At 44.4% G+C, this 72,089-nt stretch overlaps 5 protein-coding genes across 5 annotated transcripts; 3 read left to right on the top strand and 2 right to left on the bottom strand.

Moving 5' to 3' along the window:
- Nucleotides 1–13,513: 13,513 nt before the first annotated feature.
- Nucleotides 13,514–14,539, top strand: LOC127325900 (protein ALP1-like). Its single transcript, XM_051352728.1, has one exon. It carries the CDS (start codon nucleotides 13,514–13,516, stop codon nucleotides 14,537–14,539), a length of 1,026 nt encoding a protein of 341 aa, XP_051208688.1.
- A 9,900-nt stretch (nucleotides 14,540–24,439) lies between these two features.
- LOC127325918 (mitochondrial phosphate carrier protein 1, mitochondrial) lies at nucleotides 24,440–27,363 on the top strand. The gene is made up of 6 exons (XM_051352749.2): nucleotides 24,440–24,698; nucleotides 25,411–25,760; nucleotides 25,875–25,918; nucleotides 26,372–26,586; nucleotides 26,677–26,801; nucleotides 26,943–27,363. The coding sequence occupies exons 1-6, from the start codon at nucleotides 24,507–24,509 to the stop codon at nucleotides 26,989–26,991; spliced, it is 975 nt and encodes a 324-aa protein (XP_051208709.1). The 5' UTR covers nucleotides 24,440–24,506; the 3' UTR covers nucleotides 26,992–27,363.
- Nucleotides 27,357–30,467, bottom strand: LOC127325917 (protein PLASTID MOVEMENT IMPAIRED 1). The gene is made up of 2 exons (XM_051352747.2): nucleotides 27,688–30,467; nucleotides 27,357–27,491 (listed from the first exon to the last, which is right to left on the bottom strand). Exon 1 carries the CDS (start codon nucleotides 30,368–30,370, stop codon nucleotides 27,698–27,700), a length of 2,673 nt encoding a protein of 890 aa, XP_051208707.1. The 5' UTR covers nucleotides 30,371–30,467; the 3' UTR covers nucleotides 27,357–27,491; nucleotides 27,688–27,697.
- A 532-nt stretch (nucleotides 30,468–30,999) lies between these two features.
- On the bottom strand, nucleotides 31,000–33,074 carry LOC127325919 (uncharacterized). The gene is made up of 3 exons (XM_051352750.2): nucleotides 32,881–33,074; nucleotides 31,545–31,652; nucleotides 31,000–31,448 (listed from the first exon to the last, which is right to left on the bottom strand). Exons 1-3 carry the CDS (start codon nucleotides 32,941–32,943, stop codon nucleotides 31,236–31,238), a joined length of 384 nt encoding a protein of 127 aa, XP_051208710.1. The 5' UTR covers nucleotides 32,944–33,074; the 3' UTR covers nucleotides 31,000–31,235.
- Nucleotides 33,075–66,400: 33,326 nt separating this feature from the next.
- Nucleotides 66,401–67,629, top strand: LOC127325895 (uncharacterized). Its single transcript, XM_051352723.2, has one exon. The coding sequence runs from the start codon at nucleotides 66,626–66,628 to the stop codon at nucleotides 67,421–67,423; it is 798 nt and encodes a 265-aa protein (XP_051208683.1). The 5' UTR covers nucleotides 66,401–66,625; the 3' UTR covers nucleotides 67,424–67,629.
- The last annotated feature ends 4,460 nt before the right edge of the window (nucleotides 67,630–72,089 follow it).

Below are 72,089 nucleotides of genomic sequence, written 5' to 3'. Positions count from 1 at the left end.
AGAGACGGAATATGGCACCGTCATCATGTTGCTCGGTGTGCGGCCATGAAGATTCCTGGCGCCATTCCCTGATTGAATGCAATATGTCGCGCTGCGTGTGGGCGTTGGCAGACCCGGTCATTGTGGAGCACATGTGCCTCGCGACGGAACCCTCGGCGAGACAATGGCTATTCCTGATGCTCAAGACAATGGATCATGCAGGATTCATTAGGATGACGATCACTATGTGGGCAATCTGGCATGCCAGGCGCAAGGTGATCCATGAAGAAATCTACCAGAGTCCGTTGGCAACTCACCTATTTGTCGAGGCCTTTATCAGGGATCTGGGCGACAGCAAACAATCGATGGTGAAGCCGCGAGGAGGAGTGGCAGCAGCGACACCTCGCTGGATACCTCCACCGTTAGGCTGTTGCAAAATCAACGTTGATGGTGCAGTGGCAAAAACAAGACGGCGAGGTTCTGTCGGAGCAGTTTGCCGTTCGCAAACAGGGGAGTACCTGGGAGCGTCGGCAGTGGTCTTTGATGGCATTACGGACCCTGGCTGCCTGGAGGCGATGGCCTGTCGGGAGAGCCTGGCGCTAGCGGCGGATCTACACATTGGAGAGGTCATGGTGGCTTCGGACTGCGCAGAGGTGGTGCAGAGCCTCAAGGGGTCATCCATGGGACGCTTCAGCCACATTACTCGGGAGATCAGAGAAACAGTGCAACACCGAGGAGGTTTCTCCTTTCGCCATGAGGGTCGGCGATCGAATGGAGAAGCACACAATTTGGCTAGGATGGCGACTACGCTTCCTGTAGGGCGCCATGTTTGGCTAGCTACCCTCCCTGAGGGCTTATCATTTTCTGTAAACTCTATGATTCATGATGAATAAAGAGTGACAGACCGCTCAAAAAAAAAACTTACTGGAGACGACTCTCCTGCCATGTAGTGATGAAAGATTTGTCAAGGCCGGGCACCAACTAAGAACATGAGTTATGTAGTAGGGCCGATGATCTAGAGTACCTAGCCATGGGATGTGATCGACGACATGACAATCCTAGGGGCATGACAAGATTGGGCTCTTGTAGAGTAGATGGGTAATTTTTAGCCAACACATTTTTTGTGGGTGGGTCCAACTATACATATTCCACGTTTGTAGTCGATGAATATACATGTGGTTCAACAAATGGAGGCTCTGGTGGGGTGTGAAGTTTCTTAAACTACAATCTTACTTACATTGAGGTGTCTGAGTATAACACATGTTTCTAAAATAGTGGACAATATCATCACAAGTACGCAAAATTAGGTCCCATGTGCGGCTAACCTTTCGAGTCTTGACGCCCGAGAGGTTGCCCATGGTTAGGTGAGTGTGAACACCCCGGCAACTAGAGAGTGTGATTAAGGACGTGTAAAATGATTATATCTTTTTTATGCCACGTACGATAATCGCTGACGTGAAAAAGAGAGAAACATAGAAACGATTAGTTTGGTGCTTAGAATTGAAACTATAATTTTCCCCGTAAGATTTAGCACCTTAAACTTTACACGTTAGCACCCATATTCCATCCCAAAAGTCCACTCCTATATAAAATAATAATCTCTTAAGAAAAATATAACATATCAAACTTCACATTCTTAAGTGGTAAGACCATAAACCTTGTTGGCTCCTAACTTCCTCATTCTTAAGTTCCACCTTTCAGTATGGAGATTCATGTGCTCGCACAACTTTTCGTCTCGGCCATTAATATGCATTTCCTCAAGAAACATTGCGTTTTCACCGAAGTATTCAGTTAGCTTGACACCAAGACAGTTGGACTCGTCTAGCCAGAATTGCAAGCCCACTATCTTCAGTGATCTCCGCAAGCACTGCAACGAGTGGTGCGGACCCAAGGCAGGGATCTGCATTATGTTTTGTGGAATCTGAAAGTTCAATGTCGGTAACCTAGAGGGGGAGGTGAATAGGTTCTACAAAAAAAATTCTTTAACTTGTTCGCAATTTTAGGCTATGTGAATACATAAAGTGGCTTAATGCAAACTAAATGGAGCACCCTATATGGAAAAATACATATATCGAGAACCTCAAACTCGATGACTATCACAAAATAAATAAGTGAAAAGAAATGACAGAAGCATGCGGAGACGATGATGTATCCCGATGTTCACTTCCTTGAGGGGAAGCTAGTCACCGCTGGAGAGGTGCGGTTACCACGAAGGACATCGAACGCCACAAAGACTCACCTTTTTTCTCCGTGAGCTCCTTCCACGAAGTAGGAGCCCTTTCCACTATGTGAAGATCTTAGGGAGGCCTTCGATCCCGTGCAAAGTTTCCGGCTCGATCACAAGTTGATCGCTCCCGGCGACCGCTACCGCCTAGGAGTCCTCAACCTCCAAGAGTAACAAGATCGGAGAGGGAAACTGGGTATGATGACTCAAATCGAAATACGTGTGATAGAACGAGAGAGGATGAAAAGATCTTCAAGATGCACGGGTCAAATCTTAAAATCGTCGAAGGAATCACAAGGTCTCAAGGATTTTAGTTGGGGAATAGAGATGAAGTTCTTGAGACCTTCATAAATTGAATCTAGATCAAATAAAATGGCAAAGGTGAAGATCCACATAACTGAAATTGCCTTATATGGGCAAATATATCTGTCGGGGGGCAAAAACGCGCAGGGAAAAAGTCTGGGCGATATAACCGGCTCTAGGCCCGGTCATACCGGCTAAACTTACTGGAAACTGAGCAAAAAAGAAACAGAGAATACTTCAAAAAAAACAAAGAATACATCCGGTATCACCGGTAGTGACCCCGGTCATACTGGCCGAACTTCCCGGAACCAGCGTGGATGGCCTCTACTGCTTGGGACAGGGGCGGAGCGAGCGCAACAGCCGCGCTTACTTGACCAGCGCGGGGGAGATCGAGGCGAGCTGGCTCACGCGCGGCGATGTGGTGCAGAGAAAAAGCGTCGGCTGATCTGGCGAGGACCTTGGGTGCCAATGCACTCTTGCTGGTGGGTGATGGCGAAGGGTTCAGGGTCCTGGAGAGGCCTTAGCTTCCCTTCTTTGTACTTCCGCTGGCTGATCAGTGGCGGGGGACGTTCTAAAAGTTTGGTAGGGTAAAATCATAGGCATACATTATTATTTAACTTGAACCATGGGTAGTTTGGGGGAGAGGGGGGGGGGGGGGGGCAGATGCCCCCTCCCCTATATTTGTATTGTGCAAGTCAGTTTTTTCAATTTTTAAAGGATTCCAATCAAGATTTGATCGCATCACTCAACGTAAAAGTTGTTTATTTGAATTTGTATACTATTTATAAACGCAAGATAATAGCAACATCTTTAAATAGAAGTAGAACCAATAAACATACCAAAAGTGAAATTTTATTTCCAACCAAAAGTCGTAGACAGTCGAAAAGCTATAGCTTCCTTTTTAAAATCTTTCTTAGTTTCAGCACGATAAGAATGCTACACTTACGGGAGATTCGTACGGGATTTTTTATGGGATGAGTTGACAACCAGCGAGCGACCGCATGAGATCTTGCAAGAACTGGTGCAGAACTCTCTTCCAATCACTCAAATCCACGTCGTGTTCATAAACAAATCCCGTATAGATCTGCCTGTGAGTATAGCATTTTTTGCTTTTGAATATATCTCGCTCTATGTAGCACGCTCATACGAAACATATCTACTATTTTGATGTTTCTAATGTTATTATTCATGATACTTGATAAGTTTTATTATATTTATTGGAACTAACATATTAATAGTTGTAAAAGTGCACATGTTTTTAATTACACTTTGATATGTAAGCATTGCATGTATATTAGACTAATCACGAAGTAGCCTCTCATTGTGTTGAAATTGGGAATTTCTCAAAATTTATCCCGCATAGACTTGTTCTTCAAGACCGCCAAAAGAATTTGCGAAGATGATATCAAATAAAATAAATCAAGACATGAGAGTTGTGTGTCTTTTCTAAAACTTTCGTTTGCCTATTTAAACATCTAAATCTAAGTTCTTATGGGACCAAAATGTCTAATTTACATAACAGAAAATAATGAACATTGTATACATATAAGAACATACGTGAATATATGTAGTATTTATCCAGAAATAAAGGTAGGACAGCTCCCATCTTGCCCTAAGGCTGGTGCCAACACGGGCTGGAGGCGGGGCGGTACCGCCCGCGTCGGGGCGAGAGGGAGGCGAGAGGCGGGCGAGACGGCAGCCCGGGGCGGTGGATCCACCGCCCGGCGGTAGCGCCCGCTACCGCCCGGCCGCCGCCCGCGCTGGGGGCGAGAGGGGGCGAGAGGCGGGGCGGCGCGCTGGCGGGTGATGTCTACTTCCCCCTCATTTTCCTGTAGACAGTGTTGGGCCTCCAAGAGCAGAGGTTTGTAGAACAGCAGCAAGTTTTCCCTTAAGTGGATCACCCAAGGTTTATCGAACTCAGGGAGGAAGAGGTCAAAGATATCCCTCTCATGCAACCCTGCAACCACAAAGCAAGAAGTCTCTTGTGTCCCCAACACACCTAATAGGTGCACTAGTTCGGCGAACAGATAGTGAAATACAGGTGGTATGAATATATATGAGCAGTAGCAACAGTGCCAGTAAATAGCTTGCTGGCGTGTAGTTGATGGTGGTAGTATTGCAGCAGTAGTAACACAGTAAAACAGTAAACAAGCAGCGATAGCAGTATTTAGGAACAAGGCCTAGGGATTACACTTTCACTAGTGGACACTCTCAACATTGATCACATAACAGAATAGATAAATGCATACTCTACACTTTTGTTGGATGATGAACGCATTGCGTAGGATTACACGAACCCTCAATGCCGGAGTTAACAAGCTCCACAATTTGTTCATATTTAAGTAACCTTATAGTGTAAGATAGATCAAAAGACTAAACCAAGTACTAACATAGCATGCACACTGTCACCTTCATGCATATGTAGGAGGAATAGATCACATCAATATTATCATAGCAATAGTTAACTTCATAATCTACAAGAGATCATGATCATAGCATAAACCAAGTACTAACACGGTGCACACACTGTCACCTTTACACACGTGCAGGAGGAATAGAACTACTTTAATAACATTGCTAGAGTAGCACATAGATAAATTGTGATACAAATACATTGCAATCATAAAGAGATATAAATAAGCACCTCACTATGCCATTCAACAGTGAATAAGTATTCTGTGAAATATAGCCTAAGAGACCCACACGGTGCACACACTGTCACCTTTACACACGTGGGACAAGGAGTCTCCGGAGATCACATAAGTAAAACTCACTTGACTAGCATAATGACATCTAGATTACAAGCATCATCATATGAATCTCAATCATGTAAAGCAGCTCATGAGATTATTGTATTGAAGCACATATGAGAGAGATGAACCACATAGCTACCGGTACAGCCCCGAGCCTCGATGGAGAACTACTCCCTCCTCATGGGAGCAGTAGCGGTGATGAAGATGGCGGTGGAGATGGCAGCGGTGTCGATGGAGAAGCCTTCCGGGGGCACTTCCCCGTTCCGGCAGCGTGCCGGAACAGAGACTCCTGTCCCCCAGATCTTGGCTTCGCGATGGCGGCGGCTCTGGAAGGTTTCTGTGGGTTTCGTCGAACGCATCAGGGTTTTCGCGACGGAGGCTTTAAATAGGCGAAGAGGCGGCGCAGGAGGGTCGAAGGGGTGGCCACACCATATGGCGGCGCGGCCAGGGCCTGGGCCGCACCGGCCTATGGTCTGGGGGCCCAGTGCCCCCCCTCTGGTCCTTCTCGTGTGTTCTGGATGCTTCCGGTGAAAATAGGAACCTGGGCGTTGATTTCGTCCGATTCCGAGAATATTTCGTTACTAGGATTTCTGAAACCAAAAACAGCAGAAAACAAAGAATCGGCACTTCGACATCTTGTTAATAGGTTAGTTCCAGAAAATGCACGAATATGACATAAAGTGTGCATAAAACATGTAGATAACATCAATAATGTGGCATGGAACATAAGAAATTATCGATACGTCGGAGACGTATCAGCATCCCCAAGCTTAGTTCTGCTCGTCCCGAGCAGGTAAAACGATAACAAAGATAATTTCTGGAGTGACATGCCATCATAACCTTGATCATACTATTTGTAAAGCATATGTAGTGAATGCAGCGATCAAAACAATGTTTATGACATGAGTAAACAAGTGAATCATATAGCAAAGACTTTTCATGAATAGCACTTCAAGACAAGCATCAATAAGTCTTGCATAAGAGTTAACTCATAAAGCAATAATTCAAAGTAAAGGCATTGAAGCAACACAAAGGAAGATTAAGTTTCAGCGGTTGCTTTCAACTTGTAACATGTATATCTCATGGATAATTGTCAACATAGAGTAATATAACAAGTGCAATATGCAAGTATGTAGGAATCAATGCACAGTTCACACAAGTGTTTGCTTCTTGAGGTGGAGAGAAATAGGTGAACTGACTCAACATAAAAGTAAAAAAGAATGGTCCTTTAAAGAGGAAAAGCATCGATTGCTATATTTGTGCTAGAGCTTTGATTTTGAAAACATATAGAGAGCATAAAAATAAAGTTTTGAGAGGTGTATGTTGTTGTCAATGAATGGTAGCGGGTACTCTAACCCCCTTGCCAAACAAACCTTCAAAGAGCGGCTCCCATTTTATTTTATTTTTGGATGGCACTCCTTCCAACCTTTCTTTCACAAACCATGGCTAACCGAATCCTCGGGTGCCTGCCAACAATCTCATACCATGAAGGAGTGCCTTTTTATTTTAGTTTTATTATGATGACACTCCTCCCAACCTTTGCTTACACAAGCCATGGCTAACCGAATCCTTCGGGTGCCGTCCAACAATCACATACCATGGAGGAGTGTCTATTTTTGTTAATTAATTTGGGACTGGGAATCCCATTGCCAGCTCTTTTTGTAAAATTATTGGATAAGCGGATGAAGCCACTAGTCCATTGGTGAAAGTTGCCCAACAAGATTGAAAGATAAACACCACATACTTCCTCATGAGCTATAAAACATTGACACAAATCAGAGGTGATAAATTTTGAATTGTTTAAAGGTAGCACTCAAGCAATTTACTTTGGAATGGCGGGAAATACCATGTAGTAGGTAGGTATGGTGGACACAAATCGCATAGTGGTTGGCTCAAGTATTTGGATGCATGAGAAGTATTCCCTCTCGATACAAGGTTTAGGCTAGCAAGGTTATTTGAAACAAACACAAGGATGAACCGGTGCAGCAAAACTCACATAAAAGACATATTGTAAACATTATAAGACTCTACACCGTCTTCCTTGTTGTTCAAACTCAATACTAGAAATTATCTAGACCTTAGAGAAACCAAATATGCAAACCAAATTTTAGCATGCTCTATGTATTTCTTCATTAATGGGTGCAAAGCATATGATGCAAGAGCTTAATCATGAGCACAACAATTGCCAAGTATCACATTACCCAAGACATTTATAGCAATTACTACATGTATCATTTTCCAATTCCAACCATATAACAATTTAACGAAGGAGAAACTTCGCCATGAATACTATGAGTAGAAACCAAGGACATACTTGTCCATATGCTACAGCGGAGCGTGTCTATCTCCCAGAAAGTGAATGCTAGGATCCATTTTATTCAAACAAAACAAAAACAAACCGACGCTCCAAGTAAAGCACATAAGATGTGACGGAATAAAAATATAGTTTCAGGGGAGGAACCTGATAATGTTGTCGATGAAGAAGGGGATGCCTTGGGCATCCCCAAGCTTAGACGCTTGAGTCTTCTTAGAATATGCAGGGGTGAACCACCGGGGCATCCCCAAGCTTAGAGCTTTCACTCTTTTTGATCATAGTATATCATCCTCCTCTCTTGACCCTTGAAAACTTCCTCCACACCAAACTCGAAACAAACTCATTAGAGGGTTAGTGCATAATCAAAAACTCACATGTTCAGAGGTGACACAATCATTCTTAACACTTCTGGACATTGCCCAAAGCTACTGGAAGGTAATGGAACAAAGAAATCCACCCAACACAGCGAAAGAAGCAATGCGAAATAAAAGGCAGAATCTGTCAAAACAGAACAGTCCGTAAAGACGAATTTTAAAATGGCACCAGACTTGCTCAGATGAAAATGATCAAATTTAATGAAAGTTGCGTACATATCTGAGGATCACTCACGTAAATTGGCATAATTTTCTGAGTCACCTACAGAGAATTTTGCCCAGATTCGTGACAGCAAAGAAATCTGGAACTATGCAGTAATCCAAATCTAGTACTTACTTTTCTATCAACGGCTTAACTTGGCACAACAAAACACAAAACTAAGATAAGGAGAGGTTGCTACAGTAGTAAACAACTTCCAAGACACAAATATAAAACAAAGTACTGTAGCAAAATAACACATGGGTTATCTCCCAAGAAGTTCTTTCTTTATAGCCATTAAGATGGGCTCAGCAGTTTTAATGATGCACTCATAAGAAATAATATTTGAAGCAAAAGAGAGCATCAAGAGGCAAATTCAAAACACATTTAAGTCTAACATGCTTCCTATGAAGAAGAATCTTGTACACAAATGAATTCATGAAGAACAAAGTGACAAGCATAAGAGGATAAAACACGAGTAACTTCAAGATTCTCAACATAAAGAGGGGAAACTTAATATTATTAAGATGCATATAACCATATTTCCCTCTCTCATAATAACTTTCAGTAGCATCATTGATGAAATCCACAATATACCCATCACTTAAAACATTCTTATCATAGTTCATATGCATAGAAGTATCATTAATTTTGGCATAAGAAGAGTTATTCTCATTAATAGTAATTGGAGCAAGATTATTATCAAGAATTTGAACATGGTAAACAAGTTGCATATTAAAAGAATTGTTTTTGGTAATCCAATCATGACTATGACAAGTTTCATAAGGATAATTATAACCTATATCATAGCATTCTTTATAATAATCATCAAAGATCGGAGGCACAGTGTCATCATAAGAAATAGAATAGTTATCTTTCACAGTTGGTTTATCTGTGTCCATACCATCATTGTTATTAGAAGGAGATGTATCAAACACATAATGATCAGTAGCAAAAGGATTTTCAAACACCTCTTCCCCAAGCTTAGAGCTTTCTATATCATTATGGGAGGAAGCATGGATAGCACTGACACTATGGCAATTATTACCATCATTTTCAGAATTAGTTTCCCAGAGATTTGCAATATCAAAAGTAGTGTGCTCATTCAAATCATGATTGCTAATGTATGTAAAGGGCATAGGAAGATCATCATATTCAGATTCATTGTCACAATAATCATTAGGAGCAACATACTTACGGTTACTTAGCGTTATCTCATTCACGCGGGGATACGCCGTTACCTTTTTCTTTTTATTCTCCTTCTTCTTCTTCTTCTTCTTCTTCGTTCCCTTCTTCTTCTTCTTCTTCTCTTCCTTCTCCTCATTTCCTTCTTTAGGAGGAAGAGGCTTGAAGGGTAGCTTGTCCGCATAACCTGATTTACTTTCAAAAACAATAGAAGAAACTTGGGAGGATCCCTCCTTTTCATTAATTAGTTGAAAACACACAGCGGTCCTATCAATTTTTGGCAAGGTGTCATCTTCTAAAATATTTTGTATGTAAGTATTTGTATGGCTATTATCAATGCAATAAGAAAAACACCCATGCAGGACATCATCAATATCAAGATCACTCATATGTAACAAAGAGATTTTTCTCGACAATTCTTCACACCCCAAAAATAAAGTAAGTTCATCATGCTGATTAGGAGTAATTTCATCATCACAATACAAATTTGCAGCACTCATTGGGTTCAAATTATCATTGGAGGGGCATTGAAAATTAAAATGACCCACTTCATGGCAAACTTCACAAATAAAAGGATAAAGGGCACAAACTTTTTTACCAAGATCATCTAGAGCCCTAGACCACTTTCTAGTTTTTTCATTAATATGATGGATGCAATATTCATCTTTGACTTGATTAATTCCACAAGGCCTATGCATTCCACAAAAATTAACATGCTTATAGGAAATAGCATTCTTAGCAGTTTGAGCATGCGTATTGCAATAATTAACAACAATTTCATTCTTCATGCAAGCCTCTTTAAAAGGTTCATGATACTTATCAAAATTCTTTTTAGGCAATTCAAAATGAGAAGCAAAGGCTTTATAAAGATTTGCAGCAACTTGAGAGTCAAGACCATAAGTAGCACTCATATTTCGAAATTTATCGGTACCCATAAAAGCTTTAATGCATTCATAATCATAATTTATACCTGACTCTTTACCTTCATTGTTCTCCCATCCTTCAGCGTTGTCCTCAATCCGATCAAGAAGATCCCACCTAGCTTCAACCTCCTTGCTTGTGAAAGATCCCTCCGAACACGCGTCCAGATAGTCCTTGTGTTGTCCTGAAAGCCTCGCATAAAAATTATTAACAATAACATTACGGGGGAGCTCATGAATGGGACATTTGAGCATTAGTGATTTCAATCTCCCCCACGCTTGAGAAATACTCTCTCCATCACGAGGATAAAAGTTATAAATATAATTCCTATCAATATGCACTTCATGAGGAGGATAAAATTTAGAATAAAACCGGGGCACAATATCATTCCATTCAAGAGAATCCCCAGTATCCAGTAATTTATACCAATGCGCCGCTTTACCAGACAGCGATATAGAGAATAGTTTCTTCCTCACTTCATCCATAGCAATACCTGCACACTTGAATAAACCGCATAATTCATGCAAGAACAATAAATGATCTCCAGGGTGGACAGTTCCATCCCCTGTATAACGGTTATCCATAACGCGTTCAATAATTTGCATAGGTATTTTATACGGAATACTTTCGGCAGGTGGATTTAAAATATCAGAAGCATCATTAGAGTTATCGCATATGGGAGATAAAGCATTATCAGAGCAAAATATTTCTTCCAAAGCTGAGGAGCAAAAAAGATTATTTTTATATAAACTAGCTTCCCCAAGCTTAGACTTATCCATAGTATTAGCAGTAATTGCATTCATACTAATAACATCACTACTAGCATGCAAATAAGGTTCCATAGGTTTTTTAATTTTTACATCAAACAATTCTAAATCAGGAAAAAGACTAAAAAGCTCACCAATTTTTTTGTTGTTTTCCATTATGCCTAACTAGTGTAAACAAGAAACAAAAAGTTGCAATTGCAGGATCTAAAGGAAATAGCTTCGAGTACTTACAACGGCGAAAATAGCTTAGTAGCCGAGATCCGGAGTGTGAGTACCTTTTACCTTTCCTCCCCGGCAACGGCGCCAGAAAATAGCTTGATGTCTACTTCCCCCTCCTTTTCCTGTAGACAGTGTTGGGCCTCCAAGAGCAGAGGTTTGTAGAACAGCAGCAAGTTTTCCCTTAAGTGGATCACCCAAGGTTTATCGAACTCAGGGAGGAAGAGGTCAAAGATATCCCTCTCATGCAACCCTGCAACCACAAAGCAAGAAGTCTCTTGTGTCCCCAACACACCTAATAGGTGCACTAGTTCGGCGAAGAGATAGTGAAATACAGGTGGTATGAATATATATGAGCAGTAGCAACGGTGCCAGTAAATAGCTTCCTGGCGTGTAGTTGATGGTGGTAGTATTGCAGCAGTAGTAACACAGTAAAACAGTAAACAAGCAGCGATAGCAGTATTTAGGAACAAGGCCTAGGGATTACACTTTCACTAGTGGACACTCTCAACATTGATCACATAACAGAATAGATAAATGCATACTCTACACTTTTGTTGGATGATGAACGCATTGCGTAGGATTACCCGAACCCTCAATGCCGGAGTTAACAAGCTCCACAATTTGTTCATATTTAAGTAACCTTATAGTGTAAGATAGATCAAAAGACTAAACCAAGTACTAACATAGCATGCACACTGTCACCTTCATGCATATGTAGGAGGAATAGATCACATCAATATTATCATAGCAATAGTTAACTTCATAATCTACAAGAGATCATGATCATAGCATAAACCAAGTACTAACACGGTGCACACACTGTCACCTTTACACACGTGCAGGAGGAATAGAACTACTTTAATAACATTGCTAGAGTAGCACATAGATAAATTGTGATACAAATACATTGCAATCATAAAGAGATATAAATAAGCACCTCACTATGCCATTCAACAGTGAATAAGTATTCTGTGAAATATAGCCTAAGAGACCCACACGGTGCACACACTGTCACCTTTACACACGTGGGACAAGGAGTCTCCGGAGATCACATAAGTAAAACTCACTTGACTAGCATAATGACATCTAGATTACAAGCATCATCATATGAATCTCAATCATGTAAAGCAGCTCATGAGATTATTGTATTGAAGCACATATGAGAGAGATGAACCACATAGCTACCGGTACAGCCCCGAGCCTCGATGGAGAACTACTCCCTCCTCATGGGAGCAGCAGCGGTGATGAAGATGGCGGTGGAGATGGCAGCGGTGTCGATGGAGAAGCCTTCCGGGGGCACTTCCCCGTTCCGGCAGCGTGCCGGAACAGAGACTCCTGTCCCCCAGATCTTGGCTTCGCGATGGCGGCGGCTCTGGAAGGTTTCTGTGGGTTTCGTCGAACGCATCAGGGTTTTCGCGACGGAGGCTTTAAATAGGCGAAGAGGCGGCGCAGGAGGGTCGAAGGGGTGGCCACACCATATGGCAGCGCGGCCAGGGCCTGGGCCACGCCGGCCTATGGTCTGGGGGCCCAGTGCCCCCCCTCTGGTCCTTCTCGTGTGTTCTGGATGCTTCCGGTGAAAATAGGAACCTGGGCGTTGATTTCGTCCGATTCCGAGAATATTTCGTTACTAGGATTTCTGAAACCAAAAACAGCAATGACAAAGAATCGGCACTTCGGCATCTTGTTAATAGGTTAGTTCCAGAAAATGCACGAATATGACATAAAGTGTGCATAAAACATGTAGATAACATCAATAATGTGGCATGGAACATAAGAAATTATCGATACGTCGGAGACGTATCAGCGGGTCGGGGCGAGAGGGCGGGCGAGAGAGAGGGGGTAACGGCTAGCTGAGGTGGCGCGATCTGATTCGTCCACGTCAGCTAGCCGTTGGGGTAGCCGTTGCTGGCTCAAAAAATTCGAAAAAAAATCCAAAAACCCCAAAATTTCATCCCCAACCCCTATAAATACCCCCCATATGGTTTCACTCATTCCACACCTCACTTCATCTCCTCCACTCTCCATTTCCACTCCTCTCAACGTCATGTCTTCGTCTAGCAGCAGTTCGAGCGACGGAATGGAGGGTGATATGATCGGTGCATTCCAGGCGGAGTATGAGGAGGCGATGCTCAACCTCGAGGCGGAGCCAAGACGGCCACGACGCCGCCGAGAGTTCATCAGGCGTGATCGTCTGGGTGCCCACGATCGGCTCTACGAGGACTACTTCACCGACGACTGTAATTATCCTCCGAGCTTCTTTCGGCGAAGGTATCGGATGAGGCGATCCCTTTTTCTACGCATTATGGATAGATTGGGTGAATACTCTCCGTATTTCACCCAAAGAGTTGATGCTCTCAACCGTGCTGGTTTTTCCCCCCTACAAAAGTGTACTGCGCCTTTGCGTTTGTTAGCTTACGGAGCCGCTGCAGATACGATAGATGAGTGGCTTAAGTTAGCTAGACAAACTTCATCAGATTGTCTAGATAGATTCTGTGAAGGCATCATTGACTGTTACGGGGAACAGTTTTGCCGTCGACCAAATGTCAAGGATACTCAGCGTCTGTTAGCGAAAGCCGAGGAGCGTGGCTTTCCGGGCATGTTAGGGAGCATCGATTGCATGCATTGGCAGTGGAGGAACTGCCCAGTGGCGCATGCCGGTCAATTCACAAGGGGAGACATCAAACACCCTACCCTAATCTTAGAAGCCGTTGCGTCGTATGATCGTTGGATCTGGCATGCCTTTTTTGGAGTGGCCGGGTCCAACAACGACATCAATGTACTCAACCAGTCGCCGTTGTTCACTGATGTGCTGAGGGGAGAAGCACCCACAGTGAACTTCACGGTGAATGGACACGAGTACAACTATGGTTACTACCTTGCCGACGGCATCTACCCCTCCTGGCTGGTGTTCATGAAAGGTGTTACTCTGCCACAAAGTGAAAAGCATCGACTGTTCACTGCTGCTCAATCAGCTTGGCGCAAAGATGTCGAGTGTGCCTTTGGAGTGCTGAAGGCTAGGTTCAACATTCTAGCAGTTCCGGGACGCTCCTACTCGAGGCGTACTCTTGGGTTGATCATGCGTGCATGTGTCATTCTGCACAACATGATCATCGACGATAAGCGTGATACAAATTTGGAGAACATCTATGAGACAGTTGATTCCAATGTCGGCCCTGCGATACAAAACAATGCACCACCAAGCCTAGCAGTCAGGATTCAGATGGACAACGAAATGAGAGACTCACCGATGTATACACAGCTCCCGCATGATTTAATTGAGCATGTGTGGGCTAATGCCTAGATTATGTATTTTTTCAAATTTTTATGTAATTTTTTCAAAATTTTATGTAATTTTTTTAATAATATAATCGGTAACAATTTTAGTTGGATAAAATAATTTTCTTGCATTATTTTGAATGTTGATGTCGAGGAGAGAGAAAAGCTGATGTGGAGGAGAGAGAAGTGAGAGCTGGTACTATAGCCCGTGCACTGGCACCGTGGGGTGAGAGTGGGGTGAGAGTGAGGAAAAAAACTGACGTGACGGGTGAGAGTGAGGTGATGCATTGGCACTAGCCTAAGGGGAGCTCCGCCCCTGTCAGCTGATGATGTTGTGCTCCCCTCCCCTTCCTACCCAGAGTTGTTTAGCTCATAGGCTTCTATGTTTGGTCCTGGTTTGATGTCCTTTTGTTTGCTGTTTGGGATTAGATGGAAAAAATATGCTGTCATGTCAAGATGTGGGTGTATTTGGCCTGTAAAAACATAAATGGTGTAAGACTTAGTTTCAGAAATGAAACTTGGGCAATTTCCTGTTTTTCCAAAAAGCGTCGGCCGCTTGGCGATTGAAGGCAGCTGCGCGCGAGCGAGCAAAGCGGCAGCAGGCGCGCAGAAGGGAATCAAAGCGGCAGCGCGCGTGCGGGCGTGGCCAGGACTCCAGGAGCGAGCATGCTCGCATGGGCTGCCTGGCCAGCTCCCGGTCAGACTGGCTGGGATTGCTATTTGTTATTTCCCTTTTTTTTGTTTCTTTTTCTTCTTGTATTCTTTCTCCTTTCTTTCTATAGGCAAACGCCGAACACACTTCGAGCATAAGAAGAGAAGAACCAAAGGTGAATATATGGTGGAGAAAATATTGGAGAGAACCAAGATAGACGCAACATGTGAAATATTCTTTTTTGTGATGAACAAAAAGAGGTAGAAAAAAAATGGCAAACGTCGAGCAAAAAAGAGCCACCTTTGAAGATGCGGAAAAGAGGGAATCAAATGCAGCATATGGTGGCGAAGATAAAATGGATGAAAGATGCCAAACAAAAGGAATGGAAGGGAAATATGATTTGAGCCAAAGAACCAAATAACAACTCCGACCCCCTCTTAATAGTGCGGGGTCCTATACTCAAGAAAAAGCGGAAAGGGGAGACTACCTTGTCGTGCTCTTCCGGACTTCATCGAGTTGCACTCTTTCAAACTTCGTCTTCGAGTTCTCTTGCCGCGCTCTTCTTCTCCCTTTTCACATCATGACCCGACACCAGACGAGGGCAAGAGAAATAACCGTGTTCCGCTTGATATTGATGACAACGCTCATGCTTTATTCAAGCCGAAAAACTACCCTTGATTGCATGCTCTAGGTATTGGTCACCAATAGCTCAAATCATGAGCCTTGGAGGATTGTGACACCGGCTTCAAGTCAAAGCTTCTCTCTTGACATCACATATCTTGAATCTAACATATGGTCTTCAAGCAAAACCTATGGAGTATTACTTCAAACAAAAACTCAATGGAAATATTAGTCCATAGGAATTGTCATCAATTACCAAAAACAAGAATATGGGCAAAGTACCCTTACAGAATCTGAAGCGTACTCCTTTCTTATTTGAGGCGGCATCCTCAGCATGCTGCTTTGCTGGTTCACCCTCAGTCGCATCTCCTTGGTGTCGGTGAAGCTTCGAGCCAGTCGCCAGAAGGTTGCCAAGTCGAGGTCTAGATCCCATGTCCACTTGTCCTCATGCAGATCCACTTGTTCAAACCTCGGAGGCGGTCTACTAAACGACAAGGACCGGTACAACCCCCTTTAGCTAAAGCAGCGCAGCCTCGGCGCATGGATAACCACGCCATCGAACGGTCTTCATATCCCAACTGCAGCTCACCACAACCAGCACGGTGGCCTCGAGGCATCGGAGGCTGCTGCACCAGTCGTTGTGTGTTGCGTATATGTGAACGCCAATGAGGCGGATGGCAGCTAGCGCCGGCGCGGTATCGATGAGGCGCTAGAGTGACATTAGGTGTTGTTTGCACTAGCTCAGCCGCAGGGTGGATAGCCGCGGGAGCACGACAGCGACAGCCTGCCCCTGGTAGTGGTGGAGCCCCTGGCAGCCGGTGAGTTCTAGGACCCAGAGGGTCTCCAACTGTAGGGTGCCGAGGGTGGCCGTGTAGCTGGTGTGGCCTCTAGAAACTTCGAAGACCAGCCGGAGCTCCTCCCCGTGGCGCGATGCCTGGTGGGAGAGCAGGACGTCCACCAAATTCCTGTCACGCGACACGACGGCGCCGTCCTCGCGCCTGTCCCTGTTCAGGAAATCATCCACCTCTTCGCTACGGTGAGACTCGAGGCCCAGAGTTAGCCTGGTGATGGGGGTGTCGCCCTGATCGCCCGCGTCCAGCGCCACCGCCGCCTCGGACAGGAAGGTGTCACGCCAGTAGAAGAAGCGGGCTACACGATAGCGCGCGGAAATACCACCATGCCGCTAACAACGACGAGGGTGGATACCACATCTGCACATGAAATTTGAGGAAATTCGTTAAAAACCTTCTAAGCATGAACATGAAATTTGCGATTTACAACTAAGGGAACGCGAAACCGACGATTGTCATAATGGACTCGCATCGTCAATGCGCATATTTTTCATGTACAACTTATGTTGAATCAAAACATCTAGTGTTAATTACAAGAGAGTGGATGAAGGAGTTTAATGAAAGTTGAGCGAAAGAGAAGCATTTGCAAAAGTTGCATCATTGGACCGCAAGAGAGAAGACAAGAAGGCAGGCTCATTGGAAAAGGCTGTTTTGGCCGTTCTTCCTAGGGCAGACCCAACACTGCTTTAAAACACGGTTCGTACACAACGACTCATTTTCATCTCGTCGGATGCGGGCCAAGTGGCCTCCAGGCTACCAAACATACCCCAAATGTGTTCCTTATCTTGCCAATACACCACAACGCATGCATGCCAATTAGCTACTGGAGATGACCCCCCTCCCATGTAGTGCTTGAAGATTCGTGAAGGCCCGGCACCAACTAAAAACACGAGTTATATACGTAGTAGGGCCGATGATCTAGAGTACCTAGCCATGGGGTATGAACAACGGCATGAAAAGGCTAGGGGCATGACAAGATTGGGCTCTTGTAGAGTAGTTGGATAATTTTTAGGCAACCAATTTATTGCGAGTGCGTCCGACTATACATATTCCATGCCAGTAGGAGGCTCCATTGGGGTGTGAAGTTTCTTAAACTATAATCTTAGTTGCATTGAGGTGTCTGAATATAACACATGTTTCTAAAATAGTGAAGAATATCATCACAATTACGCAAAATCAGGTCCCATGTGCGGCTAACCTTTCGGGTCTTGACGCCCGAGAGGTTGTCCATGATTAGGTCAGTGTGAACACCCCGGCAAGTAGAGAGTGTGATTAAGGACGTCTAAATGATTACATCTTCGTTATGCCACGTAGGATAATCGTTAACTTGGAGAAGAGAGAAATATAGAAATGATTAGTTTTCTACTTACCAACGAAACTATACTTTTTCCCCGTAAGATTTACCACCTTAAACTTTACACGTTAGCACCCATATTCCATCCCAAAAGTCCACTCATATATAAGATAAATCTCTTACGAAAAATACAATTTCTTAAGTGGTAAGACCATATACCTTGTTGCCCCTAACTTCCTCCTTTTTAAGTTCCACCTTTCAGTCTGACGATTCATGTGCTGGCACAACTTTTTATCTTTGCCATTGATATGCATTTCCTCAAGAACCATTGCATTTTCAGCAAAGGGGTATTCAGTTAGCTTGATACCAAGACAGTTGGACTCTTCTAGCCAGAATTGCAGGCCCACTATCTTGAGGGAGGTCCGCAAGCACTTCAATGAGCGGTGCGGACCCAAGGCAGGGATCTGCATTATCTTTTGTGGAATCCGCCAGCGTGTACTCCTTTCTTATTTGAGAGTGCATCCGCAACCTGCTGCATTTTGGTGAGCTTGATCCGGAGGGCAGAGAGCACGGGACAGCAACGGAGCAGGTTCACGATGGTCACGGCGGCAGTGTCGCCTTTCGTCCAGTGCACTCCGGTAAGCTGGAGATGGTGGAGGCGGTGGAACGAGGGCAGGAGCTGGACCCGGCTTGCCTCAGTGAGGAGGGCGACATCCTCGAGGTGGTTCACCCTTAGTCGCATCTCCTTGGTGCTGGTGAAGCTCCGAGCCAGCCGCCAGAAGGTTGCCAAGTCGAGCTCTAGATTGTCTCTCCACTTGTGGTTATGCAGATCCACTTGTTCAAACTCCTGAGGCGGGCTACTGAACGACAAGGACCCGAGCAGCCCCATATAGCTAAAGCGGCGCAGCCTCGGCGAGTGGATGACCACACCGTCGACGGTCTTCACGTCCCAGCTGCACCTGTCCAACACCAGCACGGTGGCCGCGGGGCATCGGAAGCCGCTGCACCAGTCGTTTTGTGTTGCGTATACGTGAACACCCATGAGATGGATGGCGGCGAGCTCCGGTGCGGCATCGATGAGGCGCTGGAGTGACATTAGGTGTTGTGTGCAGCAGGTCAGCCGTAGGGTGGATAGCCGCGGGAGCACCACAGCGGCAGCCTGCCCCTGGTAGTGGTAGAGCCCCTTGCAGCCGCTGAGTTCCAGGAGCCTGAGAGTCTCCAACGGCAGGGTGCCGAGGATGGCCCTGTAGCCGGCGTGGGCGTGGTCACTAGAAACTTGGAAGACCAGCCGGAGCTCCTCCACGCTGCGCGACGCCCGGTGGGAGAGCAGGACGTCCACCAAGTTCATGTCGCGCGACACGACGGCGCCGTCCTCCTCGCGCCTGTCCCTGTTCAGGAAATCATCCATCTCTTCGCTGCGGCGAGACTCGAGGCGCAGAGTTAGCCTGGTGATGGGGGCGTCGCCCTGATCGCCCGCGTCCAGCGCCGCCGCCGCCTCGGACAGGAAGTCGTCACGCCAGTAGAAGAAGCGGGCCTCGTCTTCCTTGCGATGTTTGTAGTTGCCGCCGCGGTAGTGGGACAAGAAGCTGCTCCCGCCGCGATAGCTGCCGTAGGACTCGACGCAAGTCACGAGGTTCACCGCGCCGGAGGATCGCCACAGCGGCGCGCGCCAGCGGCGAGACAGCGCCGTGGTTGAGACGGCCTCCTTAAGTGGGGTGAAGTGGAGGACGCGGCGGAGGAGGTCGTCGGGGAGCTCCGACAGCCGGTCGGCCATCCTACCTCGATCGCCGGCGGCGCAGCAGGATATATGCGAGGCAATCTCGATCGGTCTCCATGGGTATATATATATATATGCATACGTGAGTCAGTTATATAATTCGAGTCGTACACGATCGAAACCATCCACCTGCGCGCGCGTAATTCTACTTCGTACCATATTAGCATGAGGGAGTGCCGTCCGAACATGACATGTAACTGGAGTTTTCAAAAATACCTCCTCCCTAGAAAAACAGTAATATTTTTTTTCACTCAAATTTCAACCCCCATGATGAAGAACAAAGTATGACATAAAGAACAAGGGCGTACAATTCATGATGTTTTTGTTAGGATTGTAATCGAACAATATATGAGTTAATCGAGCGATAATTAAATGAGTTTATCGGCTAATGGTGATCATCGAGTAGCGGGTAATTGGCGATTAATTGTTGAATCGGACGATTTTTCGAATAGTGGCGAGTTTAGAGAATAATAAATATATCTTGTATACTTCCATCAAAAACCCCGGTGGGGAAAATTTTAGGAGAATATTTGAAGTTGATAAATTCTCCGCCAGAATCCTATGGGGAAAATATGAGGAGAATAGTGTTTGATATGTTGTTAAAACTCCTTCGAACCTAGTGAGAAAAATAAGGAGAAAATGATACAACATATGGTTATTGTCGATAATGGTTATTGTCTCTCTTAACTCAATACGAAGTGAATCCATATAGTTTAGAGAACAATATATATGTCGTGAATACTTTCCTAAAACCCTCGGTGGGGAAAACAGATAGTATGAAATATCATCTTTTGTTGATATTACGTCATTAAAAATCTTGATGGAAACCTGTATAGTAAACTCATAAACGAAAATAAAAGTGTAAAATGGTGCTTTAAACACGAATAGTTCAGGAAGATACTCCCCTGATTCTTGCAAATTTCGAAACCGTCCATGCCAATTTCATGATAATATTTCTAGAACTTATTGGTAGAGACTTCCTAATCGGACCAACGAGATTATTGCATGATTTGATTTGCAAGATAATAATTTCCTGACTCTTCTGGAGTTCATGGAGATAAAACAATTAAGAGGCAATATGCTTAGTCGATGTATCCTATTTGCATCCATGCAACACAGGGAATATTATCGATGTAGACAATGGTTGATGATTCAAAAGAACCAATACCACATGATAGATGTATGTAGTTTATCATTCTATAAGCTACATGTTTTAAAGCAATTTTATATTTCAGAATTATTGGTAGGTGTAGTCACCGGAGTCTATTTCGAAGACATCAATGGAGTGACACTCCGACCATGTAGGTACACATTGTGGGGATCATTCAAGTAGCTAGCATCAGTGTATCCTGATGACATTGGAGTTTAGTTTTCTTTGAAATTACAGGAATATGTCAACTAATGTGTGATTTCTTGGAGATATCGAAAGACATCCTTGATTCCCAACCAATTGTGTTGGCGGGTCCAATGACACTGAGATATGGAACTTCAAGTCCCAACATCCCTTCTACATCATCCCGTGGTTTGAGTGAATCTTTCTCTACGTCTAGAAATTGAACAACCACCATGGGAGATGGATATTACTTGTCCATTTTAAGTTTCTCCAACATTTATTATATATGAAGCTTGGCGCAACGTAATACTTGAGTGAAGTAGCTTGATTTGTAGTATCAAGAACTGTTTGGGTTAAACCAAATCATTCATCTCAAATTCCGTCTTCTAGATGATCACTAGATGATCACGTGCTTCATTATTGTAGGAGTAATCCTTGTGACTTTATAATCAACAAGCCTTATGATGCATTTACTATACTAGATGGAATACTAATAGAGAGTGATATTATTAAAAGCCTAAAGAAAGCTAGATTTATTGATATGGATATTAATAAAGAAATGAATAGTGGAGATGAGGAAGAAGAAGAACAAGAAGAAGAAAAGGAAGAAAATATTAATACACCTACTGATAAGGAAAATACACTTATGATAACAAGTGATGAACAAATAGAAGAAGTAAAAAATGTTAAGTGAAACAAAAGAGCCATTATTTGATCTTGACAAATCTGTACAAATTTTTAAAAATTAAATGTAATTCACCGGTTTGTTTTGAATTCATGATTCTTTTTTCTAAAATACTCCGTAAATCTTATTTGAGCCGCTGCTCGGGAGAGACGCCCCAAATATGGAAGCAACCAGTGCCGACGCTTTTAAACCCACTGAACCGACACTGCTACCGGACGGGGTATTGGGTGTGCAGCTGAAGATGCTACGTCGATCTGCTGGTGGAGTTGTCCTCCACAAAAACATAGAAACAGTTGGATCAAGAAGGCGTACTGTTGAATAGTTTTGACGGAAGAAAATAATGGTATGGATATTAGCTAGGCCTGAGCCCTGGAGGGCCTTGCATTATTGTCCCTCTGCTGAAGTCGCTAAAGTATATGCATGTCTACAAGGCGTGAAATCTGTCGCCGCAACCACTACATGCCTAGACACTCACGATTTAGCTAGGCCGGATGCAAGCAAATCTTCTCTTTTTTTTTTGCCATAAATCTACCCATCTATTAATAATCATCAACGGGTAGTACAAATAGCCCAAAAAGTAAAAAAAAAAAATGGTACTCGGACCACCTAGCGACGACTACAGACACTAGCACGAGCCGAAGGCGCGCCGGAGTCCAAGCCCCTCCATCGCTGGAGTCAGGCAAAGCTTGCCGTAGTAGAGCTTGTTGTAGTAGACAGGCGGGAATTCGTCGTGCTAAGGTCCTAAAGGACCAGCGCACCAGGGCAGCAAACATCGTCGGTGATGACAACCATAGATCAGAAGAGACTGACATGAAACCACACCAATAAACACAAAAACCGACTTCATCCCACGAGATCTGACGGGCACACAACTCCACGCGCTCTCCATCAGCGCTAGATGCACCACCGGAGCGAGGATAGGGCGGGAAGGACCTTATTATGACTTCAGGATGGAGACGCCGCCTCGCCATCCCAAAAAAGAGACTGTAAAGCAAACTAAATTAAGAACGAAAACTCTCTGCCGGCGTGGGACCGTGCTCCACCACACCTCCAAGGCCCCAAGGCCACCGGAGGTGGAGCGGACCGGCAGTATCGCTGGTGAGGAGGACGGAACCCTAGATGGGTTTTGTGGATTTCTTCCCTGTTGTCTTCACACGTACCGGTTGGGAGTTAACCTTCACTTTGGTCTCTTGGAGGAATAGATTTTCAGGTGAAAACATGGAAGCAAGAAAATCTTCTATCTCGTGCATGCTTAAACTCACGAATTAATACATCCCTAGTCCCTAAATTAGAAACAAAAGCGAGAAGCTGATCTATCATCGAAGCTCCATCCACATCACTGTTTGCACCCGACGAGCCCTAGAATTAAACAGTTTTTTATGTGTCATGAGGTTGTAGCACCATCGACAAGTGAAAGACGTGACAATAAAAGAAAACATCATAAACGAGTAATGCCAACAAGTGAGGATGAGAACACAATTCATGTCCCTATTATGGTATTTGTTGGCACAACATATTCTAGAATATACTCCACAAATCCATTTGTTGGCGCAATATATTCTAGAATATCATGTTAGTTACAACCAAGCTAGACCATTATGGCATTATACTCCACTGATCCATATTATGATATTTGTTATACTCTACCTAGTAAAACCCTCTATCAATATATTTAACTATACCAAAAAAGAGATAAAAAATACAGACACGCAATAATACATCTAAGCGCCACAAACTATTATGTAGAACATACTTTAAAATATTTTTATGTTGAGCTTATACCAAGTTGGCCCCAAAGGAATTTGAAAAATAACATATCCTTGGCACAAATAGAGTTCCCATCTCACACCATATGTGTAGTGAAAGAAGTTTTGATTTTATAACTATTAACTTGTATAGTGAAGTTGCTATAAACAACAATAACATGATATATTTATGATTCAAATGATCTGTAAATAAGTACAAATGTTTAGTATAATTTTGATTTGTTCTAGGTCACACTAGATGTTACGAATAGACTCTTAAGGAGATCAAGTTTGTTCCACACCGCCAATGTCTCATATATGAGCAGGGGTGAAGCCATGAAAAAAAGTGTCACAATAAACATATAGCTCAAAATGATACGCAAGAACTGTAGCTCATAGAATTCACAATAAATGTATATAGTGTCAGGACCCGTGTTGGGCTACCATAACTAGTCGCATGAGTCGCTGCGAGTAGGGAGCCATAGACCAATGGGCCGACCCTAGTGGAGCTGAGTGAAGAAGGGCGAGCCTCCGATGGTCTGTCCGGCGAGTTCAACATCTTTCTTTTATTTCATCGGTGAAGTGTTTTTTGCTGCACTGAAGTAAAAAAATGAATTTTTTTCGACTTGGCAGTAAAAAAGGACACGTGTGAGGACCGATTTGTTTCTTTGCTTGAGAAATTTTTCTTCCCCTTTTTCTTTCTCAAGATCCCTGATTTCTTCCTGAATGAGACGGACCAGCCCAAGTGCAACCCACCATACGGCCCATAGCAATCACACTCACTGACAGTTAGTATAAAATAATCACACTCAGTGACACGCAGGCTGTCCTAGGGTTTAAGGCCCTGGCCGTGCCAAGTCAGCGGCTCGAAGCGACGGCCCGCGGCCTGGCCACGTGGCCCGCTCCGGGTCCAGTCTCCACGAACGCCGGAACCCAAACAAATTACCTGTCGAGAATCCCTCTTTCTCTTCCGCTTCTTTTTCCTCTTCCCCACCACCCTCGCTCGCTCGCGCGCCCGATTCGTCGCCGCCGGAATGGCCGCGCGCGGAGGCGGAGGGGACGCGCCGGCGGCGGCCAGCGCGGCTTCGGCGAGGACGAGCTGCGGGGGAGGGATGCGGCTCTTCTCGCCGGAGTACTACGCGCTCTGCTTCGGCGGCGGGATGCTCGCGGCCGGCACCACCCACCTCGCCATCACCCCGCTCGACGTCCTCAAGGTCAACATGCAGGTACGTACGGCCCGGTTCCTTCCTCCCAGATATCCCGTGAACGTGCGCGGAGGGAAATGCCGGCGGGGTTTGCTGATTACGATTCTAGCCTGCGAGAGGGGGAAATGAACTTAGGGTGCTCGCTCAAATTACCGCGAGGTTGATCCTCTGCCTGCCTGGGCAAGTGGTTAGGGATTCTAATTTTGGGAATGGCATCGCGTAAGCTCCAACCTTGGGCGTAGCTTGCTATATATGCAGTTACCTGAAATAAATATGAACCAGGGAGCTTTTGAGTTCCTAGCTGAATTTGTTCTTACGGGGAACTTTTTTCCTAATTTAGTACCAAGAGTTTGATGATAATGATAGGAGAAACGGAAGGATCATGCTGTGATTTGGACATGAAAAAATGGTGTATTTTAGCTGCAACTGAAGACATGGGTATTATTTTAGGCTGACAGGGAGCTTCAACCAACGAGACCATACAGAGTTCTTGTACTGCAAACGAAAATAAAAGAAGACACAAAGCCATTCTTAACAACAGCAGGAACTAGAAAGTGTGACCGCCTAAACAACTGTTTTCCCGAAACAAAACGTGTGTATTACCCTGTGATGGGAATGTTCCCACTTCCGTGCCTAAATTTCTAGCGCACCATATCATATCACCAATAGTTAAGTAATGATCGTAAAGATGTCTCCGGTTTCACGACCCCACTCCTTCATCGCTTTTGGTCAGGTGAATCCCGTAAAGTACAACACTATATTCTCGGGACTGAGCGTTCTCGTGAAAGAAGAGGGCGCCTCGTCGCTTAGGAGAGGCTGGGGTGGGAAACTTTTCGGCTACGGTGCCCAGGGTGGCTGCAAGTTTGGTTTCTACGAGTTCTTCAAGAAGCAGTACTCTGATGTGCTCGTGGGCAGCAATAAGAGCACGATTTACTTTCTTAGCAGCGCCTCTGCCCAGATCATAGCAGATGTTGCCCTCTGCCCCTTTGAATCGGTGAAAGTCCGTGTGCAGACGAATCCCATGTTTGCGAAAGGTTTGGTCGATGGCTTCCCACGGGTGTATGCTGCTGAAGGCTTGTCTGGGTAAGCTTCCTTTGTATTCTTAGATCATTAGATGCACTCTTCGTGTGTCTGGAAACATGATCTGTTGTCTTGCTGAGTTACGGCCTTAAGTAAGTACATTCTTGTTTATTGCAGATTTTACAGGGGCCTTATACCACTTTGGGGACGAAATCTTCCATGTAATAACTCCCCCTCCTCTGTTTCACATATTATTTGTTCACAAAATCCTACTGGGTCAATTAAAGTAATTAGTGAGAAAGTTATACCAGTGTTACTTTTGCGCCAAGAAGATAAATCTGGTTAGATATATGGTACATTATAGTTGCACGAGTGTTACTTCTGCGCTAAGAAGATAAATCTGGTTAGATATATGGTATATGCATATTCATGGGAAAATGGTCTCAGACATGTAGCACAAGAATGGGCTGAATCTTGCTTGCTTTATTGATTTTTATCAGACTAAGTTAAATGTACATGTTACTTGACTAAAGAAAAGTGAAGTCCAGGAACTAAATCTGAGAGGGAGGCATGGTTTTTATCTCTATCGTGCACCAGGAATTAAATGTACATTGGTCCATCTTTTCTTCTCACTTGCCCAGGTTTATCTTATACCTCACTTTGTTTTCCTGCAGTTTCTATGATAATGTTTTCGTCATTTGAGCATACCGTGGACTTCCTATACAAGAAGGTCATTCAAAAGAGAAAAGAGGATTGTTCAACAGCGCAGCAGCTTGGTGCTACATGTCTGGCTGGATATATATCTGGTGCTGTTGGTACAGTTGTTTCAAATCCTGCAGATAACATTGTCTCATCTCTGTACAACAAAAAGGCTAAAAGTGTTATACATGTAAGGATGTGAATCTACCTTTCCAGTCTACAAGTTAGTTATATTAAAGCCTCAACATCCCATCGATCTAATACATTCTGTCCCTTTCAGGCTGTGAAAAGCATTGGATTACGTGGATTGTTCACAAGAAGCCTACCCATCCGTATCACCCTTGTAGGGCCTGTCGTAACCATGCAGTGGTTCTTCTATGATTCTATTAAGATATTTACTGGATTGTAAGTTGTCTACTTATTTAGTTAGCATGGTTTACAACTGCTGTTGCCTAGCTCTGATGTACTGACTGGATTTCAACTGTGCATTCCTGAAAACTTTCTTGCGGGATTGCATTCTGATGAGTGTCGATCTGTTTATTTCAGGCCACCCAGTGGAGGGCTTCCTCGTGAACTGGAAGAAGCTAACAAATGATATGACCTGTTCCACAAAAGTTCATTGATACATTTTTTTGGTATAGCGAAATCTCTGAGAAGTATTTTACCCACAGTTCTGACTGATTATGGGAAGCGTGAGTGTGATTTGTAGTTTAGGGAACATCAACTAACCGAACTGTTCGAAGATGCACCTTAGACAACCATAAGTCCATGAACTTTAGCACCCCTTTGGCACATATGTTATAGCCTGGTGCCCTGGTGGTGTGTTCATGTTTTGTAGTATCTCCACTTTGAAGATTGTTGCCAGGAAAATGTACTTTTGCTATGTATACAAACGATTGTCCGAAAGTCCATTGTAAATAATTATGTGGAGGATGAAAACTGGGATCATGATATTATGTCTTATGTTATAATTATGTATATGTTTTTTTATTGATTGAATTATCTTACAAGTAGCCATCTACAGTATTATTGAGAGGTAAACACTTTGCACTACTACTGCAACTCTGCAAGAGTTAGACTCCCAGGTCCTCAATCCTATACAAAAAGAAAATATACTTACATTACTTCTTTCAGAAAACTACTTACAGTATTCTCATCAACATGAATAAAACAAAATGTAGAAAGAAAACATTGACATTGTCATTTTACAGCTACAAATTACAGTGCAGGAACTAAGTAAACAATTGGCGATGTGAAGAAATGTTTTCAGCTGCAGAGCAGAGAGGCTCACCGGCAGGCGGCTACTTGGCTGCTATCTTCACGTCGGGGTTGCGCATCGGCTTTAGCCACATGTCGGCGACCACCCTCGACGACATGCTCCAGAGCACGTCATGGCCGGTCTTCACCGCGGCCGCTTGCCGTCCCTTCTTGCCGGCCTTGCCCAGCCCGTAGGCGACGAGCCAATGCGACGCCGTCAGCCGCTGCCTCTCGCCGTCCCACACATTACGCCGGTCGGCTGACTTTAGCCGCAGGCCCCCGACGTGCATGTTGGCCACCTTGAACCTCGGCTCGTCGTCAGAGCTGGTAGCGGCGCGACTGGCCTGGATGACCACGATGGACGGCGCGCCGACCGCTTCGTACCGGCGCATGGGATCCCTCAGCTGTGCCACCACCAGCATGGTCACCGCGTCCGCGCCTATGCAGGCGATCGCCCACTCCTCCGGCGGCACGGCAGCGTCCAGCGGGTGGCCATCATCGGGGTTGTCGGTCACCGGGGACACGTCGAACGGGGCCTGCTCCTCGGCAATGCCAGCCTGCACCTTGAGCGCCTCGATGGCCATCGTCTCGATCTTCTGCAGCGAGAACGCCAGGATCTCCTCCACGGTCACCGGCCCCTCGCTGGCGTTCCAAATGCCGGTGGCGATCCTCTCCTTGCGCCCTTCGTTCATCGCCGAGGACATCATCCGGAGCAATGACACGGACTCGGCTGCGCTGGAGCTCGCGCCGAGATCCTTGCCCCGTGCGCTGATGATCGCAGACGCCATGCCCTCGAAGGCGATCTGCTCTGCCGTTTTGCCGACCACCTCGTCAGTGGCGGTGAGCGCGCCCAGCTTCGCCGTCAGTGCCTCGCACCCGCCTGCGCACAGCCGCTGGAACACCTCGGCACCGCCGCCGGGGAGCTTCTGGCCGCGAAGGATGAACGGCTTGGACAGCTGCATGGCGAGCTTGGGAAGCTCCTTCCTCGCCACCGGGATGTCGAACGGGTTCGTCGCGGCCAGGTACCCGCCGTCCCGTGTCTGCACAATGGGGCCGAGCCCCTTGCCGAGATCAGAGATGAAGCAAGACTCATCAGCCTCGCCGGAGCCCGGCTTCGCGCCGGACTTGAGCGACGACACCTGAGGAGCGGACTTGGCATTGTCGATGTCCCCTTGCTCCATCAGCTGCAGGAACTCCCTGGTGACCTCCTCCTCGTCGGCGTCCAGCCCTGCCGCCTCGTCCTCCTTGGGCTCCGCCGGCTTGTCAGCCTCGTCTTCCGGCATGTCGCCCAGCATCAGTGCCTCGAGCGCCTTGATCTGGTTGGTGATCGCATCGAGCTCGTTGAGGCGCCACATGCTCGCGCTGTCGTGCACGACTTCCTTGACCACCTCCTCACCGGCCGGGGCAGGGCCATTATCACCCTCTTCTTCATCTTTCTTGGCTTCATTCTCGCTGCCAGCGTCGGCGTTGGCGTTTGTTTCATCCTTCTCTTCTTGTCCCTCCATGCCTTTGTCGACGACGTCGAAGTCGGGGAACTCATCGTCGTCGGCCTCCAGCTCAGGTTGCGGCTCCGGCTCTCTCTTCTGCTCCTGTTCCGTCTTTTGCTCCTGCTTGGGCTCCGGTACCACTGGAGGACTGGGCTCGTCGAGTTTGAAGTCGTCGATGCCACTCAAGTCTGGCAACGTTGATCCCTTCGCAGGCGTCATCGATGGTTCTGATCGCGATACCTTGGGGCTCGTGATGCTAAACGACGTCTTGCTCTGCTTCCGCGCGAACAATGCCGCTGACGACGAGGAGCCAGCAGTCTTGGTGGAAGCTGGCTGGCTGTAGAGCCCGACGCCGCCGTCCTCCATGATCTGGAACGCGAGCTTGACGACGAGCTCGCCGCCCTTGGCCTTGCCAGCGAGCGGGAAGGCCATGTCCCACTGTCGAACACGCTCGCCCTCCCGGCTCTTCTCCGTGGACTCCTTCACAAGGGCGCTCAGGTCCACGGCGCTCTGGCCGAAGTCCAGCTCCGGCGCGTCCACGGCAACCACGGACAGGATGAACGGGCGGGGCTCGAACTTCGCCGGAGGCTTACCTGCACCCCCGCCGCTGCAGTAGACGTGGCACCGGAGGAAGAGCGTCTCCTCGAAATCCGCCGCGCCCTGCTGCACGCGGGACGGCATGGTCTGCACGGCGCCGTCGCGCGACTCCTTCTTGCGCACGGCCACGGCGAGGCGGAGCCCGTCCATGGACGACGGCAGGCCCTGCGCCGCCGCCACTTCGACGGAAAAGAGGCAGCTGAGGCGGGTCATCCCGATGTGCGACAGCGCGCGGATTGGCTTCCAGCCCCATATCCCCTTCTTCTTTTCGCCTCCGCCTGTGGCGGCCAGAGCAACTGGGGCCGTCGACGTCGCCGCAGCGAAGCTCTGGCTCTTTGACGGGACCGCTCCCAGGTTGTCGTCCTCGTCATCATCCGGGTCTTTCTTCCCCACCTTGCTCCTCGACCGGAACGGCGACGTCATGGACAGGCGGCGGGTGCGCGGGCGCGCCACCTCGGCCCGGACCGCGTCGGCCGTGGCGGCATCGTCGCCCCCGCCTCCGCCCCCGCCCCCGCTCGAGCGCGGGAGGACGAGCGACGCGTGGCGGCGGTTGCTGTGCGCCTGGTAGAGCGTGTGGCTGAGCGCGTCGAGCTCGCGGAGGGTCTGGTCGCCGGACTTGCCGTCGTTGGCCATGGGGGGCAGCTTGTGCTCGTCGTCACCACGCTCGCTCACGGGCAGCCACCCAGCGAGCTAGTAAGCAGCTCGTGAAGAAGCCAAAAGAGCACGCAGTGTAGCTCGAGAGAGTGGATAGATAAGACGTGATTGTGAAGTGTGTGGCGGTGGTACGGGAGGTCGCCGCCATGGCGACAGCTTTGGAGCGATCCGGAGGGAGCGGGTGGCGGAGGTACGGCCAGCCTGAGCTCGTGGTGTTCTTGCAGTCGTTGGTTTCGCGCCAAGAGGCTAAGCTGAGTGGGGACCAGTTGATCTGAGCAGCCAACGGATTACATGATGGATAACCCAGATTTTAGAGGATATATGCCCTCGAGCTTGCTCAATGGAAATGATATGTGGCAGACCTCGTCTGGCAACAGAATTCAGCGACTGTACTGTACTGCTCTGAACCACACTTTGAATAAATCGTTTGGCATGACTCTGGCAAATTTGTGAAAAAAATGTTCAGACACAACATATCGTTGACAGTTACTAGGGATAGAGAAACGCAACAAATACCCACAGGGAGTCAGGAACCAGATAGATAAAAGTTTTTGCATATTACAAAAAGTAGTGTAGGTGTAGCTGTGAAACTGAAGCAAGATATTACCTTGAAACCAAACAATGCTTGACAGATTTTATTACCTCACTGATCTAAAAAAAATTAGTATAGTACATCAACAACATGTGTGATTATTCTCTCTTCTGCACAAATAAACCTTTGATACAGAGCTGTGATGTGTGTTTATTCTCTGTTTTGGCCCCAAAGAGAACCTTAGATACAAAGCTGGAGGGAACATGTAGAAGAATGCTGACGCGAAGAAATACAGGGTTTCAGTCCAAGCTATTACTTGGATTTCTCCTGCTCTTCCAGGTCGGCGCTTGTTCCTGCAAACCCTCGCCTTTCATCAGCAGATGCGGTGATGACGGGCATCCATACATCGGCGGTGCTGCTCAGAAGCGATTTCACCTCTGGATCAGATGTCATGGCAGAAGATATCATCTTGTCAACATTCTCGAGCCTTGCTGACAGTCTGTCCAGCTCTGCAGCTATCTCCAACTGAAAAGAGAGTTGGACGAAACATAATGAGACAATAAGACATGGGTCGGTGGAAAGAGGAGTAACTAGATGTGGTAGTAAGAGAATTGCAGTTACCTCATCAAGTTGCTTAGGTGCCTGCTGTGGAACCTTGGTCACTTCTAGGCCTAGTGCTTCAATCTTTGCTCTCAGTTCTACCTCTTCCTGGTTGCTCATTGACTCCACCTACGTTTTGTTTAAAAAAATGAAGACATGTCAGTTTATCACAATCCCATTACTACTAGACAAATAATGTACTATTCAGTACTGATATAAGGATATGAGAGTGAATTTCAAATATACCCAGCAAACTGAGATATAAGCGTAAAGTAACAGTACACGTATAACAGGTACAAATTGCAACAGATAATATCATTGGACTAATCATGGCAAATTGGCAATGGTAACAAAGCATTATATCTCTTGTCAATATGTACATATAGCTGGAGACAGTGCCAGTAGATGGTCGGAAGTACCAAGGTGAAACTCACTCCAGATCATCATTTACAAAAATCTAGAAAACAGCTAACAAAAATTCTGATTAATGATTATCTTTACTCTGCCTTAGCAATAGTAACTAAGCATTATATTTCTTGTCAACGTATATGTAGATACAGCTGGAGACAGTGCTAGTAGATGTCGGAAGTACAGAGGTTTAACACTCCAGATCATCATTCACATAAACATAATATTTTTTGCTATGTTTCTTTATCCGGTCTTGATAAAACCAAGAACAACAACTAACAAAGATTCTCATTATCTTTATTCTGTCTTGGCAATTTCTACAGAAACAAACTCCACTTATGTAAGTGATGAAGGATGCACCACCGCCACCGGACCGGGATGACTGCGGGTGATTCAGAACAGTCTACCAGGCCCATGCCCAGGCAGGTAAACCGGTAAACAGACGATGAATGGTGTTACAGAGACAGATCATCCAGTCCTATTTCAGACCCTGTGAGGTGGAAATTTGCACGGCACCGAACTGCAATGGCAATCGACCGGTGACAGACCGCCGGTTGGAGCAGAGCCAGGTAGGTTCACATTTTAAACAGGCAAGCATTGTCATTACCACGTTTACTCACATCCACAGGCAATGCAAATCTGCTACGAAAATGCTCCACCAGCGGTAGTAATTACCTTGGGTGTTGCCAAGATGGTTTACACCAAAAACACATCTGTTTGTTTTAGACAGCAAGAACATCTGTTTATAGAGCCTGACGGGATAAGGCAACGGTCGGTACCCTACTCCAATCGAGATCCAGGAATCGAAAAAACGCACGCGGACGCTCCAGATCGGGTCAGCTAGAAGCGCCGGGACGGCCTGGCGCCCCCGACCGGCGGCCGGCGCGGAATCGACGGCACGGATCGAGACGGCGGAAGGAGGCGTGACGCGCGCGTGCACGTAACGTACCTGCTGCAGAAGGTCGGAGAGGAGCTGGAAGAGCTGCGCGTCCGGCCTCGCCTCCCCCGCCATCGCAAACCTCGCTCCGCGCAAACTTCCGTTGATTTCTCGACGGAATTCTTCTCCGTCGAGCCTATTCTTGCGTTCGCCGGTTTGGTTTGGGTGCTTGGCTTGGCTTCGCCGTGATTAGGCCTGACGTGTCACTGGATCCGGAGTTGTCAACCGAGTCTTGTTGGGCTTCGTAGATCAGAGCTGCTAACGTACAGCCCACTAATAAATATTAGTATTCCCTCTGTTTAAAAAAAAACGTTTTCAACTTTTTTGTATATACGGATGTACATATAGCTAAAACATGTCTATATACCTATGTATTTAGATATAGTTGAGAAGCTTTTTTAGAAATGGATTTTACTTAACTTGTTTATTTTGTTAACCAAATGCATCAATAATGTTGTTTTCATCGATGTAGTAGAAGTAAAAGAATACATATGAAGAAGAAGGGAGACAACGGCTCAGCCCCCTAAGGATGAAGAGGATACAACACCTCCAGCCGCCTCTTCCAAAACCTAGATGCCGCCTTGATTCTTCCACTTCCATAAGTCGGTTCCCCTTCCTCCGGCCGGCCATGTCGGCGTGGGAACCCGATCTATGAGTTGAGTTTCTAATAAAATTAGTGGTTTCGAAAGATTAGGTTAGGGTTTTGGAGTTGTGATGACCCACAAGTATAGGGGATCGCAACAGTCTTCGAGGGAAGTAAAACCCAATTTGTTGATTCGACACAAGGGGAGACAAAGAATACTTGAAAGCCTTAACAGCGGAGTTGTCAATTCAGCTGCACCTGGAAACAGACTAGCTCGCAAGAGTTTATCAGTAGTAACAGTTTTATAGCAGTAGCAGTAGTGAAATAACAGCGACGAGTAACAAAGACAGCAGTAGTGATTTTAGTAAACAGCAGGATTAAAATACTGTAGGCACGGGGACGGATGAACGGGCGTTGCATGGATGAGAGAAACTCATGTAACAATCATAGCAGGGCATTTGCAGATAATAATAAAACGGTGTCCAAGTACAAAGCAATCAATAGGCATGTGTTCCAATTATAGTCGTACGTGCTCGCAATGAGAAACTTGCACAACATCTTTTGTCCTACCAGCCGGTGGCAGCCGGGCCTCTAGGGAATCTACTGGATATTAAGGTACTCCTTTTAATAGAGTACCGGAGCAAAGCATTAACACTCCGTGAACACATGTGATCCCCACATCACTACCATCCCCTCCGGTTGTCCCGATTCTTGTCACTTCGGGGCCATTGGTTCCGGACAGCGATATGTGTATACAACTTGCAGGTAAGATCATAAAACAATGAATATCATGATGAAACAATAACATGTTCAGATCTGAGATCATGGCACTCGGGCCCTAGTGACAAGCATTAAGCATAACAAGTTGCAACAATATCATCAAAGTACCAATTACGGACACTAGGCACTATGCCCTAACAATCTTATGCTATTACATGACCAATCTCATCCAATCCCTACCATCCCCTTCGGCCTACAGCGGGGGAATTACTCACACATGGATGGGGGAAACATGGCTGGTTGATGTAGAGGCGTTGGCGGTGATGATGGCGATGATCTCCTCCAATTCCCCGTCCCGGCGGAGTGCCAGAACGGAGACTTCTGGCTCCCGCGATGGAGTTTCGCGATGTGGCGGCGTTCTGGAGGCTTTCTCGCGACTTCGACTTCTCCCCGTGCGTTTTTAGGTCGAGGCCGATAAGTAGTCCGAAGGAGGGCGTCGGAGGCCGGCCGAGGGGGCCACACCATAGGGCCGCGCGGGCCCCCCCTAGGCCGCGCCGCCTTATGGTGTGGGGCCCTCGGGCCTCCACCTTACTTGTCCTTCTGGATCCGTCAGTATGCAGGAAAATAGGGCCTTACGCATAAATTCCAAGGATTTTCCCGAAAGTTGGATTTCTGCACAAAAACGAGACACCGGAAACGATTCTGCTGAAAACAGCGTTAGTCCGTGTTAGTTGTATCCAAAATACACAAATTAGAGGCAAAACAATAGCAAAAGTGTTCGGGAAAGTAGATACGTTTTGGACGTATCAACTCCCCCCAAGCTTAGCTTATTGCTTGTCCTCAAGCAATTCAGTTAACAACTGAGCGATAAAAGAACTTTCACGAACACATTTGCTCATATGATGTATATATTCTCATGCTATGGCTAGTACTTAAGCAGTTCATAATGAGATATATGCAAATAGGATCATCTAACAGCTATGTCAATCATGGAGAGGTACCAACAATTAATAATAAGCATCATGAATCATGTATGTAAGCAGGATTTATTAATATGAGTAGCATGTCATGAATGTTTGCTTGTATTGTTTTATTCATAAGTAGGTATGGCATTGTGGTATCCTCCTCTGAATAATTCATTTATATCGACTTGGCACATGCTCACGCATGCATATGACTGAACAAAAATTCAATTAAGCCTCGATGATCTATATTGCTTCAGAGTTCTTGTATCACTTTTATGCCTCCGTTAATTTATTTTGCCGCAAGCATGATTATGACGATTCTTGCTCTCTTGATTTGTCGCTCCCTAGTCTATTGCTAGCCTTCACTTGTACTGAGCGGGAACGCTGCTCGTGCTTCCAAACACCTGAAAACCAATTTGTTCCAAAGTGTCCACCATAAATACCTATGCATGGCAGTTCAAACCATTCCAAGTAAATTCTCATGCGCTACCTTTAAAACCTTCAAAATGCTTCTCAATTTGTGTTTATGTTTCATAGCTCATGAGGAAGTATGTGGTGTTTAGCTTTCAACCTTGTCACTTACTTTTGACGGACTCTCATATGGACTAGTGGCACATCCGCTTATCCAATAATTTTGCAAAAAGAGCTGGCAACGGGATTCCCAGTCCCGAATTAATTAACTTAATAGACACTCCTCCATGGTTTGTGATTGTTGGACGGCACCCGAAGGATTCGGTTAGCCATGGCTTGTGTAAGCAAAGGTTGGGGGGGTGTCATCATCATAATAAAACTAAAATAAAAAAGGGGCACTCCTTCATGGTATGAGATTGTTGGCAGGCACCCGAGGATTCGGTTAGCCATGGTTTGTGTAAGAAAGGTTGGAAGGAGTGCCAAATAAATATGCAATAATTCATGGGAGCCGCTCTTGAAAGTCCGGTTGGCGAGGTAGTTGGTGTACCCATTACCATTCGTTGACAACAACAAACACCTCTCAAAATGATTTTACTCCTGATTTCAAAAATGAAAAGCTCTAGCGCATGTTAATCCCTGCTTCCCTCTGCGAAGGGTCAATCTTTTACTTCTATGTTGTGTCTCCATTATTTCTTTGAGCACTATCTTGAGAGCACAACTGTCATTCTTAATATAATATGCTTGTCTCAAAATATGATTGATTGTGGTATAACTTTGATGCTTTTATCTTTGACAATCACTACTTCTAGTCTTTCTATGAACTCCAGAGGTGCCTGGGAATTTATGTTTTGCCGATCAAATACGGGTGATACGTCTCCGACGTATCGATAATTTCTTATGTTCCATGCCACATTATTGATGTTATCTACATGTTTTATGCACACTTTATGTCATATTCGTGCATTTTCTGGAACTAACCTATTAACAAGATGCCGAAGTGCCGATTCTTTGTTCTGCTGTTTTTGGTTTCAGAAATCCTAGTAAGGAAATATTCTCGGAATTGGACGAAATCAAAGCCCAGGGGCCTATTTTTCCACGAAGCTTCCAGAAGTCCGAAGGAGAGACGAAGAGGGGCCACGGAGGGGCCACACTATAGGCGGCGCGGCCCCCTTGGCCGCGCCGGCCACGTAGTGTGGGGCCCCCGTGCCGCCTCTTGACCTGCCCTTCCGCCTATAAAAAGTCTCCGTGACGAAACCCCCAGTACCAAGAGCCACGATACGGAAAACCTTCCAGAGACGCCGCCGCCGCCGATCCCATCTCGGGGGATCCAGGAGATCGCCTCCGGCACCCTGCCGGAGAGGGGAATCATCTCCCGGAGGATTCTACGCCGCCATGGTCGCCTCCGGTGTGATGTGTGAGTAGTCTACCCCTGGACTATGGGTCCATAGCAGTAGCTAGATGGTTGTCTTCTCCCCATTGTGCTATCATTGTTGGATCTTGTGAGCTGCCTAACATGATCAAGATCATCTATCTGTAATTCTATATGTTGCGTTTGTTGGGATCCGATGAATAGAGAATACTTGTTATGTTGATTATCAAAGTTATGCTTATGTGTTGTTTATGATCTTGCATGCTTTCCGTTACTAGTAGATGCTCTGGCCAAGTAGATGCTTGTAACTCCAAGAGGGAGTATTTATGCTCGATAGTGGGTTCATGCCTGCATTGACACAGGACGATGTGAGAAAGTTCTAAGGTTGTGTTGTCTTGTTGCCACTAGGGATAAAACATTGATGCTATGTCTAAGGATGTAGTTGTTGATTACATTACGCACCATACTTAATGCAATTGTCTGTTGCTTTGCAACTTAATACTGGAGGGGTTCGGATGATAACTTTGAAGGTGGACTTTTTAGGCATAGATGCAGTTGGATGATGGTCTATGTACTTTGTCGTAATGCCCAATTAAATCTCACTATACTCATCATGATATGTATGTGCATGGTCATGCTCTCTTTATTTGTCAATTGCCCAACTGTAATTTGTTCACCCAACATGATGTTTATCTTATGGGAGAGACACCTCTAGTGAACTGTGGACCCAGGTCCAATTCTCTTTACTGAAATACAATCTACTGCAATACTTGTTCTACTGTTTTATGCAAACAATCATCTTCCACACAATACGGTTAATCCTTTGTTACAGCAAGCCGGTGAGATTGACAACCTCACTGTTTCGTTGGGGCAAAGTACTTTGGTTGTGTTGTGCAGGTTCCACGTTGGCGCCGGAATCCCTGGTGTTGCGCCGCACTACATCCCGCCGCCATCAACCTTCAACGTGCTTCTTGGCTCCTCCTGGTTCGATAAACCTTGGTTTCTTTCTGAGGGAAAACTTGCTGCTGTGCGCATCATACCTTCCTCTTGGGGTTCCCAACGAACGTGTGAGTTACACGCCATCAAGCTCTTTTTCTGGCACCGTTGCCGGGGAGATCAAGACACGCTGCAAGGGGAGTCTCCACTTCTCAATCTCTTTACTTTGTTTTTGTCTTGCTTAGTTTTATTTACTACTTTGTTTGCTGCACTAAATCAAAATACAAAAAAATTAGTCGCTAGTTTTACTTTACTTGCTATCTTGTTTGCTATATCAAAAACACAAAAAAATTAGTTTACTTGCATTTACTTTATCTAGTTTGTTTTATTTACTGTTGCTAAAATGGCCAACGCTGAAAACACTAAGTTGTGTGACTTCACAACCACAAATAATAATGATTTCTTATGCACACCTATTGCTCCACCTGCTACTACAGCAGAATTCTTTGAAATTAAACACCTTTCTGAATCTTGTTATGCGAGAGCAATTTTACAGTGTTAGTTCTGATGATGCTGCTGCCCATCTTAATAATTTTGTTGAATTATGTGAAATGCAAAAGTATAAGGATGTAGATGGTGACATTATAAAACTAAAATTGTTCCCTTTCTCATTAAAAGGAAGAGCTAAAGATTGGTTGCTATCTCTGCCTAAGAATAGTATTGATTCATGGACTAAATGCAAGGATGCTTTTATTGGTAGATATTATCCCCCTGCTAAAATTATATCTTTGAGGAGTAGCATAATGAATTTTAAACAATTAGATACTGAACATGTTGCTCAAGCTTGGGAAAGAATGAAATCTCTGGTTAAAAATTGCCCAACCCATGGGTGACTACTTGGATGATCATCCAAACCTTCTATGCAGGACTAAATTTTTCTTCACGGAATTTATTGGATTCAGCTGCTGGAGGTACCTTTATGTCCATCACTCTCGGTGAAGCAACAAAGCTTCTTGATAATATGATGATCAATTACTACGAATGGCACACGGAAAGAGCTCCACAAGGTAAGAAGGTAAATTAAATCGAAGAAACCTCTTCCTTGAGTGATAAGATTGATGCTATTATGTCTATGCTTGTGAATGATAGGACTAATATTGATCCTAATAATGTTCCATTAGCTTCATTGGTTGCACAAGAAGAACATGTTGATGTAAACTTCATTAAAAATAATAATTTCAACAACAATGCTTACCGGAACAATTCTAGTAACAACTATAGGCCATATCCTTATAATAATGGCAACGGCTATGGTAATTCTTATGGGAATTCTTACAACAATAATAGGAGTTCACCCCCTGGACTTGAAGCCATGCTTAAAGAATTTATTAGTACACAAACTGCTTTTAACAAATGCTGAAGAAAAGCTTGGGAAAATTGATATACTTGCTTCTAAAGTCGATAGTCTTGTTGCTGATGTTGATCTTTTGAAATCAAAAGTTTTGCCTAATGAGAATCATCATAATAAAATTACTACTACAGCAAATGCCATTCAAGTTAGAATTAATGAGAATATAAGATTAATGGCTGAACTGCGTGCTAGGTGGGATAGAGAAGAAAATGAAAAACTAGCTAAAGAAAAGAATATAGCTAAAGTTTGGACTATTATCACCACTAGTAATGCTAATGCTACACATGTTGCTACACCTCCTACTCATACTAATAAAAGAATTGGTGTTAGCAATGTTTCCACTTCTAATGCAAAGCGCGAAAAACTGCTAAAGCTGCTAAAGCTACTTTGAAACGCACGTGATAAAGGCTGCTGAAATTTTTTCCAACATTGGGGATGATGATCCCATTGCTTTAGATTATAATGGTTTGAATTTTGATGATTACCACATCTCTGAAGTTATAAAGTTCTTGCAAAAACTTGCTAAAAGTCCTAATGCTAGTGCTATAAATTTGGCTTTCACGCATCATATTACAAATGCTCTCATAAAAGCTAGAGAAGAGAAACTAGAGCGTGAAGCCTCTATTCCTAAAAAGCTAGAGGATGGTTGGGAGCCCATCATTAAGATGAAGATTAAAGATTTTGATTGTAATGCTTTATGTGATCTTGGTGCAAGTATTTGTTATGCCTAAGAAAATTTATAATATGCTTGACTTGCCACCGCTGAAAAATTGTTATTTGGATGTTAATCTTGCTGATCATTCTACAAAGAAACCTTTGGGTAAAGTTGATAATGTTCGCATTACCGTTAACAATAACCTTGTCCCCGTTGATTTTGTTGTCTTGGATATTGAATACAATGCATCTTGTCCCATTATATTGGGAAGACCTTTTCTTATTTGTTGGTGCTATCATTGATATGAAGGAAGGTAATATAAAATATCAATTTCCTCTCAAGAAAGGTATGGAACACTTCCCTAAAAAGAGAATGAAGGTACCTTTTGATTCTATTATGAGAACAAATTATGATGTTGACACTTCGTCTCTTGATAATACTTGATACACACTTTCTGCGCCTAGCTGAAAGGCGTTAAAGAAAAGCGCTTATGGGAGACAACCCATGTTTTTACCTACAGTACTTTGTTTTTATTTTGTGTCTTGGAAGTTGTTTACTACTGTAGCAACCTCTCCTTATCTTAGTTTTGTATTTTGTTGTGCCAAGTTAAGCCGTTGATAGAAAAGTAAGTACTAGATTTGGATTACTGCACAGTTCCAGATTTCTTTGCTGTCACGAATCTGGGTCCACCTCCCTGTAGGTAACTCAGAAAATTAAGCCAATTTACGTGTGTGATCCTCAGATATGTACGCAACTTTCATTCAATTTGAGCATTTTCGTTTGAGCAAGTCTGGTGCCATTTTAAAATTCGTCAATACGAACTGTTCTGTTTTGACAGATTCTGCCTTTTATTTCGCATTGCCTCTTTTGCTATGTTGGATGAATTTCTTTGATCCACTAATGTCCAGTAGCATTATGCAATGTCCAGAAGTGTTAAGAATGATTGTGTCACCTCTGAATATGTCAATTTATAATGTGCACTAACCCTCTAATGAGTTGTTTCGAGTTTGGTGTGGAGGAAGTTTTCAAGGGTCAAGAGAGGAGTATGATGCAACATGATCAAGGAGAGTGAAAGCTCTAAGCTTGGGGATGCACCCGGTGGTTCACCCCTGCATATATCAAGAAGACTCAAGCGTCTAAGCTTGGGGATGCCCAAGGCATCCCCTTCTTCATCGACAACATTATCAGGTTCCTCCCCTGAAACTATATTTTTATTCCATCACATCTTATGTGCTTTTTCTTGGAGCGTCGGTTTGTTTTTGTTTTTGTTTTGTTTGAATAAAATGGATCCTAGCATTCACTTTATGGGAGAGAGACACGCTCCGCTGTAGCATATGGACAAGTATGTCCTTGGTTTCTACTCATAGTATTCATGGCGAAGTTTCTCCTTCGTTAAATTGTTATATGGTTGGAATTGGAAAATGATACATGTAGTAATTGCTATAAATGTCTTGGGTAATGTGATACTTGGCAATTGTTGTGCTCATGTTTAAGCTCTTGCATCATATGCTTTGCACCCATTAATGAAGAAATACATAGAGCATGCTAAAATTTGGTTTGCATATTTGGCTTCTCTAAGGTCTAGATAATTTCTAGTATTGAGTTTGAACAACAAGGAAGACGGTGTAGAGTCTTATAATGTTTTCAATATGTCTTTTATGTGAGTTTTGCTGCACCGGTTCATCCTTGTGTTTGTTTCAAATAAGCCTTGCTAGCCTAAACCTTGTATCGAGAGGGAATACTTCTCATGCATCCAAAATACTTGAGCCAACCACTATGCCATTTGTGTCCACCATACCTACCTACTACATGGTATTTTCCCGCCATTCCAAAGTAAATTGCTTGAGTGCTACCTTTAAAATTCCATCATTCACCTATGCAATATATAGCTCATGGGACAAATAGCTTAAAAACTATTGTGGTATTGAATATGTCATTATGCACTTTATCTCTTATTAAGTTGCTTGTTGTGCGATAACCATGTTTACTTTGGGGACGCCATCAACTATTCATTGTTGAATTTCATGTGAGTTGCTATGCATGTTCGTCTTGTCTGAAGTAAGAGAGATCTACCACCATATGGTTAAGCATGCATATGTTAGAGAAGAACATTGGGCCGCTAACCGAAGCCATGTTCCATGGTGGAAGTTTCAGTTTTGGACAACAATCCTCAAATCTCAAATGAGAAAATTATTAATTGTTGTTATATGCTTATGCATAAAAGAGGAGTCCATTATTTGTTGTCTATGTTGTCCCGGTATGGATGTCTAAGTTGAAGAATAATCAATAGCGAGAAATCCAATGCGAGCTTTCTCCTTAGACCTTTGTACAGGCGGCATAGAGGTACCCCTTTGTGACACTTGGTAAAAACAATGCATTGTGATGATCCGGTAGTCCAAGCTAATTAGGACAAGGTGCGGGCACTATTAGTACGCTATGCATGAGGCTTGCAACTTATAAGATATAATTTACATGATGCATATGCTTTATTACTACCGTTGACAAAATTGTTTCATGTTTTCAAAATCAAAGCTCTAGCACAAATATAGCAATCGATGCTTTTCCTCTATGGAGGACCATTCTTTTACTTTCAATGTTGAGTCAGTTCACCTATTTCTCTCCACCTCAAGAAGCAAACACTTGTGTGAAGCTGTGCATTGATTCCTACATACTTGCTTATTGCACTTATTATATTACTCTATGTTGACAATATCCATGAGATATACATGTTACAAGTTGAAAGCAACCGCTGAAACTTAATCTTCTTTGTGTTGCTTCAATATCTCTACTTTGAATTATTGCTTTATGAGTTAACTCTTATGCAAGACTTATTGATGCTTGTCTTGAAGTGCTATTCATGAAAAGTCTTTGCTTTATGATTCACTTGTTTACTCATGTCATATACATTGTTTCGATCGCTGCATTCACTACATATGCTTTACAAATAGTATGATCAAGATTATGATGGCATGTCACTCCGAAATTATCCGTGTTATCGTTTTACTGCTCGGGACGAGCAGAACTAAGCTTGGGGATGCTGATACGTCTCGACGTATCGATAATTTCTTATGTTCCATGCCACATTATTGATGTTATCTACATGTTTTATGCGCACTTTATGTCATATTCGTGCATTTTCCGGAACTAACCTATTAACAAGATGCCGAAGTGCCGATTCTTGTTTTCTGCTGTTTTTGGTTTCAGAAATCCTAGTAAGGAAATATTCTCGGAATTGGACGAAATCAAAGCCCAGGGGCCTATTTTTCCACGAAGCTTCCAGAAGTCCGAAGGAGAGACGAAGAGGGGCCACGGAGGGGCCACACTATAGGGCGGCGCGGCCCCCTTGGCCGCGCCGGCCTGTAGTGTGGGGCCCCGTGCCGCCTCTTGACCTGCCCTTCCGCCTATAAAAAGTCTCCGTGACGAAACCCCCAGCATCGAGAGCCACGATACGGAAAACCTTCCGAGACGCCGCCGCCGCCGATCCCATCTCGGGGGATCCAGAGATCGCCTCCGGCACCCTGCCGGAGAGGGGAATCATCTCCCGGAGGACTCTACGCCGCCATGGTCGCCTCCGGTGTGATGTGTGAGTAGTCTACCCCTGGACTATGGGTCCATAGCAGTAGCTAGATGGTTGTCTTCTCCCCATTGTGCTATCATTGTTGGATCTTGTGAGCTGCCTAACATGATCAAGATCATCTATCTGTAATTCTATATGTTGCGTTTGTTGGGATCCGATGAATAGAGAATACTTGTTATGTTGATTATCAAAGTTATGCTTATGTGTTGTTTATGATCTTGCATGCTTTCCGTTACTAGTAGATGCTCTGGCCAAGTAGATGCTTGTAACTCCAAGAGGGAGTACTTATGCTCGATAGTGGGTTCATGCCTGCATTGACACAGGACGTGTGAGAAAGTTCTAAGGTTGTGTTGTCTTGTTGCCACTAGGGATAAAACATTGATGCTATGTCTAAGGATGTAGTTGTTGATTACATTACGCACCATACTTAATGCAATTGTCTGTTGCTTTGCAACTTAATACTGGAGGGGGTTCGGATGATAACCTGAAGGTGGACTTTTTAGGCATAGATGCAGTTGGATGACGGTCTATGTACTTTGTCGTAATGCCCAATTAAATCTCACTATACTCATCATGATATGTATGTGCATGGTCATGCTCTCTTTATTTGTCAATTGCCCAACTGTAATTTGTTCACCCAACATGCTGTTTATCTTATGGGAGAGACACCTCTAGTGAACTGTGGACCCAGGTCCAATTCTCTTTACTGAAATACAATCTACTGCAATACTTGTTCTACTGTTTTCTGCAAACAATCATCTTCCACACAATACGGTTAATCCTTTGTTACAGCAAGCCGGTGAGATTGACAACCTCACTGTTTCGTTGGGGCAAAGTACTTTGGTTGTGTTGTGCAGGTTCCACGTTGGCGCCGGAATCCCTGGTGTTGCGCCGCACTACATCCCGCCGCCATCAACCTTCAACGTGCTTCTTGGCTCCTCCTGGTTCGATAAACCTTGGTTTCTTTCTGAGGGAAAACTTGCTGCTGTGCGCATCATACCTTCCTCTTGGGGTTCCCAACGAACGTGTGAGTTACACGCCATCAACGGGCAAGCGAGATACCACTTTATCATACTCTCTTATTGTAGGATAACGTTGCATAGAAAACAAAAATTTTCCTACCGCGAACACGCAATCCAAGCCAAGATGCAATCTAGAAGACGGTAGCAACGAGGGGGTATCGAGTCTCACCCTTGAAGAGATTCCAAAGCCTACAAGATGAGGCTCTTGTTGCTGCGGTAGACGATCACTTGCCGCTTGCAAAAGCGCGTAGAAGATCTTGATCACGATCGGTTCCGGCGCCACGAACGGGCAGCACCTCCGTACTCGGTCACACGTTCGGTTGTTGATGAAGACGATGTCCACCTCCCCGTTCCAGCGGGCAGCGGAAGTAGTAGCTCCTCTTGAATCCGACAGCACGACGGCGTGGTGTCGGTGGCGGTGTAGAAGTCCGGCGGAGCTTCGCTAAGCTACGCGGGAAATATGAAGTGGAGGAGCAAAGCTAGGGTTTGGGAGGGGGTGGCCGGCCACTCAAGGGGGGCGGCCAAGCTATGGTCTTAGGGTGGCCGGCCCCCTCCCTTGGCCCCTCATTATATAGGTGGATCCCAAGTGTTGGTGTCCAAGTCTTCGAATAAGACCCGAAACCAAAACCTTCCATAGGAGGGGGCAAACCTAGCCCAACTAGGACTCCCACCCAAAGGTGGGATTCCCACCTCCCATGTGGGGGGTGGCCGGCCCCCTATGGTGGAGTCCACTTGGGACTCCACCCCCACTAGGGCTGGCCGGCCATGGAGGTGGAGTCCCTTTGTGGACTCCACCTTCCTTGGTGGTTTCTTCCGGACTTTTCTAGAACCTTCTAGAACCTTCCATAGAACCTTCCGCGACATTTTATTTCACATAAAATGACATCCTATATATGAATCTTATTCTCCGGACCATTCCGGAACTCCTCGTGATGTCCGGGATCTCATCTGGGACTCAGAACAAATATTCGAACTCCATTCCATAATTCAAGAACTACCATTTCAACATCCAACTTTAAGTGTGTCACCCTACGGTTCGAGAACTATGCGGACATGGTTGAGTACTCACTCCGACCAATAACCAATAGCGGGATCTGGAGATCCATAATGGCTCCCACATATTCAACGATGACTTTAGTGATCGAATGAACCATTCACATACATTACCAATTCCCTTTGTCTCACGATATTTTACTTGTACGAGGTTAGATCATCGGTAACACTAAATACCTAGTTCAACCTCGTCTCATGACAAGTACTCATTACTCGTCCCGTGGTATGTGGTCTCTTATGAACTCTTTCATATGCTTGCAAGACATTAGACGACATTCCACCGAGAGGGCCCAGAGTATATCTATCCGTCATCGGGATGGACAAATCCCACCGTTGATCCATATGCCTCAACTCATACTTTAGGATACTTAATCCCACCTTTATAGCCACCCATTTACGCAGTGGTGTTTGGTGTAATCAAAGTACCTTTCCGGTATAAGTGATTTACATGATCTCATGGTCATAAGGACTAGGTAACTATGTATCGAAAGCTTATAGCAAATAACTTAATGACGAGATCTTATGCTACGCTTAATTGGGTGTGTCCATTATATCATTCACACAATGACATAACCTTGTTATTAATAACATCCAATGTTCATGATTATGAAACTAATCATCCATTAATCAACAAGCTAGTTTAAGAGGCATACTAGGGACTTCTTGTTTGTCTACATATCACACATGTACTAATGTTTCGGTTAATACAATTCTAGCATGATATATAAACATTTATCATAAACATAAAGATATAAATAATAACCACTTTATTATTGCCTCTAGGGCATATCTCCTTCGATCTCCCACTTGCACTAGAGTCAATAATCTAGTTTACATTTGTAAAGATATAACACCTTGGCCTTCTCGGTGCTTTATCATGTATTGCTCACGGGAGAGGTTTTTAGTCATCGGATCGACACGCTCGAAACGTATGTATTTTGTAATTCATTTGCGTCTCAACGCATCACTCATTTCCAAATGAGCTGGCATTAAATATGTTTGATCTTCTGGTGGAACCTTAATTCATTTGTCTGAAATATGTCACTAATATTGTCACACACAATATAGCTTCAAAGTTACGACTCTGTCGGAACTACACCAAGTTCTCAAAGAACCTCTTGACTTAACATCCTTTGTCATTGTCAAAACAATGACATACTCGCCTTCTTTTGTAGAATCCGTCACCATATTTAGAACCCTTCTAAATCTAGCATAGACAACTTCTAGCTCATTGTGCTACCTTTTAAACAACACTTCGTCTAATTTGAGATTGAATTTATATTTTATATGTGATAAAACCAATATCGGTGTAACACCTTACATCGATTTGTTTGTCATTTCTTCATACAAAAATATATATATATTTCCTTAGTTCTTCTAAAGTACTCAAGGATATTCTTACTGTCATTCCAATGATCATCATATGAATCATTCTGGTATATGCTCATAACACTTTATAGCACATGATATACTGATTGTGTACATATTATTCGTGATCTATAATCACTCATGTGTTTTTAATCATTGAGTGTCAGATACACTCAAGTCTTGTTAAACCTTCACATGACAAGAACATTTTCTTAATATTTCTATATTGAACTACTTCAATATCCATCATATGCACTTTGACTTAAACTTATTTATGTTTTTCAATCTATCTTCATAGATCTTGACACTAAATTTGTTTCAGTCCATATCCTTTCATTGAAGTTAATTCTCAATGAAACCTTTTAATCAAGTATATAATTACATCATTTATAACCAACTATATGTCACCTACATAAAGTATTATAAATGTGTCTTAGCAACTCCCACTTAATTTCTTGCAAATGCAAGCCTCTTCATTGTTTCGATGAAATCAAAAACTCTTTGACTATTTCATCTAGTGAAGATTCAAACTCCGCTATACTTACTTCATCAAATTGAAGTTTGTATACCTATCTAGTATTCCACGGATCAGCAAAACTCTTGGTTGTATCTTGTATACACCTTTAATACACACTTCTGATAAGTAATGTATTTTGCCATCCTACTAACATATCTCATAAAGGAAATATGTAGTGATTACTAGAATAATCCATATAGACTTTAAGCATTGCCACGGAAGATCTAATCTTGTCGTAGTCAACTCTTTGAACTTTGTCGTAAACAACTTTTCGACAAGTTAAGCTTCTTCAAGGATATTTCATCCAAGTCCATCAATTTTATAGATCTATTTTCTTTCAAAAAGTATTCATCTATCTTGGATTTCATGGCGTATGGCCATTTTAACGGAGTCAGGGCCCATCATAACTTCTTTGTTTTGTAGTTGGTTTATCATTGTTCAAAATCAATCCTTTGTCCACAAATCATTTATTTGATCACAAAGTAAACCATACCTACAAGGTTCAATATGTACTTCGATCTCCATGGCTAAAACACTTTGTAGTCATGGGAGCCATGATCGTTGTGGCCGCTTTCGAAACCAATTCCGATGCTGCGCTACTCGATCATTATGCTCGAGTTCATAAACCTTATCAAAATATATTGTCCTCCCACTCAAATACTTCACTAGAAACAATTTCTCGGAAATAAGAAACATTGACAAACACTTTTTTCTTTGTCTCGTGGGAAGAATTCCCAATCAAATCTACGGGATAACCAACAAAGACATTCATCCGATTTTGGTTGACTATTAGGGTTTATACCCATGCCATAACTTGTATGGTGTCATTTCAACGGATCATGATGATGCTCTATTCAGTGTAAAAGCGGTAGTCACTAAAGCATAATCCACAAAAATATAATGGTATCAATATTTTATCTCATCATTGATCCAACAAAGTTTGGATATATCTCTTGGATACTTCATCATCACTATGATACTCCAAGAAACGTAAGTTGTAGAACAATTTCATAACTCTCTTAGATGTTCGCTAAAACTCGTAATTCAAATATTTCCACCATGATCCAATCATAGATTTTTGATTTCTATTACGATGATTTCCACTTCATGCTGAAATTTATTTGAATCCTATTCAAATGTTTCAAACTTTTCCTTATTGAATATATCCACATATATACTCAATTCATTGTTTGAAAGTTTTCATGAAGTAGAAGAATCTTCCGCACACAACTATGCCCGATGAACCACATATATCATTATGTATGTTTTCACTAAGTTAGTTGCCCGTTCAACTCTTCGGCCTATGAACGGTATTTCAGTCATTACCTTTTAGAAAAGATTTTGCAAGTGCCAAACGATTCAACAAATCGAATGACTCCAAAAATCCATTTGCATGGAGTTCCTTCATGCGATCCTTTCTAACATGACCTAAATTGCGGTTCCACAAATAAGTGGAATTCAAATCATTTGCCTTATGGCATTTTTAGCGTCAGTGTTATGTATGTGTGTTTCACCATTTAAGATTTATAATAACTTATCCATCATACATGGAGTAATGTCATAATTTGAACAACTCATTGTTTTCATTTGACCAGAGCAAAATAACAATTTATTAAGCTCTTTATTATAAATTCTAAGGGCTAGATAGAATGCCAATGACGAACATAATAACACTTTATTTTTGTTCCAGTGAACATTCTTATCATATTCCTTGTCAGTCACTTAGGCCATTGTATTCTTGAATTGCGTTGTTTTGTATGACACTTCATACCAACCAATATGGTATTAATACCCAAGAATTTCATTGTGTGACTTAACTAGGAATACAACCATAACATGTATATCATTTATATACACACGAGCTAGACTTTCTAGTCTTTTCTTTTCTCGTTGCCAAAATATCTTTTGCAGTTTCTCTTTTAGCTTTCCTCATTATTCAGAAAAACATTTCAACATCAATAACTTCTAGGTTTGTTGGTCAAATACCAATAACCTTGAGGTTCTTACTTTGAAGTTGATCATCATATGACAAGTGTTCTAGATTTCACATATTAGTAACTATGATGAACAATTTCACTCATAATTTTATCCATCAATTCATGACAACTTTTTGAGACCATGTCTGTACATGCTAGGCTCATAAAGTTTAACCTTAGTATTCGCATGTGCAAATCAGGCTTGCACCCATTGTAAGCACACGTAGAATCTATAACACCCGATCATCACGTGATGCTTCGAAACGACGAGTCTTAGCAACGGTGCATACTAAGGATGATAACTTCATGGATATGCGAATATCATTAGTGCCCCAATAGCTGGAGGATTGTGACGTCTTGCGTCTTCAACCTTCATACATTCCCATAAAACTTATGAGTTTATGTAGTCTCACCAAATTATATTCTATCATCTTGCAATAAGGTCTTAGATATCACATATATCTCATACCTTGATTATTTATGAAAACTAAATTTTCAGCTCCTTATTTTTCAAACATATTTGAACTTTCAAGTTTCATGGAGACAAGATAACTTTAGGTACTAATTGAAACCATAGCTCTTTGAATCAACAATGTGAGGTTTACTAAAAGTTTGCAATAGGACTTAATCAATTCTTGATTCTTTAACAATACGGTACCATTCCGTAAAGTTTCTTGTCGATTTTAACATATTTCTATCTCAATAACAAGACTAGCGCATAGTAGTAAACGGATGCCAATACTACAAAATTAATTCAAAATACTACTCAGACTATGTTTATGATAATTAGTTCATGTTTTAATCTAATTACTAATGAACTCCCACTTAATACAACATCCCTCATAGTTGTTAAGTGGTACACGATCCAAATCCACTACACCAAAACCGATCATCACGTGAGATGATGTAGCTTCAATGGTGAACATCAACATGTTGATCATATCATCCATATGACTCGTGTTCAACCTTTCGGTTTCCGTTGTCCCGAGGCCATGTCTGTACATGCTAGGCTCGTCAAGCAAACCCAAGTATTCCGCGTGTGCAACATGGCTTACACCCGTTGTATGTCAAGTTTATCACACCCGATCATCACGAGATGCTTCAAAACGTCGAACAATGCAACGGTGCATACGAGGGAAGAACACTTTATTATCTTGATATTAATGTGAGGGATCATCTTATAATGCTACCGTCGCGATCTAAGCAAAATAAGATGCATAAAAGGATTAACATCACATGCAGTTCATATGTGATATGATATGGCCCTTTTGTCTTTGCGCCTTTGATCTTCATCTCCAAAGCACGGATATGATCTCCATCATCTTCGGGCATGATCTCCATCATCGTCGGTGTAGCGTCAAGGTTCATGGCGCCGTCTTCATGGTTGTTCACCTCATGTAGCAACTATAACAACTACTTTGAAATACTACTCAACATGAAAATTAAAGACAACTATAAGGCTCCTGCCGGTTGCCACAATACAATAATGATCATCTCATACATATTCATCATCATATCATGGCCATATCACATCACCAAACCCTGCAAAAACAAGTTAGACGTCTCTAATTTGGTTTGCATATTTTACGTGGTTTAGGGTTTTCGAGAGAGATCTAATCTACCTACGAACATGAACCACAACGTTGATACTAATGTTTTCAATAGAAGAGTAAATTGAATCTTCACTATAGTAGGAGAGACAGACACCCGCAAAGCCTCTTATGCAATACAAGTTGCATGTCAAACGAGGAACAAGTCTCATGAACGCGGTCATGTAAAGTTAGTCCGAGCCGCTTCATCCCACTATGCCACAAAGATGCAAAGTACTCAAACTAAAGATAACAAGAGCATCAACGCCCACAAACCATTGTGTTCTACTCGTGCAACCATCTATGCATAGATACGGCTCGATACCCTTTGTAGGATAACGTTGAATAGAAAACAAAAATTTTCCTACCGCGAACACGCAATCCAAGCCAAGATGCAATCTATAAGACGGTCGCAACGAGGGTATCGAGTCTCACCCTTGAAGAGATTCCAAAGCCTACAAGATGAGGCTCTTGTTGCTGCGGTAGACGATCACTTGCCGCTTGCAAAAGCGCGTAGAAGATCTTGATCACGATCGGTTCCGGCGCCACGAACGGGCAGCACCTCCGTACTCGGTCACACGTTCGGTTGTTGATGAAGACGATGTCCACCTCCCCGTTCCAGCGGGCAGCGGAAGTAGTAGCTCCTCTTGAATCCGACAGCACGACGGCGTGGTGTCGGTGGCGGTGTAGAAGTCCGGCGGAGCTTCGCTAAGCTACGCGGGAAATATGAAGTGGAGGAGCAAAGCTAGGGTTTGGGAGGGGGTGGCCGGCCACTCAAGGGGGGCGGCCAAGCTATGGTCTTAGGGTGGCCGGCCCCCTCCCTTGGCCCCTCATTATATAGGTGGATCCCAAGTGTTGGTGTCCAAGTCTTCGAATAAGACCCGAAACCAAAACCTTCCATAGGAGGGGGCAAACCTAGCCCAACTAGGACTCCCACCCAAAGGTGGGATTCCCACCTCCCATGTGGGGGGTGGCCGGCCCCCTATGGTGGAGTCCACTTGGGACTCCACCCCCACTAGGGCTGGCCGGCCATGGAGGTGGAGTCCCTTTGTGGACTCCACCTTCCTTGGTGGTTTCTTCCGGACTTTTCTAGAACCTTCTAGAACCTTCCATAGAACCTTCCGCGACATTTTATTTCACATAAAATGACATCCTATATATGAATCTTATTCTCCGGACCATTCCGGAACTCCTCGTGATGTCCGGGATCTCATCTGGGACTCCGAACAAATATTCGAACTCCATTCCATAATTCAAGAACTACCATTTCAACATCCAACTTTAAGTGTGTCACCCTACGGTTCGAGAACTATGCGGACATGGTTGAGTACTCACTCCGACCAATAACCAATAGCGGGATCTGGAGATCCATAATGGCTCCCACATATTCAACGATGACTTTAGTGATCGAATGAACCATTCACATACATTACCAATTCCCTTTGTCTCACGATATTTTACTTGTCTGAGGTTTGATCTTCGGTATCACTCTATACCTTGTTCAACCTCGTCTCCTGACAAGTACTCTTTACTAAATGCCGTGGTATGTGGTCTCTTATGAACTCTTTCATATGCTTGCAAGACATTAGACGACATTCCACCGAGAGGGCCCAGAGTATATCTATCCGTCATCGGGATGGACAAATCCCACTGTTGATCCATATGCCTCAACTCATACTTTCCGGATACTTAATCCCACCTTTATAGCCACCCATTTACGCAGTGGTGTTTGGTGTAATCAAAGTACCTTTCCGGTATAAGTGATTTACATGATCTCATGGTCATAAGGACTAGGTAACTATGTATCGAAAGCTTATAGCAAATAACTTAATGACGAGATCTTATGCTACGCTTAATTGGGTGTGTCCATTATATCATTCACACAATGACATAACCTTGTTATTAATAACATCCAATGTTCATGATTATGAAACTAATCATCCATTAATCAACAAGCTAGTTTAAGAGGCATACTAGGGACTTCTTGTTTGTCTACATATCACACATGTACTAATGTTTCGGTTAATACAATTCTAGCATGATATATAAACATTTATCATAAACATAAAGATATAAATAATAACCACTTTATTATTGCCTCTAGGGCATATCTCCTTCACTTATGAACATTGCAATCCTGCTTACATACATGATTCATGATGCTTATTATTAATTGTTGGTACCTCTCCATGATTGACATAGCTGTTAGATGATCTTATTTGCATGTATCTCATTATGAACTGCTTAAGTATTAGCCATAGCATGAGAATATATACATCATATGAGCAAATGTGTTCGTGAAAGTTCTTTTATCGCTCAGTTGTTAACTGAATTGCTTGAGGACAAGCAATAAGCTAAGCTTGGGGGGAGTTGATACGTCCAAAACGTATCTACTTTCCCGAACACTTTTGCTATTGTTTTGCCTCTAATTTGTGTATTTTGGATGCAACTAACACGGACTAATGCTGTTTTCATGAAGCGTTACAGTGTCTCGTTTTTGTGCAGAAATCCAACTTTCGGGAAAATCCTCGGAATTTATGCAGAAAGCCCTATTTTCCCAGAAAACTGACGGAGCCAGAAGGACAGGTCAGGTGGAGGCCCGAGGGCCCCACACCATAGGGCGGCGCGGCCCAGGGGGGGCCCGCGCGGCCATGTGGTGTGGCCCCCTCGACCGGCCTTCGACGCCCTCCTTCGGACTATTTATCGGCCTCGACCTAAAAACGCACGGGGAGAAGTCGAAGTCGCCAGAAACCCTCCAGAACGCCGCCACATCGCGAAACTCCGTCGCGGGAGCCAGAAGTCTGCATTCTGGCACTCCGCCGGACGGGGAATTGGAGGAGATCATCGCCATCATCACCGCCAACGCCTCTACATCAACCAGCCATGTTTCCCCATCCATGTGTGAGTAATTCCCATTGTAGGCCGAAGGAGATGGTAGGGATTGGATGAGATTGGTCATGTAATAGCATAAGATTGTTAGGGCATAGTGCCTAGTGTCCGTAATTGGTACTTTGATGATATTGTTGCAACTTGTTATGCTTAATGCTTGTCACTAGGGCCCGAGTGCCATGATCTCAGATCTGAACATGTTATTGTTTCATCAAGATATTTATTGTTTATGGTCTTACCTATAAGTTGTATACACATGTCGCTGTCCGGAACCAATGGCCCCGAAGTGACAAGAATTGGGACAACCGGAGGGGATGGTAGCGATGTGAGGATCACATGTGTTCACGGAGTGTTAATGCTTTGCTCCGGTACTCTATTAAAAGGAGTACCTTAATATCCAGTAGTTTCCCTTGAGGCCCGGCTGCCACCGGCTGGTAGGACAAAAGATGTTGTGCAAGTTTCTCATTGCGAGCACGCACGACTATATATGGAACACATGCCTATTGATTGCTTTGTACTTGGACACCGTTTTATTATTATCTGCAAATGCCCTGCTATGATTGTTACATGAGTTTCTCTCATCCATGCAACGCCCGTTCATCCGTCCCCGTGCCTACAGTATTTTAATCCTGCTGTTTACTAAAATCACTACTGCTGTCTCATTGCTACTGCTCTTTTGTTATTTCACTACGCATCGCCATAAAGCTGTTACCTATCGATAAACTCTTGCGAGCAAGTCTGTTTCCAGGTGCAGCTGAATTGACAACTCCGCTGTTAAGGCTTCCAAGTGTTCTTTGTCTCCCCTTGTGTCGAATCAATAAATTGGGTTTTACTTCCCTCGAAGACTGTTGCGATCCCCTATACTTGTGGGTCATCAGTATCATGGAAGAAAAAAGATTTTGAAGACCTCGAAGATTTGCTAGTTTTTTTTTAGGCTTTATTTTGTAATTGCGGGAGACAAGCTCATGTATCTTATATATGGTATTCATTGTTAAAAAAGAAGAGAATACAACACACCCATTCACAACAATTAAGGACATAGTGCTTGACTTCATGTATCCAAAGGGCCGACTCAAGCGAAGATGGACTTAGTTTTCCATCGTCATCACACCAAGCAAGGCGAGTGTCTTAAGATTGGTCGTCGGGTTATCACCCATCAAAGAGATAGATGGGTGTGCATACTGCATAACAGGGGGAACAAGGTGATCCAAGGAAAACATTGGTCGTTAACCCTACTTTGGACGAAGACTTCGTGCACACCCACAACATCGGCGAACCAAGATTAAGTCAGCCAACATCTCCCCAGAGATGTTCTCACACTTTGGCAACGATAGGGTTCACTCCCGATGTTGTCATGGGGGCTATAGGGGAGCCGAGCGGACAGGGGGTGGGGTGGGGGGGGGTCATAACTTATTTCTTAGTTCACCCTCAACAGGTATTATTACCATATTACAATATACACATTGACATTTGGACGAGGATGGTGTCTCCGGTTGAAAACAACTATAATGTTGTCCTATGAGCGATGGTCTTTGACATCATTTTCTTTTTTGGAAACATCGCTTTTGGAGACAGGACTTGGGAAGAACATGGATTATGGCATGGTGGTGCTGTTGCTCGGGGTTGTATTTCGTGGGTGATCGCTGACACTCCAAGGTGGCACCTTTATCAAGGGCTGGCCATGTACTCCCACCCCATCTGCGACTTATAGGCGTCCAAGGGTGCTTGGTACATTGACGAGGGGCGTTCAGAGGAGGGTTGATTCCTCAAAATTACCTAGCTTTGGTCATGAGTCATGACGCAGCTTGTGGTTTAGTTTTGACGAGGCCCTTGTACGTCGTTGTTGTAGCGTTTATGGTGGATAGTCTTCGGATTAGACGTGTGTTGTAGCCAAATTTCATAGGTACATAGACGAGCAGGGTTCATGTTTTTCATTCTTTTATTACTATATGTATCGTCGGTCGGGGTTGGATCGTTTGGGGCGCGTTTGGTAGCCTGCATGGAAGTTGGTAGACTGCATAGGCTGAGAAAGATTTTTTTCGTGGGCAACCAAACAACAGTGCCTAAAACTGCATGCACATCACAGACCTTAAAGCAGTCAAAAAGGGCCTCCAGAGCTACGCCCGAATCGGCCGTTTCTCCGGGGATAGACACGTTGCAAACGAAAACGCGTGAAGATTTCCTTGATTTTCAGTGCCAGGTGGTTAGATCCTCACATAGTAGCCTCACCATGCACACAGCCACAACCAAACAATCAGCCCAAAATCTCTTCCCACCCCAGAAATTTCAACCTAGAATATCAAACGAAATAGGAATTACGTCTTTTCCACCGTTTGTAACGGGCAAGGCTCCACTAGACCAAAAATGTAGTACTCCGTACATTATTTCGGGGCCTGGCTGCGCGGAAAGCTGAACCAAACGCGCCCTTGGTCAGTTCTTTGCGGGACGCGGCAGACGGGACGAGACCAAGACCTGACCGTCCAAGGCGCCACGTTGCACGCGCGGAAGCTACCGCTGCTTGCTCCTAATCTTTTTTCTTTTTTCCTGCTCGAGTCAGCGGTGAACGCGAGGAAATTCGCCATCGTGTTTCCGCTGGCAGCTTTCTTTCCTCTCGCTTCCTCGACTCCTCGTCAAAGTCCAAATACAATACATCCAGGTCGTAGGCAGCTTAATTAGCGTGTTTCTTCAGACAAAATTAAAGGAATGCAGATACAGCTGACGAGATATGCTGCTCTCTACAGACTACAGTAGCTCCCTTGCCACCGCATTACGTACGTTTCATCGACGACCAAGCTGTCTCTGCCGATTGAAAATAAAAAGAGATATCTCCCGATCGAGCACATATATACCGATCTTAAGACAGCGACCGAGCTGAGCTGGTCAGAGCCGGACGAACAAGCAGCCGTACACACACCAAAAAGAATGCGCAAGAACTTCCAACTTGGTGAGCGTGGCTACGTCGTCCTCTCCGGCGCGACGCGATGCACGGTACATCCCGCCGCCGGGAGTCTGAGCCGCCGGCCACGTATATAGAGCAACACTCGTATTTCCACACTATTAGCAAAGCAACATTGAAGCTCTTGCACGTAAAAAAAGGAACATTGAAGCTCTTGCTAGACCCTGAATTTTTTTTCTCCATTTTCAGATAATTAAACTTTTCTAAGTATCATCAGATTTACAGAAGAACATCAATTTTTGCACCGTATAATCTATATATTATGCAGGGCCGGTCCTGAGATTTCGAAGGCGCGGGGCGAAACTAAAATTTTGGGCCCCTTTTACTAATTACTATAAAAAAATTACCCGCATGTATGAGATGTTGAAAAATAAATACTTTAAGTATATCCAATTGCAATATTCATATAAAAATAATAATGTTTATATGATACCTTAAAATTTTCTGCGCCAATTCCTAGAAGCAAAGTCACTGACGATGGAGTCAATATCAATCTCGTCCACTAACTTCTTGAACCGAATTTTGAAAAAAATGTTTTCAGCCTTAAAAAATCATGAACGTTTTTCCACCATTGGACGGTTTTTTCGCCTTGAAATTTTATAAAAAGAGATGAATGGTTTAAACATTTATTTTACTTGAACGGGAATTCCACCATCAATGGGGTTTCCGCCTTGAACATTTATGATAAAAGAACAATTTTCACCCATGAACATTTCTGTATTTTGAAAAATGCATTTTTTGCATCCTCAAAACATTTTTTTAAAATTTTGAACAGTTTTCATTGTAAACATTATGAATGGTTTCCCTCCATGAATGGTTTCCACCTTCAACGGATTTCACTTTGAACGGATTTCCGCCTATAGCGTACTTGAACAGAGTTCCATCTTGAACGGATTTCCTCCTTCAACTGATTCCACCTTCAATGGATTTTTGCCTTGAAAATTATGAAAGAGTTGAACGGTCTAAACATTTATGTTAGTTGAACGGGAAAATCCACCTGCACGGATTTCCACCTTAACCGTACTTGAACCGAGTTCCACGTTGAACAGATTTCCAGCTTGAACATTTAAGAAAAAGAACAATTTCCATGGTTGAACATTTCTGAATTTTGAAGAAAAATCAAATGTAAATATTTATGAAAAGATTTTCCACCTTTAATGTTTATTTAGACAGAACATTTGTTGAGATAAACATTTGTTTACTCGAAAACAAAATTAGAAAAGTAAGAACATTTAAGAAACTTGAATGCTTTCCCCCGTTGAACATTTATTCCTGGGATTTCGCTGTCGCAGGTATGAGGGTTTGCCGTTTATCATTTTGTAAGAATCAACCCTAAAACTTTAAAGTACTACGTATGCTATTTTTTTGGGCGTTCCAGCTATCCATCATTCTTTTTTTTTTTTGCGAAAAGGATTACCGATCTATTAACCATCATCAACAACAGTACAAAGAACACAAAAGGTAATATCATTCATACAATCAGTGCTAGGATGTAGTATGCATCGGTACTTCAGAGAAATTAGGAAATACACGTCTATTAGAATTTAGAAAACAATGTTTGGTAACGTCTACTAGAAAAAGAGTGCCGTGATGTAGTATGCTGTTTCGAAAAAGAAGGCAAGATACCTGAATGTGGTTAGTGTTGCTTTGGGGATTAGTAAGATACCTGAATGCTTTGTTGATCTATATAGAGATTGGTTCAACATGTATTCGGGCTGAGATAGGAAGGCTGTAATTGTAGGTTCAGTGGCGGTTGTATGGACTATTTGGAAAACAAGAAACAAGTCTTGTTTTCAAAAAATTCGTCCTGGAGACCCCACAAGTGTTATTACTCTTGTTTGTCATTTCATTAACACTTGGTCGAAATTGCAGAAAAACGGGCTACAAAAGTTACTGCTACAGGGGGCTAGAAAGATGGCGCATGTGGCACAGGAAGTATTCGGGCAGAATCACGGATGGAATCCTGTGAGGAGAAGGATTACCACCTAGTCTTGGTTTACTTCCTGATGCTGCAACATCATCGTCGTCTTTTTGTCTTAGCTATCTTTCTCTGTAGTGGTGTAGTGGTGTGTAGCCTGAAAACCTGTAATTTGGTTCAAGTACTCTGGTTTTGTTGCTTGGATGGATAGGCTTCCATTCTAGCCTCTTTTTCGTTTCAGTTTGAATAGATAGCAGTTTTTTTGTCCTAGTTTTTCTTTTTGAAGTTAGTTTCTTGAACCATGTAAAATGTTCTGAGTGACTCTCAGTTTCTATTGAAACTGGGGATCCCTGTGGGGTTCCTTTTCTCGAAAAAAAAAGAAGGTAAGGCACACAGCTTCACTAGAAACATTCACTGTCTTTCTTGCAGCGCCCCGCTGCCGGAAGCGAGCCAGGCTAGCTGCGCGAACCCAGCGAGGAAGAAGCGAGAAGAAAACTGGGAATACAGGTCGGGCCGAACAGTCTGCGGAAGCTACCACAAAAAGTTTATGGGCCAGGCCCATACGACAAGGGGGTGCGCGGAGCGTCAGTTCGCTCCCGCAATGAGCGGAGAGTAGGGATCGCCGTAAACCTGCCTATATAAAATTTTTGGGCCCCTAATTTTTTTGGGCCCGGCCCCCCCCCCCCCCCCCCCAGGGCCGGGCCTGATATTATGAAATATATTGTACGGTTGGATCTAACAAAACTAAATTGGTGTTTTAGATATTGGTATATTTTCTATAAGTTTGGTTAAACTGAAAGTAGTTTGACTTGAGACAAAAACTATAACTTTATAATTTTGCAAAACGGACTTTCCTCGTGGCTCCAAGCAAAGTGGACAAGATGAGAAGGGTTGGGACTCGTAGAAATGTGGATTGCATGTGCAAGGTTCTCTCTCCCTTCCTCTAAGGAGATTAGGACCACACTCTTATGTAGTACTCCCTCCGTTCTCTTTTATTCGATGTTTCAGCTCTTTTATAGATTCACTCACTTTAGTGTGCATCTAATCTAAATTTAACATGTAGGTTCACTCATTTTGGTTCATCTTTAGACCACTTTAAAATATCTAAAGTGTCTTATATTAGTGAACAGAGGGTGTAGCATTTAGCTACTTTAAAATGTTCTTTGCATACCAAAAGGTTATGTACACCTTTTTCTCGAAATGTTCTTTTTGTTCCAAAAGGTTATGTCACCTTTTTGCGAACTAACATTCTTCGCGTCTTCCTCTATCCCCGCAGTTAGTAGCAACTAAGATCAAAGTTTTCGTGTGTCCCCCAAATATTTAAGTATCCCTCTTCTCCCTCACTGGTTCTAGACAAGTAGATCACATCAGGGAGGTTGGGGCTCGTGGGAGTGTACATTTGTTCTCTCTCTCTCTCCCCCTCCCCCTCTCCGTCTCCCTCTCCTCGTTAACTTTTCACAACCTTAATTATTTACTCATTACGACTCATTACGTTCTCTAGATATCCATCATTTTAGTAATAACATCCTCATTTACTCTAGGAACATATCATCCATAGTTACTCCTTTCTACCTTGAGATTGCAAGGTGAATCCTTTTATTGCATAATCTTACGACATGATAGAAACACTATATTAAACCCACAAGAACTAAAATGCTGATAGAGAAAACTTGGACATAAAAGGGTAAAAGGAAATTTACTACCAAGATGCTTGAGCTAAATGGCCATTTTTGGCATACAAATTAATCATCATAAGGCTTGACCAAAATCATACGTGGGGCAAATGCAGATATTGTGATATAAAACCGTGCAAATACTTGCAAAAGTACTTTCATTGATTACTCGATCAAAAAATTAATATTTATTCACCAAATTGTACTTTAAGGAATTGATCAAGGTCCAGCTTTGCCGCAGATAATCATTGTTTACCATGAATACAATCTTGTCAACTACATAGACAATAAAATTTCACATTGAAGGCAATAAAAGTAAACCTGAGGTATGATTGATTCACATGATGGTAAAAACATGAAATATGAAAACAGGGGATTGCAATGTTGTGCCCGCCCTAATCTACATGATGTCATATGCACAACGGTTGTTTAATTCATCACATGAACAACAAAGGATTCTGAAAAGGAGGTTTGAGTGGATTCTAGATTTCTGTGATACCTGGTGCAAAGGATTCCTTTGGATAAATTACTATGAGATTCAACCATATATATATCAAACAACATGTAAAACCTAAGGATTTAAACCATAGATTCCTATGAATCAAAAAGTCCCTAAAAGAGAGAACATCATAACCAAAAGTAAGAAAAAATGGTAGCTCCCTTTCCACACATGTTTTTTTATGATCATGTGCCAGTGAGTTGGTACTTGTACTTATAAAATCTAAAATTGCAATATGCTAAAATATGATTTTTTTAAACAAATGAAAAAGGTGGTCAAGAGATAGGCTGGGTAGTGCTCATTCCACTCGTAAGTTCCTTGCATACCAAAAGGACTTCTGTAATGCCTTCGCAACCCCAGTAGTTTCATCTTTCACTCTTTCCTCACGCTACTACCATACAATATTAATTTGCGACACTAATGTTCTTTTATGTTTCTGCTTTCATAGTCACTTCTAACAAACTAGATCAAAGGAGGAACACTCCGGCTTGTGTGAAAATGTGAATTCTGATGGCGGTTCTCTCTTATCTTCGTCCCTCCCCTCCCCCTCTTGCTATGGAAGTGAAAATTTGAACTCCGCTTCAAACAAAAATTTCAATTATTGTGGACGAGCATGTTCCTTACGTGCCTTTTTAAGAGATTTGGAATGTAGTTCAAAATGTTCATGTAAATGTTGATGATGTGATAACACTGGCAGTTAACAGACTGGCATAAATTTATTTAAGCGGGTCCAGTTGGAATTCCTCATTACGTTCGCCTAGAGTTATTCCTTTCTATCCAGAGATAAAAAAGGTGAACTATTGTATTACATAATCTTACTTTACAAAAACATTAAATTAAATCATGCGAATTAAACATGTGATAGTGAGTATATGGGCATAAAAGAGTAAACGTGAAATTTATTACAACGATGCTCGAGCTAAATGGCCATTTTTAGCATATAATTAATCATCACAAAGCTTGAACGAGATCACACATGGGGAAAATGTAGCTATTGTGCTATAAACCATAGTGAACACTCGCCAAATACATTCATCGGTGACTCAAAAAACTAATATTTAGCAATGAAGTTATGTCTTTAAGGAAGGAATCAAAGTCCACACAAGCTCTATAACCGGCTATTAAAGTTTATTGTGAATACAATCTCACCAACAACATAGACAATAAAATTTTAACGTTGGAGGTTCTATGAGTAAACCTAAGAAATGGAAAACAAAAGGAGATAACATCCTAATCAAAAGTAAGCAAAATAATCAGTAGCACATATATTTGCACTTTTGAGTTGACGTGCCGAAGGACCCAACCAGACAGGCCAACGCCGAAAGAAAAGTCGGAGCTAACAATACGTTCAAAATTGTATTTACCGCGTGAGCACGTTCAGTAGAGAAGAAAGAAAATATTTGTTATAAATAAAACATAAAACATGATAAGAGGTAGGCATACCCAAAAAGGTCTTATGTACTCCCTTTTGTGACCCTAACAATTTCGTCTTTGGCTATACTAGCATACAATATTAAAGCTTTTGTGCACTAATTAACTTTTCATGTCTCCACTTTTATCTTTGTTGTAAATAAATTATATGAAAGAAGGGAGTTTAGGCTTGTGTGAAAATATTAATTGTTGGTGTTAGGTATCTCTCTCTCACACATGTCTTCCACAACCTTCCATGGACTAAATCTAGGCCAAATCCCAAGACTTCCCCTTGTAGTGTATTTGACACAGCGCGACAATTTGTTAATGTGGTGATAGCATTTGTGGTTAGTAGATTTTCACAACATGACTTAAAAGCGTCTAGTTTGATATTCCTCGCTACAATCTTCGACGAGCTACCATTTTAATAAATAATATATTCATTCAATCAAGGCATATGTTTGGCCTAGAGATATTCTTTTCTATCCAAGGAGTTTTTCAATATTTATCATGTTACTACACAACTACACTATATATAAAACATGAGCTCTAAGCCAGCAACACATAAAATATGGGCATGGAAGATACACAAGTAAGCTATTACCACCAGTTTGTTCTAGGTAGCTATTAATTTCGATACACAATCAACCGGTGTAGGGCTTTGCCAAGCTCTTACAAGGGGCCAATTTAGCTACATATAATACCAAACTTATTAAATGGTTTCCAAATTACATTTTATTCATGAGCCAAACAAATATCAGGAAAACATTATTTTAAAGAAGACACCAATATCTACTCAAACTATGCACCTAACCATCACTATTAACCACAAACATAATGACACAACCAACATTGAAACAAATGATAGGGACTTTCCTATAGTACAATATGTTGATGATACCCTCCTTATTTTACCAGCTAACAAAGATCAATTATTGGCTTCGAAAGAGGTGTTACATAAATTTTCAAATTCCACAGGACTGAAGATTAACTTTGATAAATCTCAAATGGTGCCTATCAATGTCCCAGAAGATGATTTGAAGCAATTGGCAGAGGATTTTGGTTGTCAGATAGGGAAAATGCCTTTTACTTATTTGGGTTTTCCTCTGGGAACAATGAAACCTACTATTACTGAGTTATCACCTTTGGTGTGTAGATTGGAAAGGAAATTGTCAGTTCAAGCTTTCTCTCCCAAGGTGCTAGATTACAGCTGATTAATTCTGCACTTGCCTCTATGCCGCTACATTTCCTATGCTCTTTACAGTTGCCAGTGGGTCTGACTGTGCAATTGGATAGAATATTGAGGCACTGCTTTTGGAGGGACAGAGAAGGGGAACCAAAGCAATCCTTAGCTGCTTGGGAAATGATTTGCAAGCCAAAGTTGAGAGGAGGTTTAGGAATTGTTAATTTCCAAAAATAGAATGCAACATTGTTTATTAAATTCTTGGATAAGTTCTATAACAAAAGAGATTTACATTGGGTGAACTTGATTTGGGAAAAACATTATGTTGGTAGGGTACCCCATGCTGAAAGTTTGTGTGGCTCTTTTTGGTGGAGGGATGTGCTTAGACAAGTGGATAATTTCAGAGCTGTGGCTAGCGTTAAGTTGGGCACGGGAGATACCTTTTTATTTTGGACAGATAATTGGTTAATTGATGGTATTCCTTTGGTCCTAAAGGATAGGTTTCCCAGGTTATTCTCCTTTGTGTTGAGAGAAGTGGTGATGGCTGCAGAGGTTTATGCTATGGATAGTATAACAAAATTATTCTATACCCCATTGTCTCAGCCAGCTTTTTCAGAATTACAACAACTAAAGTTGATAATGCAAGGAAATCCTGTCACAGGGGGTGCTGATGAATGGACATATTGCTGGGGTGGGAATTATGCGTCTGCTAAGTTTTATTCTCATATACATAAACATATTAATGTGCCAAAAGTTTATGAGTGGATCTGGAAGTCTAGCTGCATGATGAAAACTAAGGTCTTTGCATGACTTCTTCTGGTGGATCGTCTAAATACCAGGGATTCGTTAAAGCGCCGACACTGGCATGTCACAGATGTTTATCATTGCGAGTTGTGCCCTTTGCATGTCCGTGAGGATAGGTTTCATCTATTTTTTGAGTGCAACTTCAGTGTCAGGATTTGGAATTACCTACAATTTGATTGGAGGCCTAATGATGATTTGCAGATGGTGATTGCACATGCTAGGAGGGATTTTGCAAAGCCATTCTTTATGGAGGTACTGATGCTGGCATGTTGGAACATTTGGATTATAAGGAATGGGAAAATTTTCAGAAGTGAGAGGCCTACCTTTGCAAGGTGGAAGGCAGGTTTATTCATGATGTTTTTTTTGTTGAGACATAGAATAAAAGCTAAACATAGAGATAGTTTGTTAGCTTGGATTAGGTCTCTGCCTTAGAGTCTTTTATCCCTGAGAGGTAGGTTTTCTTTCCCTCTTTCTCTATCTCTTGTTTTGTACATAAGACTCTTTTTGATTTTGGAATAAAATTTTGTTGTGGGGCTGTTGCCTCATAGTGGTTGGTCAAAAAAAAACATTGAGAAATAATTACACAAACTAGGCCAAGACTAAACATAAACAATGAAAAATATTGAGAACTCCAGATTTCTAAAGATAAAGCAAATAATAACCACAACACATATTTTATGGTTTTGCTTTGAAGTGCCCAACCAAGAGGAGGAAGCCCAAAACCGGATGCACCTCCTGGAAGCACAACCCGTGTTGTCCATCCAAGACATGCACTCGAAAGCACCCTCCTCTGCTCGATGTCGGTCGTTCGTGCCCGAGACCCATGGATGCATCTGTCCTAACTTCACTCGCATCCCTAAATATCCCCAGACCAATATGCACTTTCCATAAGATAAATACTTGTTTCAAAGCAAACAAGAAAAGTGGAGAAGAGATAGGGCACTACTCATAACTTCCTTGTGTCGTGACCTTAATAGTTTCTTCACCCACATCTTCCTCACCGCTACTAGAAAACAAATTCAAAACTTTTGCGACACTAATCTTTGTACGTCTCACCTTCCATTGCCACCACAAGAAAACTCTCTCTCACACCCCTCCATCTCTCACTCTCTCCCACATATGCCTTCCACGAGTATGTAGTGATTGAAACCAGGCGAAGCCAAACGGTTCCCTCTCTTGGCATGTTAGTGAGAAAGCGTGACACCCATGTCAATGAGATGATAACATTTGCGGATAGCTTTTAGAACATGATTTAGCACAACTACTCGAGATTCTTGCTGCAATCTTTAGGCAACTACCGTTTTGACTAAAACTATCCAATTACTCCCGCTAGAGATACTCATTTCCATCCAGAGACCTCCGCAGAAGCAACCGTCTTATCACACAACCGTACGGCTATACAAGAATGTTTGATGAAAACCGTGAGAACTAAGCCATCGGCACATGAAATATAGACACAAAAGAAACGAGGCAAAACTTCCACGCGATGTTGCTCCGTTCAATGGATGTCTTTTAGCGTACCAGCGAAAGGCTTGGCAAAGATTGTGCACACGGTGATTTAGCTAACTATGTCAACAAAGAATGTACTAAATGTACGCTGGTTTACTTTTTGTTGAATCAAATTGATAATTAGCTAGAAATTTTGATTTTAAAGATCAACAAGATCCATGCGACCTTGCGGTTAATCATAATGGGTAACTACGAATACAATGACATCACAAATATATATAAAGTAATTTCACAAACTAGAATGCTAGAGGTAAACACAAACAATGCTTTTACTTAAAACTTCAAACTTGGGAAAATAATAAATCAAAAGAAAAAACAGCAGAACTATTTTTTGCAGTTTTGCTTCTGATTGCCCAACCACCCAAGAGGCCCAACCTTGGGAGGAAAGCACAAAACCGGATGCGTCTCCCGGTGGCACAACCCGTGCTGTCCGTCCAAGACACGCAACCCCTCCGGCTCGATCCTAGCCGTCCGCGCCCCAAACCGCCAGAATCCCAGCCGTCCGCGCCCGACCCTCCGGCCTTTAAATACTCCCGGACCCCCGTCCGCCCCAGCCCACGCCGTCTCTTCCTTCTCTCTCTCCTCGATCTGCCATCTCCAACCTCCTTCCCCCAAATTTGGATCAAACGAAATCGCTAATTATAATCTCGTAAAACACGATTGATTGGAACGAGACCGTTTGGTTTGGATCCCATTTTTTGGGGGGATTTTTTCTGTGGTTTGTAGCGGCGGTTAGGGTTTCGGATCTGGTAATTAATCCGGCGATGAACAACGGCGAGCAGCAGATGATGGCGGTGCGGCCGCCAGTGCCGTACCAGGTGTGGGCGGCGGCGCTGGCGCAGCGTCAGCAGCAGCAGGTTCCGGCGCCGCCGCCGGGGTTCATGCCGCCGGCGAGGCCGGCGTGGAAGCGGGCGGGGCGGAAGCAGCGTCAGCAGCAGCGGAGCAGGGCGGCGGGCGGGAGGTGGGGCGGGTCGGAGGCGCCGCGCAACACGACGTCGTACCTGATGCAGGCGAAGCGGGCGGGCGGGGTGGCGCCGTCGCCGTGCGCCGTGACGCCGGCGGTGCTGCCGACGCCGGTGCTGTCGCCGGCGCGCGAGGTGCTGGTGGAGATGGCCAAGGAGGCGTGGGGCGTGGACGGGTACGGGTCCATGAAGGGCCTCATCCGGCTCCGCCCCCAGCCCCCCGCCGGCGCGTGGGGGGAGGACGGCGACGGCGGGTCCGGCTCCGGCGAGAGCGACGTGGAGGAGCACGTCGAGGTGGAGCGCCGCCTCGACCACGACCTCAGCCGCTTCGAGATGGTGCAGCTCCCCGCCGCCCCTCCGGCGGCCGACGAGGACGACGGCGTGGAGGCCCGCGCCGCGAGGCTGGAGGAGGAGAACCTCACCCTCCGCGCCAGGCTGTTCCTCATGGAGCGCGACATGGCCGACATCCGCCGCCGCCTGCTCGCCGTGGAGGCCCTCTGCCGCGACCGCCACCGCGACGGCTGCGTCGTGGACGGCCCCTCCGAGACCGCGGCCGGCGCCGGCGACGAGCCCGGCTCGGCGGACGCCATGGCTCTGTGATGGAGCTCGCCGGCGCACAGAAATGTGTACATACGTCACCGTTGTTTCTTCGTGTTCTCCCCTGCAGGCAGTGCGTGCAGGTGTCCATGTGAAGAGTAGGCAGGAGCAGTTTAATTAGCCTAGAACCCATTACTCTTCTTTTAAACTTCGAAACTACAGTAGTTTAATCCGTTTGCATAATTAGCTAGATTCCCTTTTCTTGTTCATTGGTGTTCATGTAGCAGTAGATATCAAACCAAGCAGAGCAATGTGCGACGCCGATGAGATGGGCGCGGCGGCGACGAGCACGAAGACGCCGGGTGCTCCGCCGCCTGCCCTTTGCAGTTACAGATCTGAGCACTATACCAAACTCAACTCCAGTTGGTTCACAGTTAGAGCATCCCCACTCGTTGGCGCTCCCCACGCCCAAATCCGGTGAAATTTTCGTCCGGATTGGAGGAAGATTTGGCGTGGGGAGTAGTAGTTTCCCAGCCGCGTGCCCAGGCGAAGTCGATGATGCGAATTTAAAAAACGGAAACTTGACAAACTACGGCTAAAAACGGGTGAATATAGAGATGTATCCCATTTGATATCTTCGTATCCGAGAATCCACAAATTCTACTCCGCATTTTTGGCAAAATCTTTCGTCTTCGTTCTCAGCTCCGCTCGCTCGAGAATTGCCACAAGCGCAAATTCCGCTGATGCGAATTTAAAAAACGGAAACTTGACAAACTACGGCTAAAAACGGGTGAATATAGACTAAATTTAATGATATTTATTACATTACGGGAGGAGTTCATACATAGAGGCCGAATTCGACTATATTTCGAATTCGGCTAGGGGAATTCAAACGCTAATTTTAAAACACGGCGCTCTACATGCCGAAATGGCGGTAGAACACCGTGTAGTCGCCGCCGTCGTCGTCGGAGCCGTCGTCGTTGGCCTTCGGCTGCGCGGCCTGGCTGCTGCGCCTGGCGGCGTCTCCCCACCCCGGGGATGGCTTGTACCCGATCGTCGTCGGAGGACTCGAGGTCGACGACGGGACGCCGACGCCGGGATGGAGGTGTCGCAGACGGCGGTACCGCGCGACATCGTCGTTGGCGGTTGGAGCGGCGCGGGCGGCGAGTTGGCGTGCGGCGGCCAGGTCCGGCAGCCCGCCGCTGCTCCGCCTCTGGCGCTCCCGATCGCGCTGGCCGGTCCGATGCGGCATCGTCCGCGCGCTTCTCCTCCTCCATGTCGTGCGGCGACCGGCGATCGCCTCCGCCATCGCGGCGTCCTCCGCGCGCTTCGGCTCCTCCTCGGCGAGCCGGCTTGCGGCGGCCTCTTTCTTCGTCTTCTTCCGGCCGCTATGCGGCGCGGAAGGTCGTTCTCGGATGACGAGGGCGCCGCTGCTGCGCCTTCTCGGGTCGCCGGCGGAGACGCCGCTCCTTCTGACGCGCACCGGCGTCGAAGGCGACGTCGCCTCCTCCCTCTTCACCGGCGCCAAGGACGACCTTGACGCCGATCCGAAGACGACGAGCCGGCAGCCATGCGCCGTGGCGCCGCGACGCTTCCCCGACGGCGGCTCGCCGATGCCCTCGATGCCGATAGAGGGGCATCGTGAGCACCGGGAGTTGCCGCCCTCGATGTGCGCGATGACGTTCGCCAACGTCCTTCCGGCGCGCTCCACCACCGTCGGCGGCCCGCGGCGTTGTTGCGCGCGCAGCGGAGGCGGCGGGCCGTCGTAGGCCGCCGACTCCCGCTCCCACCGCCGGAGGAAGTAGGAGTTCCACCGCGTGTAGTTCTCGGGGTGGTGGCGCGGGTCGGCGCGCTCCTCGTCGGTCATCGTCATCCTCGCCTCCTCGATGGCGACGTCGAGGGCATGGCCCGCGGCGGCGGCGGGATTGGAACGCCGCGACTTAGCCGCGCCCGCCTCCGGGAGGCCTCGTGTCCGGCGGCGGGGGTACCGCTGGTGGAGGAGGTGCCCTCCCACGCGTGGAGCGACCGGCGGGGAAGCCGTTGTTGGGCTGCGCCGTCGTCGTCGTAGAACGCCATCTTGAGAGTAGAGGAGAGTGGAGGGAGAGTGGAGCACGGGTGCGCTTCGCGGCGAGTGGACCGGCGTCTATAGGCGTGGCTGGCGCGGGGATTACCTGCCGCGTGGATTGCGACGCGTCCGCGGCGAGCTGACCGGCGGCAGCCTTTAGTGCGCGCGGAAGACGATGCGTGCGCGGAAGACGACGACATTAACTCGCCGCGTTGCCGGCGAATGCAGACCGGCGGCAGGCCTTTACAGCGCGAGGAAGACGATGCGATGAGGACGACGATCGGTTTCTCTCACCGACAAGTTGGGGCCACCAGACGCGCGGGAAGTATCCTCGCCGTTTCGCGCGCTTTCGTTTCGTCCGAAGTCCCCGAGAGCTCCCCGGGGGGCCGGGGATGTCGTGGGATCGCCGGATGAATTTAGGCCCAAATCAGGCCAACGAAACGAGCAGGCGCAATGGCCGGTCGCCGTCGGATGGAAAAAGCATTTCGCCGGGGCGTTACGGGGACGAGTGGAGATGCTCTTATGTTTTCCAGAAATGTTGTTCCGTTCGTGCTCTGCTTTATTCTTTTGCAACATCCCTGCTCTACATTTTACTCCCCCGATTCAGCGCCACGACGGCGGCAACCGGCGACTAGCTCCGCCCATGGATGATGAATGGATCGAACCGTGAAAATTTTTGTGTGTACTTTTTCTGGGTTTTAGTGTCGTGCATCAGGTACTGCTCCTGGTAGTGTGCCCCTTGTCGAGACGTGGCGTGACCGGATAACTCCTGGGGTGATGGTGGTGACGTTGTGTTCAATGTGCGGATGGGTTGGTTGGTTGGGGTCGCGCAGACCTGCCCGATTGCCTGCTGCTCTGTTGTGCCGCGCCGAATCGGGTGGTCCGTCGTCGACTCCGAGGAAATCGGGTTTAGCTCGCGCTCTGGCAATGCCAAATCCACAACGCTGCACGATGTGACGACTGGCGAGAGAATATAGCATCCGGATAGTAGCGTGGATCGGGGAAGATGCCCGCCGGGGAGCTCTTCTGCTCTGCACAATCCTTCTCCGCCCGTCTGGAATTTTTTTCGGTTAAAGGAAACAACACATGGAATATTCTCCTTCTCTTTTTGCAGCCATAAATAAAACCTTTTCTTGTCTTCCAATTTTTAGAGAATGTGTAGCACGTCTCTCGTCTCCCCCGCGGGTAAAATTAGGTGCGCGGGAATGATGGATGGTGCTCGCCGTGACTGTGTGCGACAACCCGTTTGTCCAACATTACCCCCGTCCAGGATAGAGCGTGCTTCTAACACTTCCTTAAAAAGTAAAACCTTTTAAGCTTCACCGTGTTTTTTGCAGCCATAAACCTTTTCTTGTCTTCCATTTTATTTAAAAAAAAGTGCACGTCTCCCGCGTAAAATTCGTTGTGTGGAAAACGATGGATGCGTGATGGTGTATATCCAACACCACTCCCCCGTCTACAATAGAGCGAACTTCCGACTTTCTTGAAAGTAAAACCTTTCAAGCTTCGCTGCGTTTACACAAAAGTACTACTTTTATCATATATCTACCTTTCAAGTATCTATTCCAGCTAATTAATAGCATTAATTGGAGTATATCTTTTATCATATATCTAGCTGGTTTCATAAATGTTGTTATACTTGTATATAAAGTTATAAACACACTAAAAAATGATATGGTTTTTTTTTCTAGAAAAAGTCGAAATTACTTCACGTAAGGAATATTCTCCCTCTCTTTTTGCAGCCATAAAACCTTTTCTTGTCTTCCATTTTATTTAAAAAAATATGTATCTCTCCCGCGTAAAATTCGTTGTGTGGAAACGATGGATGCGCGACAATCCGTCTGTCCAACACCACTCCCCCGCCCACAATAGAGCGTACTTCCGACTTTCTTGAAAGTAGTAAAACCTTTTAAGATTCGCTGCGCTTACACAAAAGTAGTACCAATATCTATTCCAGCAAATTAATAGCATTAATTGGAGTATATCTTTTACCATATATCTAGCTGGTTTATAAATGTTGTTTATACTTGTATATAAAGTTATAAACACAGTAAAAGAAATGATATCATCTAAAAAAAAGTAAAGGAAATGATATAGTTTTTTTTCTAGAAAAAAGTTGAAATTGCTTCACGGACGGACGGAATATTTGGAAGCGCGCGCGGGTGCCGTGACAACCTCGTAGGAGTAGGAGCTTTGGACAGACGAGTTGACCTGATCCACAGATTTTGGGAGGGACGACGCCACGACGGCGCACCTGGCATGTGAGTCCAGGCGACCATGACGACCGACGGATGAACGACGCGAAGACGACCGTGATAAGCTAGCCGCTACTCCCGTAGCAGTGGACGCTCGCACCGGTGGTGGTTCAGGCGATGCGGGTTTGATTGATCTGATCAGCTCGACGGGAGTGACCTAGCCAACGGACAAAACAGGGGGCCACCAACTCGTCCTTCTCCTCTCTACTACTGATAGGTTTCATTTTCTTTTTGCTGGAAGGATAGCTAGCTTCCATGAACATACCAAACGAGAAAACTTATTCGACGGCATGCGGCTGCAAGCTCGTCGCTGCCGTCAACTCTGGAGAAAAAAATAAACCGATGTAGACTTCCGTAGACGGCGCGCTGCTTCTCGCCGTACTCTGACCAGCGGAAGTTCCATGGATCT

The sequence above is a fragment of the Lolium perenne genome, chromosome 5 (assembly GCF_019359855.2).
Source record: "Lolium perenne isolate Kyuss_39 chromosome 5, Kyuss_2.0, whole genome shotgun sequence".
NCBI lineage: Eukaryota > Viridiplantae > Streptophyta > Magnoliopsida > Poales > Poaceae > Lolium > Lolium perenne.
Note: the sequence above shows the minus strand (reverse complement) of the source record. Positions and strands in the feature narration are given on the sequence as shown.

Excerpts from the sequence above, each read along its gene's own strand:
- LOC127325900 (XM_051352728.1), top strand. The coding sequence starts at position 13,514 with ATGAGGCGATCCCTTTTTCTACGCATTATGGATAGATTGGGTGAATAC.
- LOC127325918 (XM_051352749.2), top strand. The coding sequence starts at position 24,507 with ATGGCCGCGCGCGGAGGCGGAGGGGACGCGCCGGCGGCGGCCAGCGCG. Across the intron at positions 24,699-25,410 it reads TCCTCAAGGTCAACATGCAG|GTGAATCCCGTAAAGTACAA; the intron begins GTACGTACGGCC and ends GCTTTTGGTCAG. Across the intron at positions 25,919-26,371 it reads TTGGGGACGAAATCTTCCAT|TTTCTATGATAATGTTTTCG; the intron begins GTAATAACTCCC and ends GTTTTCCTGCAG.
- LOC127325917 (XM_051352747.2), bottom strand. The coding sequence starts at position 30,370 with ATGGCCAACGACGGCAAGTCCGGCGACCAGACCCTCCGCGAGCTCGAC.
- LOC127325919 (XM_051352750.2), bottom strand. The coding sequence starts at position 32,943 with ATGGCGGGGGAGGCGAGGCCGGACGCGCAGCTCTTCCAGCTCCTCTCC. Across the intron at positions 31,653-32,880 it reads TCTCCGACCTTCTGCAGCAG|GTGGAGTCAATGAGCAACCA; the intron begins GTACGTTACGTG and ends AACAAAACGTAG. Across the intron at positions 31,449-31,544 it reads CACCTAAGCAACTTGATGAG|TTGGAGATAGCTGCAGAGCT; the intron begins GTAACTGCAATT and ends CTCTCTTTTCAG.
- LOC127325895 (XM_051352723.2), top strand. The coding sequence starts at position 66,626 with ATGAACAACGGCGAGCAGCAGATGATGGCGGTGCGGCCGCCAGTGCCG.